This window comes from Heloderma suspectum, chromosome 4 (assembly GCF_057233095.1).
Source record: "Heloderma suspectum isolate Gila_16-S chromosome 4, 16-S_ref, whole genome shotgun sequence".
In the NCBI taxonomy this organism is placed as follows: Eukaryota; Metazoa; Chordata; class Lepidosauria; order Squamata; family Helodermatidae; genus Heloderma; species Heloderma suspectum.
This window is the reverse complement of record NC_139461.1, coordinates 61,443,651-61,508,905: the sequence shown is the minus strand read 5'-3', so window position 1 is coordinate 61,508,905 and position 65,255 is coordinate 61,443,651. Positions and strand designations below refer to the sequence as shown.

Genomic DNA, 65,255 nt, shown 5'->3' with positions numbered 1-65,255 from the left:
AGCCATTTGTCAGGGATGCTCTGACTTGGATTCCTGCATTGAGCAGGGGGTTGGACTCGATGGCCTTGTAGGCCCCTTCCAACCCTACTATTCTATGATTCTATGATTCTATGATTCCCTGGGAAAGTCTGATTTCTATATCTCCATATACAATTGGCCACTGAAACAGATGGATAGCTCATGGAAAAAAGGTACAGAGGTGCTATCAGAGTTACTATCCATAGTTAGGACATTGTTGTTGTTCAGTCGTGTCCAACTCTTCGTGACCCCATGGACCATAGCACACCAGGTCTTCCTGACCTGCGCTCTCTCCCAGAGTGCGCTCAAGTTCATATTCATTGCATTGGTGATGCTATCTAGCCATCTCATCCTCTGCCGCCCCCTTCTCCTTTTGCCTTCAATCTTTCCCAGGATCAGGGTCTTTTCCAGGGAGTTTTCTCTTCGTATTAGGTGGCCAAAATATTTGAGCTTCAGCTTCAGTATCTGTCCTTCCAATGAGCAGCCAGGGTTGAGTTCCTTTAGGATTGACTGATTAGGATTCCCCTTCATGGATCACTGCCTTGTTGTGGCGAAGGGGCTTGCGTAACTCAGTGAAGCCATAAGCTATGCCGTGCAGGGCCACTCAAGATGGACAGGTCATGGCGGAGAGTTCTGACAAAATGTGGTCCACTGGAGAAGGAAATGGCAACCCACTCCAGTATTCTTGCCAAGAAAACCCCACGGAACGTATCACAAGGCTAAAAGTTGGGAAATTATGGAAGGACAAAGGGGGGCTGACTTGCTCATGTTTGTACCCCTTGGGGTATGGGAAAACAAGAGGTATTATTGAATACTTCACCTGTTTGGAGCATTGCCAAAGTTTTTGGAATTTTTAATCTCCCTTTTAAAAAGTAACAATGTGTACTTTAAGTGGGGTAAGCACACACCAGAACAGAGACCTAAATTCACCTATTCATACAAGGAGAGGTTCAACAAAAGAAGGTCATTAGTTACTCCACAAACTGGCATAATAGGGTCCATTTCCCCACTGAGACTTTGCATAATTGGAGGAACGCTGAGGAAGCTATGCTTATCCAAATAACATTCCCATCCTATGGCATAGACAAGGGAGTGGTTCTTTGTGTTGGAGAGGCCCATCTCCCTCACTTACTACTCATAATACTATCATTTCCCCTAGGAATTATGTTCGGGGCACTCAAGCCAACTCTAACTGGGACAGAAATACATATGAGCTAAACAAGAGTTCAACCAATTTTTCAAACTTGAGAGATGGGCTTTGTCTTAGGAAAAACTTGGGGGAATACCGATTTATTCTCCCCAAAGACCAGCACCACTCCTGGGAATGTCCCTGACTAGATGGGTTGGATTCATATTTCCCCCTTTCTATTTTATCATGGAACATAGCTGGTAGATCAAGTTAGTAGATCAAGAGTTTAGAAAATTTCTTTTGCTTTATGAAATTCTTTGATCCCAAGAAACTTGGTTATTGGAAACCTCAACCCTTTTGCTGCAGGGGTTCAGTTCCTTTCTGCTTTCTGCAGCAAAACTCCATCATAAAGGAAGAGCCAGAGGAGGCTTGGCTACAGTGAAGCTTGATGTTGAGGCTGAGGTAATTTATCAGTCTAAAAGTAATTTTATCAGTATTGGTAAAAGGTAAATGGAAGTGTGAGTTGGACACCTTAATTTGCCTTAATGCATATTTTCCACCTGATAAATCCTCACTGAACTCAAAGATTCTGTGGAAGAATTGGCAGAGGTACTGAACCTCTGTGAAACACAGTTTCCTGAAGCAAGTATAATGGTTTGTGGTGATTTTGATGCTCGTGTTGGTTCAGGACCCAATGAAAATGGAAACGCTTTCAGTCCGGATTGTAGTGATGTCTTTCCATAGGATTGCTTTTCACATGATAAAATAATTAATGAAGAAGGTTGGAGACTAGTTGAACTTATGTCCCGCTTCTAGCTGATATGCTTTGATGGCAGTCTGCAGGAGAAGTCTAATGGATATTTTACATTTCTTAATAGGTCAGGTAGTGTTATTGATTACATCTTTTGCTCACCGAATTTGTTGCCCTATAAGGCAAGCTATAACATTATAGACTGACCAGAAAGTGACCATTTACCTATACTTTGGTCCATCTTTATACAAGCTCCCCAATCGTGCCCCCTCCCTATGGACACAACAGGGAATAATCATAGGTGGGAAACATTTAAATGGTCTCCTTCGGTTAGCCAATCTGTTCAGGATCATTTGAATAGGCCTTATCTTTTGGGAGTATGCCAAAATGTTGTCAAAGGACATGTTGATCCTATAGATGACAGCTTGATTATAGCCAATGCCTTAAGGCCGATCCTAACAAGAACAGTCCATCAACCTGGACTGGTCTCTCATAAAGTTGGGTGGTATGACACAGAATGCAGACAAGCTAAAAACAACCTGTCTCAATTAACCAGGAGGGCAAGGCAGCTAAAGCTGGAAGTAGATTTGGAAGCACTGGTTTCCTGTCAGTTAGCTTACAAAAACCTTAGAAAAAAATGATGTTTATGATGGTTCAGTGGAAGGAGTTGGGTCTTTCAGCCATGGAAAGGAATGAGAGAAAGTTTTGGGACTTGATTACTATAATAGATAAGGGAGCACATCCCATATTAGAGGCATGTATTTCAGCTAAAACTTGGCATTCTTATTTTGGTAATATTTTTGGAAATGTTATAAGTACCGGCAGCAATGGTTCAACTTCCTTCCAGGTCTTGGCAGTACACCCAGAACGGTCCCCAGCCACAGAACAAGAAGTGAGCAAACTTATCCATTCCTTAGCAGCATGCAAGCACCTGGGGAGGATATGATCCCACCAAAGATTTTTAAGAGTAATCCTGAATGGTGGGCATCTCTGTTAGCAAAATTATTCTCTCATATTAATACCATGGGAATCTTCCCTGAAGGATGAAAGTTGAGTTACTGTCAGACTGCAACCCTTATGTTACACACAAAACAACTTTGTTTGCTAAGGCTGCAAAATATAATCGTGCAAGCACTCTGAATGCTTTTGCAGTGTATACTACCTATTCAACCTGTATGCAGAACACATCATGCGACGTGCTGAGCTTGATGAATCCAAGGCTGGAGTTAAAATCACTGGAAGAAACATTTAACAGTCTCAGATATGCAGATGATACCACTCTGATGGCTGAAAGCGAGGAGGAGCTGAGGAACCTTATGACGAAGGTGAAAGAAGAAAGTGCAAAAGCTAGGTTACAGTTAAACCTCAAAAAAACCAAATTTTGGCAACCAGCTTGATTGATAACTGGCAAACAGAGGGAGAAAACGTTGAGGCAGTGGCAGACTTTGTATTTCTAGGCGCAAAGATTACTGCAGACGCTGACTGCAGCCAGGAAATCAGAAGATGTTTACTTCTTGGGAGGACAGCAATGACAAATCTTGATAAAATAGTTAAGAGCAGAGACATCACACTGACAACAAAGGTCCGCATTGTTAAAGCAATGGTATTCCCCGTCGTAACCTATGGCTGCGAGAGCTGGACCATAAGGAAGGCTGAGCGAAGGAAGAGAGATGCTTTTGAACTGTGGTGCTGGAGGAAAATTCTGAGAGTGCCTTGGACTGCAAGAAGATCAAACCAGTCCATCCTCCAGGAAATCAAGCCAGACTGCTCACTTGAGGGGATGATATTAAAGGCAAAACTGAAGTCCTTTGGCCACATCATGAGAAGACAGGATACCCTGGAGTAGATGCTGATGCTAAGGAAAGTGGAAGGCAAAAGGAAGAGGGGCCGACCAAGGGCAAGATGGATGGATGATATTCTGGAGGTGACAGACTCGCCCTTGGGGGAGCTGGGGGTGGTGACGGCCGACAGGAAGCTCTGGGGTGGGCTGGTCCATGAAGTCACGAAGAGTCGGAAGCGATTGAACGAATAAACAACAATGCAGGTGATACATTAACTTGATTCTGTTTACCTTCTGTTATTACATGATGCTTTAGGTTATGTTGTTTGTAATGGCTATTGGTCAAATACAATAAAATGTTCAGACCACTTGTTCATAAGTGATCTGGAGTTGAGGATGAGCAGTGAAATGGTGAAGTTTCACTGTGGGAAATAGGATGCTGGACTAGAGTAATTTAGTATTTATTAATTACATTTCTATACTACCTTTCCTCCAAAGAGCTCAAGGCAGCATTCATGGTCATCTCCTCTCACTTTATCTTCACAACAACCCTGTGATGTAGGTTAGGCTGAGAGTTGGTGAGCAATCAGAAATCTTCATATGTTCTTATGTTTAATCAATTTAAACCTTTGATTGCTTAAAAAGGTGTAGAGAACAGATTATGTCTAAAATAAGCACTTCCAACAGTCTTAGAAAAGCATTTTCCCAGTCTCACACATAGAATCATAGAATAATAGGGTTGGAAGGGGCCTATAAGACCATCGAATCCAACCCCCTACTCAGTGCAGGAATCCAAGTCAGAGCATCCCTGACAGATGGCTGTCCAGCTTCATCTTCAATGCCTCCAGTGTGGGAGAGCCCACCACCTCCCTAGTCATTGGTTGCATTGTCGTATTGCTCTAACAGTCAGGAAGTTTTTCCTGATGTTCAGCCGGAATCTGGCTTCCTGTAACTTGAGCCCATTATTCCGTGTCCTACACTCTGGGATGATGGAGAAGAGATCCTGGCCTTCCTCTCTGTGACAACCTTTCAAGTACTTGAACAGCGCTATCATATCTCCCCTCAGTCTTCTCTTCTCAAGGCTAAACATGCCCAATTCTTTCAGTCTCTCTTCATAGGGCTTTGTTTCCAGTCCTCTGATCATCTTTGTTGCCCTCTTCTGAACCCTCTCCAGCTTGCTGCATCCATTTTAAAGTGCGGTGCCCAGAACTGTGCTCCAGATGAGGCCTAACCAGTGCTGAGTAGTGGGGAACTAGTACTTCCCAGGATTTGGAAGCTATGCTTCTATTAATGCAACCCAAAAAAGCATTTGCCTTTTTTGCAGCCACATCACGTTGTTGGCTCATATTCAGCTTGTGATCGACAACAATTCCAAGATCCTTCTCACTTGTAGTGTTGTTGAGCCACGTATCCCCCATCTTGTAACTGTGCATTTGGTTTCTTTTTGCTAGGCGCAGAACTTGGCATTTATCCCTATTAAATGTCATTCTGTTATTTTCTGCTCAGTGCTCCAGTCTATCAAGATCAGTTTGAATTTTGTTTCTGTCTTCTAAACTATTAGCTTTCCTGCCCAATTTTGTGTCATCTGCAAATTTGATCAGCATTCCCTGCATCTCCTCCTCCAAGTCATTAATAAAAATGTTGAAGAGCACTGGGCCCGGGACTGAGCCCTGCGGTACCCCGCGAGAATACATTTTCCAACAAAATTACACTTTACATTAGTTGTACTTTTTGAAAAGCGTGCTTAACTTTTATTTGGAAGTAACTGTAGCTGCACTGGTGTAGCATTTCCAATTTGGATCAGGGCCCTGATCTTGTTTCCCACTGACAATCTTCTCCAGCTGATATTTGCCCCTGAAGGTGCTGTTTACTGCAGGCTGTACCTTCAGGGATACCACGGGTGTGTGAAACCAGATCAGGGCCAATCCAGTTTGGGAGCGTATTGCATTGAGGCTTTTTCTAAAAATAGAAAAGAAAAAGAGTGGCAGCGCTGAACATGCTTTTTTTTTTAAGAAGTACAATTATCTTAATGTGTAGGCCCTAAAATGATGCCTGCCATGAGGTCTGCATCATCAAAAAACGAAGTGTCTTTTCTAAGTTAATAGTCCCCTATTAACTTAGTCCTTTAGGTCCTTAGTCCTTTACAATTTATTTAAGAATTAAAACAGACATCAAATAATACTATGAAAATATCCAAATAACATGCAAATCAGCATAAAGATGCAAATACATAAAAATTCATATGATTAATCAATCAAATTCACTTTCAAGTTTAAGCAGATGACAGCCCTAGTTTGGTTTCTTGTTTTTAAGTATGCACTAGGCAGAGCAATCCTATGGTCCCTAGACATAGGATGCTATAATTCTCCATCCCATTGACAGAGTGATGTGTGGAGGAGGAGATTCAATAGTGACTTCGGAAGAGGATGGGGAGGGTGAAAAGGTGGCATGCTGGGGTAAAATACAACATAAGTCCTAGTAAGAGTAAACTCATTGAAATGAATGGGACTTAAGCTAGTCATGGCTATTTCCACCAGCCCCATCTTCTTCTGAGGTCACTATTGAATCTCCTCCTGCACACTCATAGCTCTGTCAATAGAATGGAGGAGGAAATCCACAGCATCTTATGTCTAGGAACCATAGGATTGCTGTGCTCAGTGTATACTTAAAAACCAAAACTAGGGCTGTCATGTGCTTAAACTTTCACTGCTTGATCACGGTAGACCAGGACAAGTGAGAGAGAGTGCTGTACTCTATGACTGTGATCCCCTCACCCATTAAACTGTTGTTACAAAACACATGAATAGGCAACTTTTGTATTGCATTCAGAAGTTTAGTATTTCTCTAATTTAAGAGGCTATTCATTCAAGAACTACTGTGTTCACACAAAAATGAGGCTGAGGGAGAGAACAAATAAAAGTCCAAACTGGCTCAAATAACACTACCAAATCCTCATTATCACCTGCATTTGTGCATTTTACAGTTTATGGCCACATGCTCAATCTGACCATCTTTTCTTTACACCCCTGGGAGTTATGCTCCCATGCTGCCTCTGCAACTTCTCAAGCTTTCTGTTGCACTAGCATCCACATATTGAAGATGTTAACTGAGGCTTTTTGGCACTGTCAACCACCGAGGGACGGGGAGGAAACACGTATGGAAGAAATGGAAATGTGTGAGGAATTTTACTTCTTTAGATAGCAATATTTTGTATTCACACCCCAGTCTATCAGGCTGCAGCAGAGGGAGAGATTGGAAGCAGAGCCACTCCATTAGCTCAGCTGAGAGGCCAGCTCCCTCACCTGTTTCCATCTCAGCTCATTGTTATATGAACCCTAGTAACTTTAAGCACTGGTGCCAGAATTGCTTTTTTTCCTCCTCCCTCTCCAGCCCTTTTCCTTTTCATTTTGTGTCTTTTAGATTGTAAGCCTGAGCACAGAGACTGTCTTGTTTTTGTTGAGATGTAAACTGCTCTAGGAGCCTTTTCAGCTGAAGGGTGGGGTAAAAATGCTTTAAATAAATAAAACCGATTCCATTTATTCAGATGGTTTGCAGTCTGTGGAGCAAACCTGGATGTACAAACTCTGTTAACAGAGGATTTTGAGATATATTTTCTCAAAAGAGAGAAGATATATTTGTTTCCTATTGAAACAAAAGTGTCCCCCCTGCAGCCTGTTGTACAGTACCTTTTCCAATGTTCATCGTTGACAGTTGATGCTGCTGCTGGACAGGACAACTATTCCAGGACCTGGGAGTGAAGATCTACCTGCCTCCTAGGCAGAACTCCAGAGACACCATCACCACCACCACATCTGGGACTGAGCTCTGCTCCCCACACCCAGCCAAACCCACTTTGTAGCACCTCTTTTAACAAACATCATTTAACAGACCCCCACCACTAACACCATCGCTGTCCTTTGGATAGCTTTTGGACTTGCTGGTTATGGTGTGGTATGAATGTTAGATTTTTTGCTTGGTAATAGGTTTTAGCACTATTCGGGCATTCCTGAAAGGACTGAAGTAAACACACAGTTTTACTGGGGTGTGGTGCTGCTGCATAGAAGCCCTCCCTTCAAATGTTTGCATTATATACATGGATGCCTGAAGGGGCGAGTGACATGTGCTTGATGTCGAGCGTGGAACTATACTTAGCAAGCCACTAGTCACAGGACTGAGTAGGACTGAAATAAAGTAACATCGCCAAGTATCAAAAGACTAAGATGACTGTTTTTAGGTGGTGAAGTCATGTCGAATGATGGCATCGTGCAAACTTGTGATTTTCAGGATGTGACAACTCACAGTTATTCCCCTCAGGGGCAATTTCACAATACCACAACTTGAAAGTTGAAGGGAAATCAAAACATTCATACCTTTAACCCTAAGGGCAGCTGGAAAATCATTTATTGGTTCAGAGTACAAGACGGCAGTTGAACTAAGGGTGGAAAATCACACTGAATAACCATTCATTTCTGAATTTCTGTTTGGCATTCACATGCATCTAATTAGCTAGGTACTGAATTAATACATTCAGGATGCAATCCTATGCATGTTTAGAGAGAAAAAGATGTCCTACAACTCCCAGCATTCCCCAGCCAGCTGCGTACACACATACACCCTGAAAGGCAAGCTAAAATGCTTTAACATAAAAATAAAATAATAAGCAAAAGGAATTATCCAATAGGTGCTCATAACACCACATTCCACTCTCACATTACAATAGACAAACTAGTTTGGATGCAGGTGGGTGATCACATTTCACCAATGACAAAATATGTTGAATTCTGAGAAAATGTTCTTTTCTTTCAAGTGCCCCATTTTATATGCTTTTCCACTTGTAGGTCTTAGCAGTATAGCTTATGGGAATACCCTGTATCCTCTTTCCCCAAAGAATGGAACTTTCTAGTGGAAAGGCTTTGAAATGATCCAGGATGGAGAATGAATTTATAATCCCATGAAAACTGGCAGCTCTTGGTGATTATCTTTAAGAGAAAATGAAAATTACTTAGAATCATTTGCACTAAAGCTAGTTTCTTTCCACCAGTAAATCTTAAACTGGTTTAAGTGCACCAGATTGCACTACACTATTAATTGCACTACAGAGTGCAATCCTATGCATGTTTAGACAGAAAAAAGTCCTACAACAGCTATGCTGGCTGAGGAATGCTGGGAGTTGTTGGACTTTTTCTGTCTAAACATGCATAGGATTGCACCCTAAGTAGCTGAAGATCCATCACTGGACTACTATTTACTACAAGGCAGAATGACTATGTATTTGATGTGCAAAACAGAGAGATGGAGGGTGAGATTGTCACAGTTTTAAAATGTATATCTTAATAAACAATGATCCAAATAGCTATCTGCAAGGCAATGTGGTTTCAGGGGCTGGTATACAAGAAAAAAGCAAGTCCAAACCCTCTCAGGCACATGGAATTAATTATGCTCTTCTTTAAAGCCTGGCCTGCGTATTTAGATTTATAATTAGCCATTTCCCTAGACTCTGATATCCATTTTGACAATCCAAGGCTACAGTCCTATGCACACTTATTAGGAGTAAGCTCTGTGAGATTTACATCTAAGTTAATATGTGTCGCATATTGGTTAAGTCCAAATTGCCAGACTAAAATCACTGGAGGAAAAATAATATTAAATTCTGATGCTTCTATTTAACTGGTTTATGGTCAGGACTCACCACTACTGAAACTGGCATCTTGATTTCATATGGTCTCCAGTGGTGAGTTACCACCATTAAGTTCCAATGTATACTTGGCAATCAGGTGAAAGATCAGGTTGCTTTTGCAGGGAAAAGGTAAGTAACTCCATAATTTTTCAAAAGTGAAATGCTCCTTCAATGCTTTGAAATAATATTAAAACTAATGGCTGCACTATTGTTTTCAGAGCCACCATTTATTTGCGGGCCTCAATTGCTTTTTCTGTATCACAAACTCCAATACATTTAGACTGTCAAGTTTCATATTAAGCAAGCCAAATCTGAGAAACAAGCTGATAATTAACTAGGATTGCAACATTCTATCCCACAATCTCTAGAATTTTCAGTTCCATCTGTGTTTACTTGTACTTTTGATCAGTCACCAGCATTGTGGAAAAAACCCACCTATAAATATTTCAGTAGTTTTAACTAATGAATTGCCTGGTGTAAGTAGAAGTCTAGGAAGCAGTAGTTATTGATATTCAAGTTTTAACCAGAGCTGTGCACAAATGGCCACTCAAAATTTCTACGCTATTTGTGGGCAGAGAAATTGGGGGGACAATTTCACCAAATTTCTCCAGAGAGAGAAATTCTCAACATTTTCTCACATTTTCTCATAGGTAGGGCTTACCATTGGAAAGGGTTGTAGCACAGCTTTGTAAGGGTTTTGGAAGTTCTTGTGCTGCCACTCCAAGTGGCAATGCTCACCATGGCAGCCATGTTATGAATGAGCAAGCCTCCCCCCATGCTACCATTTTGTGAGAATGCCCATGACACTCTTTCAAAATTCCACCATACCCACCAACCAAAAAAGGTTGGGGGCTCATGCTTTAAGATATGGCTGAGAGATAATTACAGGCTCAAGGTCAGCCAGTGAGCTGCATGGCAGAATTCTGGGCCCATGTAGACAACTGCTAATATACATAAACATGGGTAAGGAATTCTGGGGGCAGCATGCTTGACTCTTGAACAAATACAAAGTACTGACAGGATAGAAGAGCATTTCATTAGGAAACAGTCTCTCAGTGGTGTGGATGTCATTTGGGGCACAAACCTTACTTTGGGGTGAAAAAGCCCTAGTTCCCTATTCGTGTGGTCTCTGGGCATCCTATGTAGAAGGCAATTAGACAAATTCATGGAAGAAAGGCTATCAGTGGCTACCAGTCATGAGGTCTATATATTAGTTCCAGTATCAGAGACAGTATGCCAGGTGCTGGGCAACAGAACTGTGAGGGTGCTGTTGCACTCCTGTCCTGCTTGTGGGCTTCCCATAGTCGTCTGGTTGGCCACTGTAGGAACAGAATGCTGGTCTAGATATACCTTTGTTCTGAGCCAGGAGGGCTCATCTTCTGTTCTTATAGCCCCTAATATGTACATTGCACAAAACAATGTTTATGACTAAAGAGAATGCTAGTGCATCTTGGAAGAGACAGTGTCCCAGTCATGGATACATGATACAGGTAGCACTGATCCTATGTTAGATTGCAGGACCATATGAACTTCAATTTTTTTAACTCAGGCAGCTCATGCATCTCTTTGTCAAGTAAGGAATCCCCCACCAGTGGAGCAATTTTTAAATAAAATAAAGGAACTTGGAAACTACTTAAGACTCACAGTTAACTGTGCTTTCAGAGCAGTCACCATTCCAAGCAATATTCTTGCACTTACTATTGTATTGCTCGTACTACATGTACCTTTTTATTACTTGCTCCTGTATCCCCAGTCTACTTTTCAGGGTTCCAACCCCACCCACCAGGATGATGCAGTGGAACAATTCAACTAATTATAGCCCCTAATATTTTGGTAGAACTTCTTACTTTCTTAGATAAGAATTGAATGCATAAAATTGTAGATGTTAAAAACGTATGGTATGTATCCTTGTTAGCAGCGGTGTAGCACCCCAGCCCAAAGAATATCTCAGGTACCAACGATGGGTAATTAGATTCCACACTTGTTTTATGATAAAATTTCGATGTTCTACGAAATACTGTATCACAAGATTTCCCACAGAGTGTTATTTTTCAACATAAGCCAACAAATTGTTGGAAATATTTATGTACTGTATTTATGTATCTTCTGTCTTGTCTTGAGACCATTTACTACATTCCTCAAATTCAGACTGTTGAGAAGGAACTCTAATCTTGGGTTACAGAAAAACCTTTCCTGATCTGCTCATACTGCCATTGTCCCGAAGAACATTTTTCCAAGGTTCTTATCTCTTTCCAGATATTTCCATGGACATTCCCACCAGTCAGATACATACAGTCAGGGCCAGAAATATTGGAACAAGGATAACTGTTTTGGCAGTTGGCCTCTGTACACCACCACATTGAAGTTGAAGGGAAACACACTCGGATGGGAGCGAAGTCAGGACTTTCAGCTGTAATTCAAGGGGTTTGACAAAAGTGGGGCACTAACCATTCAGGAAGGACAGCCAGTGGCATATACACACACACCCATCGTTGGTGGCGCATAAGTAATGGAATGAATGGCTGACAAGTAGCTGCATGGCCAGTGTGGCCTGTTTCCTGGGTACCCCATGACCAATCAAGCAGATAAAAAGCCTGGAGGTGGTTCTGATTGTTACGTTTGCATTTGGTAGCTGTTCACTGGAACTCCCAACATGAGGTCCAAAGAGGTGTCCATGCGAGTGAAGGAGGCCATCATTAGGCTGAGGAAAGAAAATAAACCTATCAGAGAGACAGCAGAAACATTGGGAGTGGCCAACACAACAGTTTGGAACATCCTGAAAAAGGAGGAATTAACTGGCAAGCTCAGCAACAGCAAAAGGCCTGGCAGACCACGGAAGACAACTAAAGTGGATGACTGCAGAATGCTGCTCATGGTGAAGAGGAACCCTTTCACAACATCTAGCCAGATCAAGAACGCTCTTGCGGAGGTAGGCATGTCATCGTCAACATCTCCAGTCAAGAGACAGCTTTATGAATGTAAATACAGAGACTTCACAACAAGGTGCAAACCAGTGGTAATGCTCAAGAACAGAAAGGCCAGATTAGCCTTTGCCAGCAAACACCTAAAAAAGCCTGCTCAGTTCTGGAATAAGGTTCTTTGGACTGATGAAACCAAGATTAATTTGTACCAGAATGATGGGAAGAGAAAAGTATGGGGAAAGAAAGGAACAGCTCATGATCCAAAGCATACCACATCATCTGTCAAACCTGCTGGAGGCAATGTTATGGCATGGGCATGTATGGCTGCCAATGGAACCAGGTCACTGGTGTTTATTGATGACCTGACTGCTGATAAAAGCAGCAGGATGAATTCTGGTGTATAGGGCTATACTTTCTGCTCAGATTCAGCCAAATGCTGCCAAACTCATAGGACGCGGCTTCATATTGCAGATGGATAATGACCCCAAACATACAGCAAAAGCTACCCAAGAGTTTCTGAAGGCAAAGAAGTGGGATGTTCTTCAATGGCCAAGTCAGTCACCTGATCTCAGCCCAATAGAGCATGCTTTTCACTTACTGAAGACAAGACTGAAGGCAGAAAGACCTACAAACAAGCAGCAGCTGAAGGCAGCTGCAGTAAAGGCCTGGCAAAGCATCTCGAGGGAGGAAACTCAGCATTTGGTCATGTCCATGGGTTCCAGACTTCAGGCAGTCATTGACTGCAAAGGATTTTCATCCAGATATTAAAGGCGATCCTTAAGTTTGAAATGATGTTGGTTCCATTATTTATGAGCCACCAACGATGGGTGCGTGTGTATATGCCACTGGCTGTCCTTCTCGAATGGTTAGTGCCCCACTTTTGTCAAACCCCTTGAATTACAGCTGAAAGTCCTGACTTCTCTCCCATCCGGGTGTGTTTCCTTTCAACTTCAATGTGGTGGTGTACAGAGGCCAACTGCCAAAACAGTTGTCCTTGCTCCAATATTTCTGGCCCTGGCTGTAATTGCCAATCCTTGCTTTATTTGGGCTGGTAGAGAAAGCCTAGGCTTAAGGCAAATATCTTACAAATGCTGTTGGTTACGAGTGGCTTAGCTACTCTCCATTCGGAGTGGGGTTATGCAACCACTGAACTAAAATCTGCTATCAGGTTAGCTGGGATCTGCAACCAAATGTTGCAGTATATCCTCATCTCCCAACAAGGATTCTAGCCAGCCAGCCATGCCCTCTCTCCAGGATATTATAACATATAAGGCATTTACCAGGCCATTCCATTCCTCTAATCCCCCCCCCCCCGGTCCCATCCCACGTTTTCTTTTCCAACCAATACTCAACATTCCATAGCTCCTGGAGGCTTGATCAGCCTTAGTCCTTATTGGGCTGGTGAGGATTTTTGTCCCTTTTGTTTTTTGTTTGTACATCTGAAAACCTCAAGAGTTCTCCCAAAGATGGAGATGGTGCCAAAATGAGACACTAAGGGGATACTAAGTTTGCTATCAGAGGAAGTGATAAACCCACAGACCAGTGACAATGATTACAGATTTAACAAAACACTCTAGTGTTGGGACCACTGTTTGTACAATAGGGACTAGTACTTCCAACATTAATCTTGGAAAATGCTCATTTCTGGAATGGGACAAGTCAGTGGAGCTCCCTTCTGAAAGCTCCACTAACCTGCCTGTCGCAGAATCCTCTAGCTTTCTGTTGCATGAGTGGTGGGTCCTGCTAGCACACAGCAGCATTGGATACTAGTGTATGGCTGTATGCCCATAATTGCCTTGATTTGTATTTTGTATGAAGGCAGATCTAAAGCAATAGAAAATATAGTGATCCAAGATAACTTTTGACAAAATTGGCACCTGTACTTTTTATCCATAGCATCTGTAGAATTCCATCTCAGATTCTCTGCAAAAAAAGACCAAGATTATTGCATATGGAGACTGTCCAACAGAAATAAGCGTATGTGTGTTTCTAATGAATACGGTATACTCCATCATGAGCGTGTATGGTTAATGTAAGTTGACCAATTATTCTATCAATATTCCCAATTCCACCATTTCTAAATTGCTAACATATTCAAACCCAACTGACCCACCTTCTGACCCAATTTGATAAATTCCTAGTCTTTTCTACTGTAGTTACAAGGGGAGTATTTCCTTACTCTCATAAAATGTATCTTAGATATTGAAGATTTATTTCTTCATATACCCTGGGAAATGCACCTGAAAGCAGAAGCAGACAAGCAGTGACAAAAAATAAAGTAAAAATGACTGCCATCATCAAAACTTTATTTTTACAACCATTACAAGACAGCAACTTCCTACAATATAGGAAACAAAAAATGCCACATTTTCCTGGTCTTCTTCCTGAACATATTCTGTGTACAGATTTTGATGTACAGATTCTTTGGAGCAGCAGTCTGGTCCTATAAGCTGTTGGATGGGAAGCTGCTTGGAGATTATATACAGCTAAGTGTAACTAGGGATGTACGAAAATTCCGCCATGGATCTCGGGGGAGGCCGAATGCCAGCGGAACGCCCCCCCCCCCCCCGGGACAAGACTTACCTTGGGCGGATCTTCCTGGCGGCGGCAGCCATTCTTCCGACCGGCTGCCGCCACCATTTCCAGTTTAAAAAAAAAAACGTGATAGGCTACGTAAATGTTTACGTAGCCTATCATGGCTGACTGCAGGGACGCAAATGGCGGCGGCTACGGCCGCCACCATTTGCATCCCTGCTAGCCAGCGGCCAGATGTCCGGCTGCTGGTGGAGCCGGCCGGCGGCTCCGCAGAATTGCTGCGGAGCACAGCCAGCCGGCCAGGATTCCGGTGAGGGGGAGGAACGGAACGCCTCCCCCCCCGGCGAGGATTCCAGGGGAGGGACGGAACGCCTCCCCCCCAACCATAAACAGAATCCGCAAAAGGTAAGTGCCTTTCGTACATCCCTAAGTGTAACACACCTGAAGCCTACACTGGTACTGTCCAGGAAAAGCTTAGCTACTTGATTCATCTGACTGCATAAATCCTAGTAATGCATGAGCCACCTTCCCAGTGACCAAAGAACAGGACTTCAGCCCTTTCCACGGTCCATTCCAAATGCCAGGTTGTATCGAGTGATGGACTCATGTAACAGGAATTCTCCCAACCGCAAGCTTCTCCTGAGCAGTTAACATTCCCCCTTCCCACTCCAGCCCTCTGCCCCACATTCCGGACCTTGCCTGAGTGCTCAACTTTTGGAAGGCTGGAGAGATTATCTTGTGCGAGGGCTGTAATGGATACAGTCCAGCATGTCCTCTTCAGAATTTCAGGTACAGTTGTGTCTATATTGTGTTCTTTATGTACAGTATCTGTACCTGCAAACCTCCTGATCCCTCCCAATACAAATGGAGGGTGACAAAACACACACAAAGCTTTATTTTCATCTGCAGTAAAATTTATTTACCTAATTAAGATGTCAAAACAAATCTGCTATACACAAATGGATACATTTAAATAAGTAATAGCATGAACTCTACACATTTACACACGGCTAAAGATAGGCAATAGAACTTTGACCATTAGTCTTTAAACCATGCATCTCCTTAGTAGGCCAGTATCACTTGCACCAAAAAGAAATTAAAAATGATTTTTAGATTTTACTTTGAAGATGCAGCTAATGGCCAGGTTGAGACCTAACGTTGAACTGTGGATTAGGTATTATGTGTATGAACTTTGGGCTTGTACGCTTCTCCTTCCCTTCCTAGGTGAGGAGACTGGAGGCGTTTGCTTCCATTTTCGATTACCCGCAGTTTAACATTATGTCCAAACCCAGAAAAAAAGGTTAATCTCATGTAGGGTTTGTTGAAGTGAGACAACTTCATAAACAATGGTTTGAAGTTTGCATACTTTAGTAAATCATCATTAAAACTAACCACAATTTGTTTGGGTTTGGATATAATGCTACACTGCAGTAAATTAAATAAATGAAAGATTCTGCTCTTCACAGCTGCATTGAAGGAGAGGGGGAGCACATGAGGCTTATTTATGCAATGCTGAACCATACTTTAAGATTGTGTTTAAATGCAGCTAGTGAATGCTATTTAAAAGTTAGTGCTACAAACTGTATGCTTGTTAGCTAATAGAACTCTCAAAAGCTAGCACAATTTTTGATAAGTACTCTACATCCAATGAAAAATTATGCTACAATACCATGAACAAAATTGTATGGCCTTTCTCCAGATTATGAAAGTATGCTAGTTTATGTACCCTGACATACACCCTGCCCCTATGCATATTTAATCAAAAGCAACCCTCATGCAGTTCAAAAGAACTTGCTCCCAAGTAATAATGTATAGGATTTCAGCCTTATTTCCTTAGAATTCTTATGTTGGATGATGGTTTGAGTTGATAATTTCTAGATAACTGGAAAAACCCATCCTAGTTAGACAGGAGAGGTTCCCAAAATTTTCAGATTAGTGAAGCTCTGAACTTCCTAAGAACCCAAGTATCCACAATACTTGTGAAAAATATTACATGAAACATTTCTAACCCCCATTATACAACAACTATGGTAGCTTTTAAATTATTTCAGTGGCATGGAAATTGCTTATCGATAAGCACCAGCTGCTGCATCTAAGTTATCCAGCTACACTGGTAGGGTCAATCATGTGGTTTGATCATTTAATTGCAGACTCCAGCCATGTGGATTTCTCATAGATCAGCATCTCTGACGAGGCCAAGAGAATATTTGAAGAGTACCTACATCCGTGAAAAATTACACTTTTAGGTAGCTCTATGTATCAGGGCCAGGAGTGGCAACGCCTAGATCTGTGCAGTTTTCGGCACATTAAGCTTTCTGAAGAATCTACAGTTGTTTTTATCATAAAATTTTCTGTCATAAAATTTAGAGATATCTAAAACTTTCTCTATAACTCTAATGGGCAAATGTTCTATTTAAAGTCTTCATTTTAATACTATTCACTAAAGTCACAGATTGTATGTACTTTATATTTTTTATGTTTTACTATTATATTTTGTTTTGACAGTTTTTAACAAATTCTTTGCACCACATTAGCCTTCAGTGTTATAGGATGTGCATGGATAACTCGCTGCATACTAATGTAGATTAGGGTCCAACTTTCCCCTATTTTTCCAGTATATTGCTGACGGGACACTGCAGAACCCAAGTTGTCTGTGCAACTAGCACATCTCACTTCCACCTGCTCATGCAGCTACTGCAACTTCCAGCTGTGGACTACAGACAAAAAACCCTTGAAGCTGAGAAAATGGACCTGTGGACATGCCCCAAGCTGCATTGTGCTAAATATGTAGACATCCCATGAGCCAATCAACTTCGTAGGCTAAGGCTTTACACATAAAGGCAGTGGCCCACGTTTCATACTATTTGACAATGATCAAAAGGATCAATGTCAAATGGCAAGCAGATTAATTATGCCTTTGAGGGCCTTTTTACTATTTTCAAAATACACTTATTTGGAAAAAAGTGCAACTGATGAGATACATATTTAAGAAACCTACTCAAGCTGTAGTGCATGGATATATACTAAAAAAAATTGTACGACTTATTGGGATTCAGCCTTTCAGAGTAACCCTCCCAAATTATTAAAAGCAACTCATCAACTGAAGACTGAGTTACATATGCTTAAGATCAAGCCTATCATTTAAGTGTTAGCAATATAAACTTGTTAAAGATATCAGGTAGCCAGTACATCATTAAAGAAAGGGTTTAACATTAAGCCATTTAGCATTATAGCGACAAGGCCAAAATAAGCTTGTTACACCATAGCTGAAGTTAATCTCCTCTCCTCCCCCAAAGGGGAGGGGGGGAATTTTCAACTTATTCTTTTATAAGTAGGTGTGCACACAGAAAATTTGTTTATAACTATGGCTCTAATGAGTCAAATATTTCTTACAGATATAGTCTTGGTCTTCCACATTAAGAAACTGCCTTCAAACAAAACATTTGCACATTTGATATTAAAAGTGTTTTGCAGCATGGCTAAGAAGTCCAGTCCCCTTGGAAATCCAGCTGTTCACACACCAAGGGAAGCTTGCTACAGGACAAGATTTCGGTTTGATTCTTACTGAGTGAAGTCCCTCTCCCAATACAAAAAAAAGTTGTAGGTTTTCTAGTTTGCCATTTTTACTTGCATCATCAAGGGCATGGACAACTCCAAAGTCTTGAACAAAACACATTCAATCTATCCCTCGAAGCAGAAAAGACATTTTGCAAAGCTCCAGTTCCAAGTCTTCAAAAGCAGCATGGCAACAGTACCTGCTTTCACTGCAGCACACTGTCCTTCAAACTTCTGTAGGCCCTGATGAACCGTAAAGCGAACTTGCTAGTACAGTAACAAAAGAAAAAAGCAAGCTCACATGTAGGATGGGCCAATAAAAAGGCCAACTAGAAAAGTCCACAAATGAAGTGTCACATTTGGGCACATACGTGATCTGTAATCCTTTATTGTTTGCAGAAGTATAAGAAGTTTATGAAGCATCCAGGGAAGTTTAATTTAGATTCTTTGGAGAAGAATCTAAAGTTTCATATATAAATTGGATGATACTGTTTATAACCCAGTTTCTTCCTACAAGTGGGACAAGAATTAGCATTTCTTAGGGCATCACGGAGGCACTGACTACAGAAGACATGACCACACTTCGTTGATACAATGAGCCGTCCACTCTGCACAATTTCTGAGTAGCCATCCATGCAAATTGGGCAACTCACAGTACCTGAACGCCGAGAACTTGAAACTCCATCTTCCAGTAATTCCAATTCTCTTGGCAATGTGCTAGTTAACACAACATCGTTATCTCTTGGTTCATCATCATCACTACTTAGTACGCAGCTGTCAGGGAGTTGTTGGCTTCTTAATTCTCGCCTTCGCCGTTGACGAACATTTTCTTCAACAATCACAACAGAATCATTGTGAGTCAGATCAACCACTACTGGTTCTGAAGACTCACAAGTAAGGTCTACTACTTCTTCACAAGCGTTTTCTTCAAGGTCAATTGGCTCTAATTGTGACACTGCTTCGGCAGCTGAAGTGGAAATTCTACTTCGCTTGCGAGTTTGTCTACAATTAATTGTTCCTCCACAACGTTTTTTTTGAATCTCAGTCTTCCCCATCCTTTCACTGGAGATCAAGGGGGCAGCTGTGGCAGTTGTTGCCAGAAATTCATTTCCAGGGCTAGGAGAAGACGCAGTGGCAGCTGTTTGCAAGGAGAATGCCACAGAGGAAGTAGACGGGGATGAGGAAGAAGGGGTAGTACTTGAGGAAGTAGACCCCACAGACTTGACCTCCAGGGCACCAGCTACACTTGAAGCGCCAAGGCTACTACCCTTTTTGTTCTTCCTGCGCTTGGCACAACGCTTAGTATCAGTTGGGCTCATGGTATAAGGACGCGGGAAAGGCCAAACTCCAAAATAAACTACAGGAATAAGAGAAATGTGTGAGAATTCCTTACACATGAACTCAAGAAACACTGCACGTACACATACTCCCAATCAATGAGGCACAAAACCAAGAACTCTACCCACCCACACACAGTGATAACTGTGTATTTTTTAAGCAACCCACTTACTGTCCCTCCAGCCTTTCTCTGGGTGTGTCTTTCTATGACTGTTTGACTCTCCATCAGTTAGCCACATTCTAGGCTGTGTTGTAGTTGGAATAATGGCTTCTGATAAGACCTTGGTGCATCAACCTGATTCCATACTCTGAGGACAGACTTTCTGGGAGTTGAACTACATGAGTATATATGCCTCCTCAATGCCCCCCAAAACAAGATTACATGGTGTTAGAAGCAGGGGTTGTTTTAGGTTTGGGGGTGGTTTGTTTACCTCGCCAACAACCCAGCCCAGTAGGTTTTGCATGACACAGGGTGCCTCTGCCGTGGCTTCATTTTAAAAATGTCAGCCGGTGTGCAACAAGCGCTGTGGGAAATTTAATCCACAATGGCTTGTCATGACATGCGGACAGGCCCTTTCTGTAGGTACTACTGTCTTCAGTAAGAGATGGAGCTGCTATCCACCTACAGAACTATGCTTAACAGGTTATCTAGATATAAAAACTGGAGATGATGGGAACCAAAGCTTCAAATTTAGCTAGTCACCAAAGCTAGTTTTCAGCCTGAAGAATTTGAAATTGCTGTTGTGCTTCATTGCACTGGAGATCTGTAACTATACACAGAAAACTTATGCAGATCCCACAAATAAAACCTCTGCAGAAGCCCTAAAAGTATTCAAAAATTGCTTTTAAGGGAGACAAGTCTATCCTAATAGAGCCATTAAGAGACAGCACTTCTTCATCCCCACCACTGAGGATGTACAAAGAAACCTGGCCAGAAAAAACTGTGTCATCCTGGATGAGAAGGTTACTGGAAGGAGAAACTGTACATCTTTGTACATTAAATTCCCCAGAAGGGCGACACAACTTCCAACAGACAGTATGTAAGTGAGGTGCTCCAGTGCCAACACTGTGGGTATATAAATTATAACAGATGACATAGATCATTGAAGCAGTTACAAAAGAGGAACAAGATGCCATTCTAAAGCAAGTCTTGGATAGAGCTCATCAGAAAGGTGTGAAGTTTGGATTATGGAACAGCCTCCCCACTGAGGCTTGCCTAGCACCAACGCTGTCATCTTTTCAGCACCAGGTTAAGACTGTCCTCTACTCCCAGGCGTTTAATGGCACATGATGGGGCATTTACGTTAGCCGTCTTTATCAGGTCTAGTATCTTACTGAAACCATTTTAGCTGTTTAAATTGTTTTAAGTTTTTATGTTACAAATTTTATGCAATGTTTTATTATCATATTTGTGGTTTGTAATTTTTGTGAACTGCTCAGACAGCTTTGGCTATTGGGCAGTCTAGAAATGAAATAAATAGTAAGTTCAGCAAGGAACAGTTATACCCTCTGATGGACAGTATCAAACAATGGGCCAAGTCATCTCTAAGGATCGAGTAAAAACACAGTGGAAGTCATCTGCAAAATGCTACCACCTGGACAATAAAGACTGATGATTTTTAGCATTGTTTAGTTCATTAGGTACAGTACATACCTAATGAGTCAAGCCTGAGAGCATACTGAAAACACTATTGAAGAATAACGTAACCTGGCAACATGGATCAGAACAAGGCCCAGCAGGCAACCTTTGACAGGCTCAGGCAGACCATTACCACAATGCAGCGCTCCAATAATATTCAGACCCAGCAGAGCAACTTGAAGTACACACAAGCTGACACAGCTAAGGATGGTCTAGGTACACATCTTCTCCAGAAAAGACAATCCACAGCCTATGCATCTCATACCTTAACAAAGACTGAAAAAAGTGGCAGTTGTATTCATCATGACCAAGTTCAATCAGTATGTTTGGCATATCTGATAGTTCAGGGGCTTGGATCAGACTTAAACTACCTTCACAAAGCCCTTAGGCAAGACTGAAACAAACACTTCTCTGGTCACAGAAGTATAACATAGAAACTGTCTACACATAAGGCAAGGGTATATTTATAGCATGCATCCTATCTAGACTAGAGTAACAGTTTCTTATGTCATCAAATGTTCTGAGTGGCGAAAGGCTAAATTATAGTCTGACAGATATAAAGCCACTTAAGAAAGTTCAAAGAACTCCAAAAATGCATATGGCTAGATCTGGAATTAAAAGGTCTTTAAGCCTAACAGCTCAGGGGATGGTTCCAAAATACTGAATTCAAGGCATATTGGCTCTTGACACAAAGTTAGAATAGAAAATGATTTGCTGAAGGTTGTTCCTTGTGGTGTTACAATTTGGGGGACAAGAAACAACATGCTACAAGGGTTGTATTCACCAGGGCATCCAAAGGTCTACAGCACATGCTTAATTAGTAATGTATTGCTATCCAAACATTCCTTTGAAGTGCCTCTCCAGTATGAACCTACCCGCATACGACAATGCCTGAGGTGCTGTCAGTTAGGAGGCTGACAACAAGGGAGAGGGTCTTCTCAGTGGTGGCCCTCGGATTATGGAAACCTCTCCCCAGTGAGGTCTGCGTGGTGCCAACACTGTCATCTTTTCAGCAACAGCTTAAGACCTTCCTCTACTCCCAGGCATTTGACAGGTTTTTAAAGGGTTCTCAAAATTTTATTGATGACATTTTAAAATTGTTTTATATTTTTGTTTGTGAACGGTTTTATATTACGTTATTATATTGTATTTTTAGGATTTTAATCTTCATAAGCTGCCTAGAGAGCTTTGGCTACTGGGCAGTATAGAAATGTAATAAGTGAAATGAATCCACCTAAAATCCCACCATGGACATTTTTGACTTCCAAGGACATTTTTATCGTTTGTGGACTATAGAAGAGACTTGAGGAAAATGCGCTTCCATTTCTTCTCAGCTAGGTAATCCTAACCAGAGGTTGGCACAGATGTGCCCATAAGGAGAAACAGCAGACTGTGAAACAAGGAGCGTGTCCAAGAGGCTGAAACACCATCATCTCTCAGGAAGGATCTTGAAGGAATCACATAAACCAGATGAGGCCGATCGGTACAGCTACCATTCAAGTTGAGAGATTATGTTCTAGATCAGCAGTAAAAGCTGTATCCCCATGGTGAGCCACATACTGGCAACACTTGACTCCACATTCTCCAATAAACTTGCGATTAACTAAAGGGGAGAGTCCAGAGTAAACAAGGAAAAATCAATACAAGCAAGTATTTCTTTAAGAAGCCCAATTCCTGCCTCTCCTGAACCTCATTCTGGGGTCTGCCTGTTTTGGTCTCTTAGGGTGCAATCCTATGACTGTTTAGACAGAAAAAAGTCCTACAACTACCACTATTCCCCAGCCAGCAGGCTGGGGGTTTTAGGGGTGTTTTTTGTTCCGTCTAAACACTCATAGGATTGCACCTTTAGTTAACCATGTTCCAGGCTGCATTGGAAGTCCAAACAAAGGTTGCTGTTCTGTTATGGGTTGCCCAATACCAGGCTCGGAGGGAAGGCTTACCTACTACTTATATGTCCCAGGGTCCACAATTTTGGGGAGAGCCTGTGTAGGGCCCGCTGAACCCACGGAGAGAATTACGCACACACACTTCCTGTTCCTGCCTGTAAGACGATGAAACTCCCAAGCCTTACAGCGCGGCCCCCTAGGGCAAATTCCTCACCTACCCACACACAGCCACATCCTTCATCGCTCTTCCTTTGTCAGTCGTGCCTTACTTTAAAGATACGTCCTCCTTTCTGCCTCATCTTCTATCGCTGGCGTTTAAGCAGCTCTACTGAAATGGACGGGCCTACCGTGGAGCGATAGCGCCGGCCTATCATGACCGCCCAGCAGTATAATGGCTGGCAGCCTCTCAGGGAAGAGCCCTGGCCGTGACACTCACCCTCTCTATAGGCTGCCAAGGCACCACCGCAACAGCGTAGGACCTCTGTGCCGCCCAAACCCGCCAGCCAAGTCCTGGAAAAGGGGGCCTTCCTCAGAGCCGCCGCCGCCGCCGCCGCCGCAGTATAACGCAGCTGATATCGGAACGCAAGCGCTTCCCCGAGCAGCCTCCCTCCGAAAAGCACACCTACCTTTTCTCTGAGACTCTCCCAACACAGCTCTCCACCCGAGCACTGAGGGCGCTAACGTCACTTCCTCCTCCACTCCCAACCCGCCGTAACTGCCACTGCGCCTGCGCCGTACCGCGCGTGCTATTTGCGGCGCCTGTTACATACGGGCTATTTAAGGCGGCTGAGGCGCGCCTGCGGCCGTTATCTTTTCCTCTTCCTCCTCCTTCTCTCACGTGACATGAGGCGGAGACAGAAAGGGAAAGGTCGGCTGCGACGTCGTCAGCGGAGGAGGGGGGAAGAGCGGAAGGTCAGGGCGCCGTGGAGCGGAAGTGGGAGCCGGAGCGCGTCCGCCATTGTGGGAAAGCGGAGCCCGGAGCAAGGGAGGGAAGCTGTGCCGTGCCCAGCGGGTTGCTTTCGCAGGCAGTGAGCGGGGCAGGAGCGTCCGGGCTGCGGAGACAATCAAGCGGCGGCGGGCGCGGCGAAAAAGGAGGCGGCGGCGGCGGCGACTTGAGGGAGAGAAGGAGGAGGCCCGAGTGGAGCGGGGTGAGGGGATTGCGGCTCCCCGTGAAGAATGTCAGCCACCAGCGTCGACCAGGTACCGTCTTCGCTCGCCCTTGCTTTTCCCGCGTGGGAGGGTGGCTCGGCCTCCCTTCCTGCTCGACCCGCCCTCCTTCCGCTGAGCATAGCGGGGACCCGCGGCCGCTACATCCGAGGCCGCGGGACTCCTCCCCCGTTCCCGGGACCGCCCCCTCCGCAGGCCTTGAGGCCGTTCAGCCTCGGCCTGGGGCCTCCCGCTGAGGCCGTGAGGCGATCCCGCTGTTTTCTTTCACGACCAGGTCCTTTCCTTCCCGGGGCGCCGGCACTCGCGCTCGTGCTTCCCCTCCGGCATCATGTTCTACCACCCCCAACCCTCCTGTGCCGCCTCTAGGCTCTTCCCCCCCCCACCGCCCCCGTACACTTGCGGCTCTGAAGGCTTCCTCCGTTAGTCGTTGCCGTTTAGTCGTCACCCTCCTGTCTTCTCGGAAGGCGTCTTATTGCCACCGTTCAAGCTTCTCCCCTGTAGCCGCATCTTGTTTGTTTTTCTTCCGATTATGTCCTTTCACGACATGTTTTTTTCTTAATGGTAGATCTTCATACGCGTTTTCTTACCTCCATTTCTTCCTTCCTTATGGAGATATTTCTTGTCCCCTTATTTCTCTCTCCTTCTCCTGGTCTTCCCGTTTTTCATTCCTAAGCGGCCTTATTCTTCGACATCTTTCTCCTTACCTCCCTGTGGGTGCCTTTCTACTAGTGATCCTCATAGCCTCACCCTTCCAGGCTTCACCCTCCCTCTGTGTACATATTACTTTTCCACAGAGAGCTGATATTGTGGGTGTCTGGTGAACATCAGATTGAGAAAAATTCAGAAATTTAGATCGTGCAGCTCAGAGGCCATGTTTCTGCTCAAGTTCTTTGTTCAAATTTGGCAACTTCACTTTTGAAAATACTTATAGTAGTGTTGGCCAAAGGTAGGCGAGTACAGGTTTTTCTTCATTCTGTCAGGATTCAGTAATGTGAGGAATCATTACAGGGACAGAGTTACCAAGTCTGTTGTGAAAATAGGGGAAAATAGCAATGGCATGCAGTGGGTGGATCATTTGGGGGTAATAAAACAAATCAAAGTGTAATGTCAACATTCTTAATATGGCCATCTGTCTTCACTGTTATCACTTTAAGTGGCAAGGCTGGGCACGTGTAATAGAGTGCCTTAGTGGAGCATTATACTTCATACAATATTGTCATTTTACACGTACCTTTTTATTAATGATGGGAAGTTATGTTTTTACCTATACTTTAGTGGTAAGGAAATAAAGTACTGTGAAGCTGTCAGCCAAAAAGAGAGAGAGATCATATAATTCTAACTGTCTTTCTGTCTAATTATATTCCTTAGTCTGCCAAGCATAAAACATTGTATGACTTCTTGTTTTCTGTTTTTTCTTATATTTCTGCATAGTCAGATATGGGTAGGTGTCTTTTAATGTGTAGAGTAACATTAGGATTCTAAGCAGTCATTTATAAAATACAATGGCTTGTTCTACATTATCTTACTTGTATATCTTAAAATCAGTGGCATATTTATCTATGCCAACTTTTACCAACCTGGTGCCCTCCAGATATTTTGGACTACAATTTACATCAGCCACAGCCAACATGGCCAATGGTCAGGGATTATGGGAGTAGTAATTAAATACTTCAGGAAGGTGCTAGGTTAGGGAAGGCTGACTATGCAGTAGGCTTTAATGTTTGATTCTTCTAACTTTTTTTTTTGCTTTATTACTAACAGAGACCTAAAGGACAGGGAAATAAAGGTAAGTTGATTCTTCTACGTTTAGGTTTCCAGTCATGAACAGCATAATTCCATGAGTAGTCTGAAGAGATAGTGTTAGAACTGTAGCATTTGGAGATGGTGTAGTCTACTAACAACTTATATTGGTGTAGTAAGTAATTTCATTAGAATATACCAGTGTAAAGAGATGGTGAATCACCTTGCACTCTTATAAAGTAGAATTTCCTAAGCCTTTTAACATGTTTCATCTCTGTTAATACCTTGCTCCTGTTGACTCAAGTGAATGTTATGAATAATCAAGTGGTCATATGACACAGCTCCTTTTCTTTGGTTAGCTACCTCTTACTGGAAATATTGGTTTAGCATCTGGAGTACCTTTAAAATGTAAGCTGAGTATTGCAAAGGGTTGCTTTTTAAGTACGGTTTAAATAGCTTTCAAAGCTTAAGAGTTTGACTTGTTTTCTAAAATAGGTTAACTTAAGAGGTTCACAGAAGGAAAGTTTCGCATCCCCTTCTTCACCCCTACAATCACCTGCATCCTTCCAAAAAGCAACTCTGGAGGATTGGGGTGGGGGGTTCCTCTTGAGAAACGTGAGATGGGTTGCAGGAGCTGCTGAGGGAGGGGAGCATTGCCCAAAATTGAGCAGATGTCTGGATTTGACAGTTCTCCCTCCCACAGTAGCCCCTGTGTCTCATCCCACACAGCTCAGGCTTGATCCTCCAGAGGAATTTTTATTGGGCTCACATGACTGCAGGGGGTAGGAAAGGATGGGTAACTTTCCTTCTATGAATTTAAGTTAACTTATTCTAGAATCCAAGTCTTTGTCATTTTTACATTTGCTCAAACGCATTTCTGTCTGGTAATACAGTATGGATTTATCTTCTGACAGCTTCCTAAATACACAATTGCTTCACTGTATTTCTTTGTTGTCTGCCAAATACAGTATTTGTGGTCTTTGTATGGATTATCTTCCAGAGCGGGCCCTCTAGGTGGAAAAAGGATGCTGTATGAAACTGGAAAACTCCAGCATCCAACATCCAGAGCTGTATATGTAGCACAACTTGTTGGATTAAGGCTGTGTGTGTGCACGTATGTATACCTTGTCAACTCTGGCAGCACACTGATAATCTGTGACAACAATTTATTGGAGCACCCCCATCCTCCAACAGGTGATCAGAGCTGCCAGAGCTGATAGCATTCATCACAGTGAGATTCTTTGCAAGCATAGTAACTCAGGCTACAATCCTGTATCCACTTACTTGGGAGAAAGCCCCACTGAGTTCAGTGGAAGTTCTGAATAGACATGTACAGGATTGCAGTGTTAGCATCCAAGCCTATGTACTGACAAATGAGAAGGAACACAGGCAAGGGGTGCTAGTCCTGAAAACCAACAGCAGCACTCAGCCACCCCCAAAACTGCTTTTGTCAACCACATTAAAACCATTGATTCTATCCAAGAACCTCAGGCAAATATATAGACAGAATTTATTTAGGAGATTTATACTCCACGCTTTGTCTCAGAAGAGATACTTAAGGCGGCTTACTTCTGTACAAAAAATTCACAAGGAAAAAACCAATAAAACCATTAAAAATGCGGCAAGAACAGATTGCGGATAAGAAAACCAATACACTTTATGAATGCATAATACCATAAAATGGGTAAGCAAGTTAGTGCCCTCCAGATGTTTTGGACTATGATCAACCCCAGCGGCATAGCCATTGGTAAGGGATGATGGGAGTTGTAGTCCAAAATATCTGGAGGGCACCATGTTGCCTACCTCTGCACACACAAAATCAAGCCAGAAGGTTAAATGCCTGCCAAAATAAAAAGTTCATGAGGTGGAGAAAAACCATAAAGGGGATTTGGGGAGGGTGTTCTTTAGTTTCTGCACGTAACGCGTTAGTAAAAACTATGCTTATATTGACAGTATTGTAGGAATGGTTCTTCTTTTGGCATAGCTGTCAGTGTGTTAAACTGATGATTGGGGTGGGTGGGGTTTGGAACAAAATCTGAACACTTTTGAGTGCATTTCAGGCACTGAGAACTGGAAAAGAAAGAAGAAAAATAACTAGTAATATGACCATCTTTCATTTAAAATATCTCTATGGTATCTAAGTACGGTCTGGTCTTTAGTCATGTGCATTTTATTGCACATTTTTGGAGTTCATTATTAAATATAAATGTGTGCATAGCCATATTACTAAATTACAGTAAGCTGTACATGGAAGAGTAAAGATCCTAGCTTTGTTAGAAGTGGGTGATAGAGGGGTTTTTTACTTTACTTTTTTACTTTACTGTAAGCAGTTAATGATGCAATTGTATTTGTACCCAATATGTCACCCAAATTTTTATACAAGTGCTCAGTTATTAGATTCCTAAAATATTTGCTCCTGCACATGTGCACATTAGACATTGCAGCACATTTTAGAACATTTTAGTATGTTTAATTTTCTAAAGAGCAACTGTTAATAGGAGAAACACAAAAGTGCTTTTCTTGTCTGTATAAAATGTATTTATTCCCATTACTGTTTTAACATCAATAAGAGAGTCTTGACTGGGGACAAAATATATCTACCTAGCAATGCAACATTCCCTCCCCCCTCCACGTTGTACTTGAAATCTTCCATTTCAGAAATGCATGTTTATTTAAAAGCAAATCCTTCTGAGTTCATTGGAGCTCATTCCCATGTAAGTGTGCATAGAATTGCAATTTTATACTTCTCTGAAAATGATATTGAACTAATGGCAGTTGTGCCTTGATTTTAATGCTGTATCCTCTTAATCCCCAAAAATATATAAATGTGTAAAGTTAAAGTAGTATTCACTGTTGGTAACAGTGGATATTCCATGCCCTTCCTGCAGATCAGCTAGTTAAATTTTAAAATTAAGCTCTGTAGTAGAAGAATTTGGGAATAGATCTCTTCATTAAGAGAAGAAAGTAGTTTTGCATTGGCTGAGTAGATTCTTTATTGCTTACACATTCAGAAGTTTACTCTTCTGGCAGGTAGCTGTTGCTGAGTTGAAAATTCTTTTTAAAGCACCCTTTACTATTTGAGGAGAATCACTGGTATGTGACTCAGTTCCTTTTCCAAGCCAGAGTTGGTCTCCTTTCAAACATGCTATCAATTGAACCATAGGAGACTCCTGTCTGCTCTACCGAGACATTAGAGAAATGTTTTTGAGTTTTCCCTAGTTGAAACAAAAATAAAGTCTCTCTTTCCCCCTCTTCCCCCTTGCCTCTGCAGCCAGATGTTCTGTTGGAATGAGTTGTACTGTTAAATAATCTTGTATTTGCTTTTTTGTTGCATAGATTTCGTTCTAAAATTAGTATTTTCAAAAGATTTAGATAGTTGCAACATAAGTTGAGGGGGAAGGCCCATGACTTGATGTGAGGAACTCTGGGAGATCCTATGGACTTGAAATTTTGGCTTGTAATTTTAAATGCCCACCTCCTTCCTATGCTCCTGTACAAAACTCACACTAGGGGCTACATTCTGTTTCTCCTCTACACGAAGTGCTATCCTGTAAACTCTGAGAATCTAGTAGCCTTAAGGCAGGTGTCGGGAACCTTTTTCAGCCTGAGGGCCAAGTTGGCTCCAGGCAAGCATGTTGGGGACTGCTTGCTAGAAGCGGGTGGGGACACCGCACTGTTAGCATTTGACTCCCAATGTGATTGTTCAAACCCTATTCCATCTCCCTCCCTCTCTCAATCACACACACCCTCCTGAAAAGTCCTCCTGCCTCACCCACTGGCACTAATTGAGGCTTTTTAAAAGCTTGATTACAGCAGGGGGAGGGATGGTTTTTGAGGGGATGCATTATGGGCTAGCCATCATCTCCCCAGTAGAGACCCTCCCCCAAATTAGCCCCACACTGGATTTAGGCCTGACGAAAGTCTCTGTTGGCACCAATGGAGACTTGTTTCAAGCCTAAATACAGTGGAGGTGGGGTCACAGGTTTGGTGAGGGAGAATTAGTCCTCTCTTCCCTAACAGTGATCCCCCTCCCACAGTGCCTACCCTGTACTTTGATTAGGCTTGAAAGGGGTCCTCATTGGTGCCAGTGGAGAATTTTTTCAAGCCTGATGCAGTGCAGTGGGGTGAAAGCAGGGAAAACCTGTAATCTCCAACTTCTGCAGAGGTCTGAGTTAAGAGATTTTGGTTTGAGGGGCACAGGGGGTGTGGCCAAGGAAGATGGATGGAGACAGGGGGCAAGGCAACAGGCCAGATGGGGGTTGGCGGGCAGTATGAGGTCCGTGGGCTGGAGGTTCTCCATGCCTGGCTTAAGGGAATGGTTTGGGCAGGAAAGAAAGTTTCAGCCTGTGGTTTGCAAAGACTTCGTACAGAAGAGGATAAGGAAAGGAAATATAATGAGAAAAAGATGTGGAGTTGAAGTTAGGTGGTTAGAAATTGAGACACAAGGATAGTAGCTACAGGATGGGATTATGAGCTGCATATGAGATTGCGATGAGGGTTATTGTACAGTTCTGTTAACAGTTTTAAATGTGTAATTCTTGAACATGGAACAGTGTTCCAGAATTGGTAGGTTCACTTCCACAATTGTTCAGAGGTTCTAGTAAAAATAGACTTTCCCACTCTTTACCCTAGAAAACAAGTGAGATATAAGAACTTGTACTTTGTGAAAATAGGTTGGATATGGAAATTCCAGGTAATAAATAAACAAGGTTTTTTTCTGCTTGTACCAAGAAACATGATTGGGTTAGGGTTATAACATCTGTGGTTTTGAATGTTGAAATCTGACCCTCTAGAAGTTTGTGTTTTGCTGTTGTCTAATTTGAACCTTCTCCAGATGGTTCTTGCACTACTTCAAATTTATCCCTGCAAGTATGTGAAGTAGAGATGTCTGAAAACAAAAATAGGAGTTCCTACACAAAGAACACTTAAGAATGCAGCTGTGTTAGAAGTATGCCGGAACTCAGCAGTACTCTGTATGTGACGTTGCAGAACTGGGATAAAGTTCCGTATCTGTAATAAATAGTTGAATAGGTGATCTAAATGTTTGGATATCAGCTGCATCTTGAGAAATTTTAAGTCACCTATGTTCTTTTTCTATGTGATACTCAAAAATGAGCAGTAGCATAAGAAATCAAAATGTAAACTTTATTAGGTACATTGACTCCTTGAAAATCCATGTGAAATGCATGAGAGAGATGGTCGTTTTTCCCTAAGCAAAATTAAACAAAACAAAATTGTGAAAACACAGTGAATACAAATTACCTTTCACAAGTTACTTTGCATATATGATGGAGTTGAAGGTAAGACATTTTAATGCTGGGAAATTGTAGTGACCATCTTAAGTGTCCCCCCCTTCCCCATATTTTCTCCCCCCGCTTGCATGTATGTTTGTGTAAGGTTTTGCCAGAATACACTGTAAGCTGCTGTATTCTTGACTAATAAACAACCACATGTGGTTGCTTTGACCCCAGCTTATTCCTGGGCTTTCTGCTTGCACAGTGAAACTGGAAATTTAAGATATGTTGTATCCATCCTGGCTACTAGTAGGACAAAGTAGATCAGAATGCCACTTTGGGTCTTGTTTAACATTAAGGGTGGAATCCAGTAGGGCGCTTACGCCCCTGCCGATTCTTTTGCACCCTGCTGATTCTTTTGCACAATCAATGGGTCTTGCCAATTCTCTTGTGTGAGCATAACTCACCACTTGTGCAACAGATGTAGCATTTCCCAGAGGAAGCCCTGAAATGAGATGAAATTCTTGTTTCTTGATGGGGACAGGTTGGTGGAACTCACTTATGTGAGCTCCGTTGACTTGCCCCTTTCCAGAAACCTGCCCCTTTCCAAAAATGAGAGTTTTCACTTAGGAAGCGCTAAACCTTCTTTCCACAAGTGCTGGGTCCCCCTTGCAGACGGGAATTGGTGGAGGCGTGAGTGCCCCATTGGATTCTGCGCTAAGAAGGAACACAGCCACATTTATTCTGACTCCTGTTTAAGTTGCAGGTTGTCAAGGTTGACTGCAGTGCATCTGTAGAGATTCAGGGTTGTCTGTTCAGATTTTAGAAAACTGTTATTGTTGCTCTTTGCAGGTAAAAGTAGAAACAGCAAGTAAATTATTGGCATTTAGAATTGCTTTGTAGTATGTGCTGAGGGCCCCATTACTGACAGCATAAATAAAAACAGAATCAAATGTTACACTGTTGCAAAAGTTGGTCATACCAAATGAAATCCAAGGTTGTATGTGCATGTCTGCCTTAAAAGCTGTGTCCCTGTACTATGTTTCTGTTTGTAGAGAACAGAGTAGGCACAAATAGGTAGGAAATAAGAAATGGATTTATAAAAACTATCCATCTGTAGAGCTAGTCTGTGTTAACTTTGCAGTTTTCATTGGTTGAACTTGAGTAGAACTGACTCCAGAAAAATAATTATTTGGATCAAATTTTCCTGTATGTAAACTGTGGGTAGAGAACTGTGTTTTGGGGTATTACAACTACTACTGTTGCAATTATTTATAACCCATCTTTCAGGATAAAAGTTATTCCAAGATGGCTTACAAGTAAGATAACAATGCATTAATAAAAATCCCTATAAACAATATTGACAATAACAGATCATAAGGATGTACCCCACAGGGCAGTTGATGGTAGAAAGGAAAGCAGTGGGGGAGAACAGTAGATAATGTAGATATCGTTTAATAAAGATATTTGCAGATTTCATTTGTGAAGCAAGCAGATGCTGCAGAGGTAGTATCTTGGTCTCTAACTTTGTTGGAAATGACACTTCAACAGCCAATCATATTTTCATTATTTAGACTTACTTCAGTTTTTAACTACTGCGAATTGGTTTGGCTGTTTTCTATAGGCTTTCTGTCTGTTGTAGTGCTGAACTGACTTTGTGCCTGTAGGACTGCAGGGAAAATGAAAAGCTATCCCAGTCCCTTGTACTGGGAAATTATCCAGCACCGAGTATATCTGCAAAAGATCTGTGCAGCACTACTTGAAAGAATGATTATTTCAAGTCATTTGATTAGAGAAATGTGTTTTTTTATTCTATTTGTGAGTCGCCCTCTAGCCAAAGCTCTCAGGGTGACGTACATCATAAAAACAAATACAATAAAGCCAGTGATAAAACACACAACAGAAGGAATGCAAGAGAACTTAAAAGCAGCAACAACAATAACTTAAAATTATATAAAAGGTATAGCTAGAAGCAGCGGTAACCATACTAAAAATAAAACAGGTAGTGGTTATTTGAAAAAAATAAAGTCCTGAGAGACTAGGAAAGGTCTTTACTTGGTGCCAAAAGGTTAACAAAGTAGGTGCCAGAAGAACCTCTCTAGGGATGGCATTCCACGATTTGGGGGCCACCACAGAAAAGGCCATTTTATTCTAATGTTTATGCTTGCATATGAAACCACAAAGCTTCAATTGTTCTAATAAACATAAATAGACAAACGACCCTGTTTGCATGTAACAACAACCCATTGAGTGTGAGAGAGTGGGCGGAATCTCTCCTGCTTTTACTCAATAACCCATGGTTGGCTCTTTTGTAGCGTGATGTCTGAACCTAGACTGCTGCGTTTAGGGGCTAAACAACCCAGTGGTTAACCTATGCAGACAGTGTGCCCACTCTGTCTCGCTTATGCATAACAACCCATCAGTTTTTAAACAGATGGGTTATTGTTACATGCAAAGAGGGCCAGTGTGTACTCTTCTGAATTATTTTGTTTTTATTGGGAGTCTTCTTAAAGGTAGTAATAATCAAATCCTACCACTTTCTCTCTCATTACACTTTAACTTAAGGCCTTGAAAGAGTCTACCTAGCAGGTGCACTCCCAAAATTTTATTTTATGCAATATTTTCTAATTCCCATTCTTTCTGGATGTTCTTGTAAATACATGGACTGCCCGCAATCTGGCTGCTATTTGTTTTCTCTATCCTATGATGTTTGTAGTGTTGCTGGCTGTCAGATGTAATGTTCTGATTTTAAATCATTTTGATTTCTATGAGGTGTTTTAAGAACTAAAAAGTTACACATAGCGCTTCTAAAAAGTTTCTAATCTTAGTTGCATTTCAGTTTCAGTGCAAAACGGTTCGATTCATCAAAAGGATGCAGTAAATGATGATGATTTTGAGCCATATCTAAGTAGCCAGACAAATCAGGTGAGTATTTACAAGAGTATTGCATATATTTTTATGCAGGCTAGAGTACATATTTTAATTAATAAGCTATTAACCTGACATTGCTTTAAGTGTTATCAAACCAATACAACCTTTCAAAGTATTTAGTGTCAGTTACTTATAAATCTGCTATATTGCCTATGTGTGTGTGTGTATATGGCTGTGTGTGTGTATATGGCTGTGTGTGTGTGTGTGTGTGTGTATGTATATGTATGTTATATTAACTTTAAAGGGATTCCTCTGCTTAGGTTCTAAATGAGTGAAGCTGCTATATCTTGCAATAAATATTTTTGTTGTATTTGCACAGAATTGGACGCAAAATTGTGGCTTAGCTGATAATAGGTCTTAGAGTCACACATTTTTCAAGCAAGAGATGTTTTAGAGCTGTACATCCCATATTTTGTGGTAATCCTAAATTAAAGAATGTGATTGGATTAGATTTTTTGAAGGAGGAAATGAAAGTGATGGAATAATCCTTTGAAGCCTTTGTTAGTCTTTGCAAACAGTTTTATGCAGAGATCTTCTGTTCTCAGTTGGTACACCACATGCTGTTGTCACCTTTTCCTCCCCTCCTGTGCACAGTTATTGCTAGGCAAAGTGATCCAGGGACCACCAAGGAGATGCTAGGGGTGATAAATTTCAATCAGTATTTCCATACTTGCCAGGATCTGGATTCTGTACCAGAAACAATATTACTATAGGTGTTAGGCTCCTGATGGATAACTATTAACAGGGTCTTCATTTTTTGGCAGGCTTTAGTAGCCAAGCCAAAATTGTGGTCAACAAGTTGCTGCCCTGTCTCTCCTAGCTTTGGTTGGTGATTGATGGGGCAGTGTCAGCCAACGAAGCTCCCCCATCTCTCTTTCCAGCAGGAAAGGGTGTTGGGAGTGTCCCAGCTTTGGCTGCTGCTGCATGGAGGTGCTAGGTGCAGCAACACAGCGGGGAGCCTGCTGATCTGGGCCTGCATGATACTGGTCCTGCGGCCATTTTGGCCACACAGTTTACTCCCAGATTTGGAGCTAGACTGCTGGAACCATTTTGCAACTGCTGTGACAATCCCTGTCCACCTCTGCAGCTTCAAATTTGGGATGAAGGCCGGTTGCTTATCATGGCTGCCTGAGAGCATTGGCTCACTGGCAATCAAGAAAAGCAAAATTGTCAACACTTACCAGTTGACAACAGAAAGAAGAGTTTGAATATTTAGGGAAGTATTATTGGCAGAAGCAAATCTGAGTAATACATTCAATTGCCTAGTGGAATTTGTTGAACCCTAAGCTGCCAGTAGACACAGTAGATTCCAAACAGAACTAAGTCTTGTGACACCATTGGTTAACAGATTTATTGTGTCATAAGCTTTTACAGACTACAGCCTCCTTCACTGGGTGCCTGAAGTCCTAAGAGTTGCTTGCTAATTGCATTTTGGGGAAGCCATAATTTGGAAAAAAAAAAAAAAAGTGCTGAACTGAAGTGACTTTTTCAAGAACTTGGGATTGGTTCCTAACACCTATTTGAAGGTTGCTCAGGTAAAGCATTTCTGCTTGTGTATGGAGAGGGCTGGTACTTTTTTTAGTTTAAAAGATGTATATGGCATTTTTCAGATCTTCCAGGCTTACAAACACAAGATAAAATACAGACATCTTATTCCACTTCTGTGCCAAATCTCATAGTGTTCCTGAGGGTTCCCATCAGTAGCTTTGAGCAGGGAGGCTTAGGGGGATGAAGAAAGGGTGGAAATCTCATGTTTCTTGGGATCCAGCCTGTGGTTAGCTGGTAGGTTTACTGGTCCCTTTTTGAATTCTTAAATGAGCTTACTTTCCGACAAGGTTTCCTCCATCTCAGTGAGTCCTTGTTTGCAGGAGGTGCACATTAATAGGTGTGTGGGCAGTATTATTTTAAAACATGGAAAACTTTGAAGATTCTGTTGTGCAAGAAAGTGACATTTGTAACATGCTATCTGTGTGCACTGTGATAGGAGAGTCAGAGTTTGTATGCGTATCCTTCTGTACAGTTGCTAGCAGTTTAGTGTGCTCATATTTGCCCTGGAGAATAAATACGAATTAGGTAAGGTGATATCTTTTATTGGGCCAGTGGAATTGCCTTGCATTTCATCACCAGTCAAGCAGGTATCTTCCTAGATCCAACACTTGTTACCCTGTGAGCTACAGAAAGTGTCAATTAAGTGAGATGGTAAACCTACTGTGTTTGTATGCCATGGTGGCATAATTTTCTGCAAGCTTTGGAGTTTACACTAATACTCTGCCATACAAGTCTTGGCATGCCTAAAACAGATAGTGTTTTTTCCCCCTATTTTGTATTTCATATTACTGGGTAAATATTGGTGGAGATAAGGCTCAAATAAAACAGGTGAACATTGAACAGTGTTGTCCAGGCCACTGGACAATAAAACCATTCTTTGAGACAGAATAAACAGAGCAAAGTATGTAAATTAGGAGGCTACCTCCATGATGGGCCAAATAAATTTGAAGAGACAAGAAAAATACTATTCTGTCTGCACATGCTAGTCACTTGTGACACATGGATAGCCTGAAAGGAGCAAAAGGAACCCACTCTTTTCTAGCTTATAGACGCCTAATCACCTGCTTACGTAAAGGTGATTTCATATTTACAAGCAGCCATATGTGAGGGTATTCCCCAATCTCATAATATCCTACCCACCTTGCATAGTGAACTGATTTATAACTTGGTAAGAAACACCAGTGAATTGTTAGACATTTAGTCACAGTGGTCCTTATCTGTAGATCAGAGGCAAACTGCTCAGGAGAATGTGAATCCCTGTACACACTGAGCAAATAATGCTGTCAGCACTGATCATATGTTTGGAGTAGGAGGGAGGAAAGCCGGGAGAGAGGACAGAAAGCTATTTACAGAGGAATAAGAGGTAAAATGGCTGGGAGCTCATTGCAGAGGAATGGCTGGAAGCTCATTTCAGGGGGAAAATGTAAAGTAACTCCTGATATTAATTGCTCAGAAAACCTTTAATTGTACCAGCATTATTAAAATTGTGTGTATCTAATTAAAATCCAGTCTTTACCTAATCAGCTGTTACTTTAACTGTTATGTATGTGGGCAACTAAGTTTGCTCTTTTGGATCTTTTCACTTGACTAGTTTTCTGTTTATAAAACTAATCCTGAGAAATGAAAAATGTTGTCCTTAAATATAAACGTATAGGCAAATTAACATAGATGTAGCGCTAAAATCTGATTCTTATGCTGATTTTTGTTTTCCTGCAGAGTAATAGCTATCCACCAATGTCAGACCCATACATGCCTAGTTATTATGCTCCATCCATTGGATTTCCATACTCTCTGGGTGAAGCGGCATGGTCCACAGCAGGAGATCCTCCAATGCCATACTTGACAACATATGGACAGATGAGCAATGGTGAACACCACTACATCCCTGATGGTGTATTTAGTCAACCTGGGGCTTTAGGAAACACTCCTCCATTCCTTGGTCAGCATGGATTTAATTTTTTTCCTGGGAATGCAGATTTCTCTACATGGGGGACAAGTGGATCTCAGGGGCAATCAACTCAAAGCTCTGCTTATAGCAGCAGCTATGGCTACCCACCTAGCTCTCTTGGTAGAGCAATAGCCGACGGACAGGCTGGATTTGGTAATGATACTTTAAGCAAGGTGCCTGGTATTAGCAGCATTGAGCAAGGCATGACTGGACTGAAAATTGGTGGTGATATGACAGTTGCTGTAACAAAAACAGTTGGTTCAGCTCTGAGCAGCACAGGTATGACAAGCATTGCAGCCAATAGTGTGCCTGCAGTTAGCAGTTCAGCACCTAAACCAACCTCATGGGCTGCCATTGCTCGAAAGCCTGCTAAGCCTCAGCCAAAACTTAAGCCTAAAGGTAATGTGGGAATTGGGGGCCCTGCTGTCCCACCTCCCCCTATAAAACACAACATGAATATTGGAACTTGGGATGACAAAGGGTCTGTGGTAAAAGCTCCCCCAACCCAACCAGTATTGCCTCCTCAGACTATAATTCAACAGCCTCAGCCATTAATTCAGCCACCTCCAATGGTGCAAAGCCAACTGCCTCAGCAGCAGCTGCAGCCACAGCAGCCGCAAGGACCTCAGCAACAGGCTCAGCCTCATCAGCTGCAGCAGCAGCAGCTGCAAAATCGCTGGGTGGCTCCTCGCAATAGGGGTGTAGGCTTCAATCAGAGCAATGGAGCTGGCAATGAAAATTATGGTATAGGTGTTATACCAGTTAGCTCTTCACCTTCTGGTGTAGAAATACACCCAGTATTGGAGAAACTAAAGGCCATAAACAACTATAATCCCAAAGACTTTGATTGGAACCTGAAGAATGGTCGTGTGTTTATAATCAAAAGCTATTCAGAGGATGATATACATCGTTCGATTAAGTATTCTATCTGGTGTAGTACTGAACATGGTAATAAGCGCTTGGATGCTGCATACCGTTCACTGAATGGAAAAGGCCCACTCTATTTACTTTTCAGTGTGAATGGCAGTGGACACTTCTGTGGAGTGGCTGAGATGAAGTCTGTAGTGGACTACAACGCATATGCTGGAGTCTGGTCTCAGGATAAGTGGAAGGGGAAGTTTGATGTTAAATGGATCTTTGTTAAAGACGTTCCGAACAACCAGCTGCGGCACATTCGCTTGGAAAACAATGACAACAAACCAGTTACCAATTCGAGGGACACTCAAGAAGTACCCCTAGAAAAAGCCAAGCAAGTGCTTAAAATAATTGCTACTTTCAAGCATACCACCTCAATCTTTGATGACTTTGCACATTATGAAAAGCGTCAAGAGGAGGAGGAAGCCATGCGTAGGGTAAGAACTCAAATATGATAATGTTTTTGTGTTTTTTGGAGCTTTTTTAAAAATGGAACTCAACCAAATCTTTTTTCTAATAGTAATATTTAGAATGGGTGGGTAACCCATAGGACGTAGGGGCTCCCCTGGCTGTTTTTGTGGCCCCCACCAAATTTGCTGCAGCGGCCATAAAAAGTGGTGATTTAAAAAGCGGTGATTTTTCTTTAAACCAAGATCCATTCCCCATGCACATTTTGTTGGGAAGCAGAATCATGCTCCCAGGAGCACAATTTTTTTCCCCACAAGGAGCATCCCCCTGTGTGCCTTGTATTAAAGGGAAAATGCTGCTTTTCTGCCACTATCAATGGCAGAATTGGTGAGATGTTGGCGAGGGGTGCAACCTCAGTGGGTTCTGGGGATGGGGTAGACTAAATTGTGCCCCGGAGCTGTGGAACTTGCTCACCTCTGATTTAAAGCATCAAGTAATTCAAAACAGATTTTGACGTTAAAAGCTATGGTTTTTAATATGCTAGGGAACACAGTTTTAACTTTATGTATTGCACTGTGAATTTTCTATTGTTAGTATACTTTTACTTCTATATTAAAATCTTCATTTACTTTAATATCAGGCCAAATATTTGCTTTTTTTGGCAAAAGACTGGTGGTCTCAGTAGCAAATTGCACTTGTCCTTAAATCAGTTTACGTTGCTTGTTTTCTTTCGTGATGTTGAAGTAGAATTTGGGTGTGCTGGTGTTTAAAATGTTTCAGACAGTGTAAATGGATATTAGGGTTGTGCACATAAAAAATACCCCCTAGGAATTTGCCTCGTCGGCTTAGATATGGAGACCATTATGGCTTGTAGGCTTGAGTTGGCATCGTGGTTTGTCTCAATTCCGAGACAGGGTCTCACCTTGGTTTTCAAAGCCTAAGATGTCTTCTCCATTAAGTACAATGGAAAACCAACAAACATAACTTTTTTTTTTTTTTTTTTGGAGAATTGGATAAAATTTGCAGGCATAGTAGCAACTTCTTTTTTAATACTTTTTATTTATTTTGTCTTTATAAATGAAATAAACAATATCAATAACTACAGTTTCCCAACAATGCAATATTCTTATGAGGACACAACAGTAACAAAAAGAATAAGAAAGGAAAAGTAAAGAAAAGAAAAAAAATAGAAAAGAAAAAAAAGCAATTTTCCTCTTTCCTCTTCCCTCTCCTCTTTCAAAGGGTTAAATTTAAACTCCAATACCCACGGGCTTCGGATGCCATTCTATTTTAAAAACTATACCTATGTCACTAGCAATATTACAATTTAATAATCAACCTTACATTTCAATATCATATCAATCTTATATCAAGAAAGCAGGCCTACAATTCATTCCCAGTAACCATATATTGTCCTTAAGTTAAAATATAATAGTAATAATTGTTGTTGTTGTTCAGTCGTGTCCGACTCTTCGTGACCCCATGGACCATAGCACGCCAGGCCTTCCTGTCCTGCGCTCTCTCCCGGAGCGTGCTCAAGTTCATATTCATTGCATCCGTGATGCTATCTAGCCATCTCATCCTCTGCCGTCCCCTTCTCCTTTTGCCTTCAGTCTTTCCCAGCATCAGGGTCTTTTCCAGGGAGTTTTCTCTTCGCATTAGGTGGCCAAAATATTGGAGCTTCAGCTTCATTATCTGTCCTTCCAATGAGCACTCAGGGTTGATTTCCTTTAGGATGGACTGATTTGACCTTCTTGCAGTCCAGGGGACTCGTAAGAGTCTTCTCCAGCACCACAGTTCGAAAGCATCAATTCTTCGGCGCTCAGCCTTCCTTATAGTCCAGCTCTCACAGCCATACATTACTACTGGGAAAACCATAGCTTTGATTAGACGGACCTTTGTCGGCAAGGTGATGTCTCTGCTTCTTACTATGCTGTCTAGGTTTGCCATAGCTTTCCTCCCAAGGAGCAAGCGTCTTTTAATTTCATGGCTACAGTCACCGTCTGCGGTGATCTTGGAGCCCAATAAAGTAAAATCTGTCACTGCTTCCATTTCTTCCCCTTCTATATGCCAGGAAGTGATGGGGCCAGATGCCATGATCTTAGTTTTTGTAATGTTGAGTTTCAAACCAGCTTTTGCACTCTCCTCTTTCACCCTCAACAAGAGGCTCTTGAGATCCTCTTCGCTTTCTGCCATTAGGGTGGTATCGTCTGCATATCGGAGGTTGTTGATAATTCTCCCGGCAATCTTAATTCCGACCTGTGATTCATCCAACCCGGCATTTCTCATGATGTACTCTGCATATAAGTTAAATAAGCAGGGTGACAATATGCAGCCTTGTCGTACTCCTTTCCCAATTTTGAACCAATCGGTTGTTCCATGTGTGGTTCTTACTGTTGCTTCTTGACCCTCGTACAGGTTTCTCAGGAGACAGGTAAGGTGGTCTGGTACTCCCATCACTTTAAGAATTTGCCACAGTTTGTTGTGATCCACACAATCAAAGGCTTTAGCGTAGTCAATGAAGCAGAAATAGACGTTTTTCTGGAATTCTCTTGCTTTCTCCATGATGCAGCGAATGTTGGCGATTTGATCTCTAGTTCCTCTGCCTCTTCTAAACCCCGCTTGTACTTCCAGTAGTTCTCGGTTTGCATACTGCTGAAGCCTAGCTTGTAGGATTTTGAGCATCACCTTGCTGGCATGTGAAATGAGTGCAATTGTGCGGTAGTTTGAACACTAATAGTAATAATAAAGCTTAACAATTCAACCAACCAAAAATCTTACTGAGTAATCTTATAGTAATGATAATAATAGTAATAGTGATTAAAAAAGGATGACATTATAATATTATATAATAAAGTTTGAAAGCAACCTTACAACAGTGATATATTTTATACTGGATATATAAATGAGTGTGTTCAATATACCCTCAAACAACATATTTAAATACAGCATATATCTATTTTGGAAAAAGAGAAAAAAATGAAAAAGTAAACGAATATATGTATAATCAGATGTCTTCTGGCCTAGCCTGGATCATGTAGACTAAACATAAACAGTTAAAAAAGCTTATTTAAAAATTCTAGTTCATGGGGCTGGAACAGAAATCTCACACATTTTTATGTTCAGCTATGCCTCCGCCATTTCATGGTTTAGGAAGTTCTTAGTCTGACCTTCAGAAACAATGCAAAATGCAGCAGATATTTTAAATAATATTGTATGTTCATTTGTGTTGCCATATTCTTCGCCTTGAGGAATTGCTTTCTTTTATTCGCCAGCTCCTTGATGTAATCTGGAAACAACATAACTTTGTCTTGTTTCCAAAAAAGACTTCTACCCTCTCTTGCCAAACGCAGGATATAATCCTTTGTGGAGACTCTTGCAAATTGAACTATAATCATATGGTCAGTCCCTTTAGGATTTGGCACAGGAAATGCCTGGTCAATATCAAGTAAATAATCCGGTGGCACAGGGAGTATCTCATGCAAAAGCTTGTCCACAAAGGTAGGCAAATTTACATCAGTAGGCAGATTTTTAATCCCAATAATACGTACATTGGATCTGCGTGTGAAGGCCTCCAGTTGAGAAATTCTGGCAGAGATATTTTTGAAAAGCGTGTATGTTGTAATTTCATTAGTTATGAGCCTATCTTGTAGTTCGTTAACTTTTGTCTCCATTTTTTACCAAGAAGCGTTAATTAAATCCACAGCTCCTTGCAGGGCGGTGAAGGAATTTTGGATTAAATCCAACCTCTTGGCTTGCTCCACAAATTGCAAAGATAAAGTTTTTATCAAAGTAAATAATTCCCCTATATCTTCTGTTCTCGGAGCTTTTGACAAAGGTGGTATGGAAGGAGTGGACGGCAATGCAACCCCCTTTCTTCTCAGTGTAGCCATGTTTCTCTTCAAACAAATCTTGCAGGTCCTCAAATATTCTCAAATATTGTTGATATTCTTAAACCATCCCTCAGGCGCTGTTGATATTTCTTAATCCATATATTACAATGGAACATGCCAGCCCTGTTTTCTCTTATTAAATAGGAGTTTCAGCACAGCTTTTTGCGGTGGTTAAACTCTGGGAAGATAATCCTGGAATCCAGCCCCCCCCCCCCCCGACTTGTGGGGAGTACTTTTCTCCAAGATGTTATCCAGAATGCTGCCTTGCCTCCCCCTTTTTAATTCCAGGGGGGAGATGAAAAGGTTTTTCAACCTTTTAGAAAGCTGACTGAGATAGCGTCCCGCAGAGACTCGATGGGATGCTGCGAGGGCAGCATTGGTTCCAACCAGAAGTTGTCCATAGTAGCAACTTCTGAGGGGATTAAACCTGCCAAATTCCACACAAACAGATACGTGTATGGAGTTTAAAGTGTTTTTAAAAACATGCAGGGAGCCTTTTTCTATTGGGCCATTGACCCACCAAAAATAAATAAATTGGGGGCCAGCCTGCCTTCCTCCCTTGCCTCTGGGTTGCCTGCCTTTTCTCCCACAGCCCCCACCAAAGCCTCACTGTTTAGCAGCTGCCACTTTCAGCCATCTCATAGTTCTACATCTCATCTCTGGTTAGAGGTAGATATGGATGTGAGGCATCGAAAACACCTGGTTGCTTGGAAAGCCTGGTTAGTGCATAAGAGTTTATATCTGCATTCTTTGTGTGTTTTGTGACTGGTACTGAACTAACTCACACACATGCACAATATTAATAGCAGTACTGTAAAGCTCTTGGAGCCGTAGCCCCCTACTCTTTCAGACAGGGGATCTGGATCCTTCTTGCTCTTCTTTCAGAGTAGAGAAGCCCAGCTCATCACTGTGGCTTTATTTTAAGAGTGGTTATTTGGGGGAGGGGTACAGGCAGAGAATGCACCAAAGGTGGCAAGGTAAATTTCCCCCCTGCCCAATGGAAATTGTGGCTCCCTGAAACAAGCTGCTGGCATCTACCACACTGAGGAGAATGGTAATGCCCCACCCTGTATCAGGCAGCCAGTGAGAAAGTGCTGGAGGAACTGAGTAGGACAGAGCCACAGATAGTGCCCTTCTCTGACTTCTGACACAGCCAGGGTGCCATGCATGCATATCTGTTCTGCACAGGACAGTGGTAGGAGCCTGTGGGGCCAGGAGCCTGTGGGGCCAGGAGCAGCCAGCACTGGTGGGCTGCAGACAGTAGGGCATCCCTCTTCAGGCGCTGCTGCTGCTGCTGCTACAGCTGACAGAAGACAGACACAGTCAACTGAAGAACAGAGAAAAATAACTGAAACAGTGCCTGATGTGTTCTTTCTGCATCCCTCCCCAAAGTACTGTAACTGGAAGGAAAAGTAGAGACCTGGTAAAGTAATTCCCTGATTGAAAGCTCGAGCTTGTCAGTCACAAAACTGTGCCCTCCTTCTTTGCCTCCCCCCTTCTATCTGTCTTGATTTTTTTTTTCCATTCTTGGAGAAGGTTAAACATGACACATTGGGCTAAAACAGTAAAAACCACCTTTCTGAGGTGCATCTGAAGGCTCTGTGCCAATCCACTTCAGCTTGAATGACCTTAGATTTCAAGATGGTCCAAATATCTCCCAAGTGGGGTTATTTGCCTTGGATTCATGTTTCATCTGAGGTCATTGTGGAACCCTAATTGGCACTTGGGTGCCCCAAAATGTAAAACCTGCCAATCTTTGCTGCAACCTGCCTCCTTTGATTTCCTCTCGCTTCATTTTCACTTAAATTATTTCTCTCCCATCTCATGCTTTTCCAGTCTCAGAAAGATCTATACTGCCCCCTTAATTCAGTGCCTGGATCAAGCTCTCATGCTGAGAATGGATATATTTGGGTCTCCAGTTTTTTCAACATTACCTTTTTGATCTTTTGAAGCGCCCTCTTTCAAGCATGTACCCATTTTCTAAGCATAAAATAGCTTTCAAGTCATTTACTTCAGTTGTGTTTTGTTCAGCCCTGCCTGCGTGCTACAGAGAATTTTCATATTTTGTACATTTAAAAACATTATTTAAAATGCCTAAAATGTTATAAGTGCTGTACAGATATCAAAAGATAAGATGGTCCCTGCCCCCAGTCTGTCAAACTAATAGACATAATACCAAGGGGAAAAGGAATGAGTAGGGAAGCAGGGGAAAAGCAAGCATTGGAGCAGCTGTGCTTTTGCTACCCAATGGATGGGGCCAGGTTGGTCTCCCTCATGCCATAATGTTCTTCCTGGGAAGTAGGGGGTGCAGTCTCCCAGTGGCCTTTGGACTCCTGGTTAGTGGCAGAGACCAGAGTTTGCCCTCCTTCAGCTGTGCAGTCTTGGATTAACTGCCAGTTGGAGCAGAATGGCTAGAGAGCTTCAAATAAATGCCGTGTGCTATTGGTCCATCTAGCCCATTATTGCCTGCAGTGGGTGGGAAATCTTAGTCTCCAGATGTGCTTGCCTACAATTCCCATCAGCCTTAGCCAGCATAGCCTATGGTGAGGGATGATGGGAGTTGTAGGCCAAAACATCTGGAAGGCCACAAATTGCCAACCCTGCAGTAATGGTTGGGTGAAGGCCAATAAACTGAAGTTGAATTGCAATGAGACAGGTGCTGTGAATTGATGGTTCCAGTTCTGGGAATTAGCGGACATATAAAGCCTAAATGGCTTAGGACCTGGCTACTTAAAGGAGCACCTCTCCCTGTATCCTCTTGCCCATGAATTGAGGTCTGCTGGAGAGGCCCTTTTGATTGTATCTTCATCTGGAATGCCAGAACTTGTAATAGGGCCTTCTTGGTGGTTGCACCCTGGCTGTGGAATACCCTCCTTCAGAGCATAGGCATTGGTTAGCTTTTAGTACCAGGTGAAAACAATTATTTTCTGCCAGTCTTTTTGGTTAACAGTTAGGCCTATGTATCAGAGCAGGAGAGTTGAAGGGTAGTGTGCATTGAATTTGACACTGACTTGCGTGTTTTATAACAATATATTGTGACGACTCTGGGATTGTTTTATGGTAAAGGGTGAAATATTTAAAACTGTAAATAAATGGATGAATGTTATACAGTGGCCATGTGGTTACTAAGGGAGAGAGTTCTGGGATGGGAGAAGCCAAATTCAGTTGGTTTCAGCTGAGACAATGTAGTAGGCAGATGGAATGTCTGCTGACATTTTGTATTTAAGAACTTTTGCACATTGTTTTGACAGGCTGGGAAGAATATGCAAAATTAATGGCTGCTGTCAAATGACGAGACTTGAGTATGCGTTGACAGCTTGCTGAGAATGCACAATGCTTGAGCCATGTCCAGTTAACAGTGAACAGTGAACTTTAGTTGAATATACTAGCACTTGTAAACCCTTGTGCTCTTCAAATGGAAAGAGGAGTTAAAGTAGGGAAGTAATAGGTGGGCTCTCCTCTAGGATGCGTAATATCCTAACTCCTGAACTACTGTTTGGGGTGAATTTTGCAGTTGTAGGACCCAGCAACCCCATTCCCAGGCTTGGTCTGTCCACCACAGAGAGCTTCTTATACCATAAGAACCTGCTTTACAGGATAGGAGCAGTTTAGAGAAGAGATGAACAGTGCCATGTACCCAGCCAGAAATTCACAGGCATAGCAACTGGACATTCTGAAGACTTATAAATACACTTGCTAGTAACTAAGGAATTCAGACGATGGAAGTGGGTGGGCAGAAGCTGTTTAGTTAATAACCAGAAATATATGTCTGAGAGAATTCTGAGATTAGCTGGACTTGCATTGTATGCACATGTAAAAGCCAGCCATTGCTAGATCACATTGAACACTTAATTAACTTTGGTGGCATGTGATGTTCACTCCAGTCCTCAGCTGGAATTGTGACTGCACCCTGAAGAGAATAAAAGCCTGAAGAATAAAAACCTCTTTGACCCAGTTATTTCTCTAGGCTGCAACTGAATAAACAGCTTTGCTTGAACCAAAGTAGTTTTACTGTATTTGAAGATAAGAAAAATCTCACTATGTGGCATCTTAACCACGGTCCATAAATAAACCAATATAACATCAGACTTTGGAACAACTTCCAATGTAAATTTTTGTGATACACACTTTGTTTGCAGTTAGTATCACAGTTAAATGTGGCTTACATATTTCTGAATTTTCTTGGCTTTGTCAATTTTTAAGATTCATCCAGTGGCACATCCTCGTTGATGGTTATAAAAACAGCTTTGTACCTGTTTTGAACCACAAGCTATTTAAGCTGAAATTGAATTTGAGTCTATTTAACCCACTTACTCCAATTTGACTAAAGATGCAATCCTATGCATATTTACATAGAAAAAAGTCCTATAACTCCCAGCATTCCTCAGCCAGCCATGCTGGGGGTTGTAGACTTTTTTCTGTCTCAACATGCATAGGGATTACACCCTAAATGTGCTTATATCAAAGTATTCTAACTGGACAGGTTATTTGGCTGAGTGTATACTCTGTAATGTATGCTATTTTGTAGTTATGATCTCAAAGGCTTTTAGAATAGAGTGAACAGTGATATGCTTCTGTAACTTCTAAAGTTATGAGAATAGTCTTGCCTTTAAACATGAAGTTTAACTAAATTTTTCACATTGTTTTGTTTTGCTTACAGACTTCCCATGGTGGCTACTGTGGGGTGGGCATCCTGTTTTGAGTTTCATTTCAAGTAGTTGTGCTTGCTTTGGTTGGAAATTACCAATATTATTACGTAGCCATTGTTACTCTTCTTAGATATCCATAGTTAGTATAAACACATATATGGTAAATTCCTTTGGTGAATTTACAGGATTGCGTTTGGAATTATTCTTTTGGCTATGGACACTTGAAAATAGTGGCCTGGTTCTCACATAATGCTTACCCATGGTTTATTTAACCCAGGGTTTGTTGCTCTACCCAGGGTTTGTCTGACAGATGATCGAATAAACCATGGTTTGTGTTCTCAGTCCCTGGGTTTGTTTCCCTCCTCTTTACCCGCTACCTCCTTATATCCCAAATGTCTTTGGGACACTGTAGTGTAGAGCTGTTGACATTTGATTGCTTTTGCCTACTCCCTCTATAGGCTGGCAAAACACAACCCATGAATAATCCATGGTTCTGGGTTCACAAGTAACCCATGGTTTAAACAGCCCAGAGTTGACAACCCAACCACAAACCATGGGTTCTTGTTTTGGGCTGTTTATAGTTAACAAACCATGGTTTGTTAGCATGGCTGCATTCACACATCACAACAACCCAGAATTCAGCAACCCAAACCATGGGTTAGCTTTATATGCGAACCATGCCAGTTTATTAGAACACATCACCCCAGTAGCTTAGAAATTATTCTCTATTGTCCTAATAGAAATAACTGAAATATTTCACAAATAAGCCTACCAATGATACAAAAAAAAGTTTTCTACTCATTTAAAAAAGGAAATGGCAAGGTTTTCATCAAAGCATAGAAATGCTAATTAGTAATGTTTATATCATACCTTTGCATACTTCATGTTTTTTATGGCCATAGGATTTTACACCCTTGTGCCAAACTGCTCTGGAAACCCCTTTTCCACATCCCAGAATGCCTTCAGGGGAATTAAACATTAATTGTGTTAATTATTATGTACGCAGCACATTGTTTTACCCTTTTGTACTCTAGACAGGGAGTCAAACTATTTACATTTTCTAGCTTGGCTTGGTTTTGGGTCAAGTCAATGACTGGTACAGTTCCACTTCACAAGCAGAGAAAAATATTTGTTATAATGCTGATTTGCGTCTGTAGTAATTTGATTAATATTGAGTGATAATCCTAATTTGAGATGACTACACATAAAACAAAGCCTACAATATGTATGGAAAGTTTGCAAATTAAGGGAGGGGAATAGGGAAGTACACAGGAAAAGTTACAGGTATTGACTTGATATTGAAAGATGCATGAATTCTAAGAACCTGAAATTGATAAATGAGAGAGCGAATTGAGATACTGTTAAACCAGAGTTTAAAAAGATGTGTACTATCTACACAGGTTCAAGAGCCCAAATGTTTGCCCTCCCCCCTGCCTTGATAATCTGTTTTTGTTAGCATATGTAGAATAATCCTTTTGCAGGCATTAAATGTGCTCACTATGTGGTCCATAGCTGGAAGTTACTATTCAGCAGCTGTTTGATTCTCAAGCCCTTTTAATTTAAATACAGTTGCTTGTCTGCGATCAGTAATCTACCTCAAGGTTATATGTTTGGTGATTTCTGAAGAAATGTTGCTCATAAATTCACTTATGAAAACTGCATTGCATATTGGGAGAAATCCTGAAAGGACTGAAAGTATTTCTGTTGGATGAGTGGGAATTGACAAAAGTTTGACAAGGTTTGGATGACACACTGTGGCTGTGAGAACCAAATTGCATATCCAACCCCTGCTTGGAGTTGTCATGTCATGCAAACCCAGCAAGTGTGGGTTATATGAGAGTTAAACCCTAAAACAGACCATGGGTTATGTGAGGGTTGTTGTCAGGAGCGCCCTAGCTGCCTCTTTCAGTACACTACAATAGCCAACTCAAGACACAGATGAAAGGATTCTTTTCAAGGCTTTAATCCTTTTACAACTTAATGACTCTTTCAGATGCTAATCACCAGCGACTAAGCAAGGAACAGCAGAGTAGCCTATGCTCCGAGTAGGCAGTTGATCCTCATTTGAAGGAGAATCACTTGAAGACCCTGAACTTATGGGCCAGGGAGAGATCTTTCCCTTGGGTCCACGGGACGTGGCCATTGCTTGCACGCCAAACGGGTGCTACGCCTCCTTTCCACGCCCTCCATCGCTCGTCGCTCCTTGTGTCTGTGTTGAGCGTCTAGCAAGCCCCCCTCCTGCACTTTCTCACTGCCAGGGTCACTATGTCGGGAATGCCGGCAGGAGGAATCTCTGCCAGCTGCTGTGCCTGTGAGGGATGAGCTGGCTCCTCTCCCACGGATTGCTGTTCCTCCTCTGAATCAGAACTGCTTTGGGCTTCTATCAGCTCAGTTTCCACCCTGACATCATCCCCGCTCCCATGAGGCCCCCCCATGCTCCTCCCCTGGGGTCCTGGATTTGTGGGGGTACAGCTGGTGGAAGCAGCAACGGAGAATGCACATTTTCCGCTGGTTCCCAGGTTCGCTCATCTGGCCCGTACCCCTTCCAGTCCCCTAGATATTGCAGGCGGCTGCAAGAAAGGCGGGAGTCCAGCTAAGGTGGATGGGAAAGCCTTAGAGTGGTAACCAAAATTGGCAAAAAATGAGAGTTTGGCGGGTGGAAGCATGGCAGGCATTGTTACAAGCAAATTCTGCGAGAGGCAGGAAGGAAAACCAGTCATCTTGCTGGTAATAGACATAACAGCACAAATATTGCTCCAGAGTCGCATTGGTGCGCTCGGTCTGACTGTCCGTCTGTGGATGGTGGGTGGAGGAAAGACAGAGCGTCACATGGAGAAGCCCAAGTAGCTCCCTCCAGAAATGGGCAGTGAATTGGGCCCCCCTATCCGAAATGAGACCCTCGGGCCATCCGTGGAGCCGGAAAACATGCGCCAAAAACAGCTCCGCCGTCTCCCTGGCTGTGGGCAACCCAGAGCAGGGGATGAAATGGGCCATCTTAGAAAACAAATCCACCACCACCAGAATGGTGGTCTTACCGTGTGAGGGAGGCAAGTCAGTGATGAAGTCAAGGGAGAGCAGTTTCCAAGGTCCTGAGGGGGTAGGCAAGGAGTGAAGCAAGCTTGTGGGCTTGCCTGAGGGGGCCTTCGCCCGCTGGCAGGTTGGGCAGGAGGCGACATAGGTCTTGACGTCCTGACACACACGAGGCCACCAGAAATCCCACGTCACTCCGTGTAGGGTCTTGGTGAAGTCAAAATGCCCAGCAGTGGGGGAGTTGTGGCACTGATGGAGGACCTTCTCGCGGAGGGGTCTAGAAGGCACATAGACCCGACCGGAATGGTAAAGCAGGCTACCTCGCAAAGAGAAGGGGGTAGAGTGGGGGGGGGCAGAGGCTAGCCCCAATTCCTCCACTTTTGTGCGAACAAAAGCATCCTGAGCCTGTGCAGGGTGAAGGAGTTACTCCCAAGAGTGAGGCACCGCAGCTGCGGCCAGGGGCGGGGGGGGGGATGAATTGGGGGGGATGAATTGGTGGGGGATTTCCCTCACCCCCTGGCTGGAGGTTCGGCTTATAAGAAAGAGCATCTGCTTGTAGGTTGTCGGAGGCCTTCACGTGGCAAATTTTAAGGTGGAACCAGGGAGGGAAAGCGACCACCAAATCTGCCTCTGGTTTAAGGCACGGGCTGTCTGAAGATGTTCCAGGTTGCGATGGTCGGTTCTAACTTCGACTGGGTGCTGTGCCCCGCCAGAAGATGACGCCAGGTCTCCAAAGTGGACTTGATGGCCAACAGTTCCTTCTCCCAGATGGTATAATTCCTCTCAGACATGTTCAGCTTCCTGGAGTGGTAGGCGCAGGGTTGCAACCTGCCGCCTGCCTGATCTGGCTGAAAAAGCACCGCCCCTACCGCAAAGTCAGAGGCATCAGTTTGCACCACAAAAGGCTTCCTCAGGTTCTCGGCTCAGAACTAAAAAGCTTCTTAAGTTCCTCGAAAGCCTGTTGGGCAGATGCCGTCCAATGAAAAGGAGGTTTCCTGCCTTTAAGGAGGTTCGTGAGAGGAGATGTCAGCTGAGCAAAGCTGGGCAGGAACTTTCTGTAGAAATTAGCAAGCCCCAGAAAACGTTGCAAGTCCTTCTTGGTGGATGGAGCCTGCCAGGAGAGGACAGCCTGGACCTTGGCAGGATCCATCTTGATACCGTCCACTGAGATAATGTAGCCGAGATAGTCCAAAGAGGTTAGGTCAAATGCACATTTCTCCAGCTTGGTATACATTGGGTTCTCGCGGAGGCACAGGAGGATGGTGGAGACACGGTGCTGATGGGCGTGGGGGTCCTCAGAAAATATAAGTAAATCATCGAGATACACAATGAGGAAAGAGTCCAAATAGTCCTGGATGATGGCATTCATAAAACGCGAAAGCGTTGGGGGGGGGGCGCAGGCGAGCCCAAATGGTATCGCTAGGTATTCATACACTCCATACCGTGTGCTGAAACAGGTCTTCCACTCATCCCCCTCCCTGATGCGAATCAGATTGTAGGCGCCACGCAGGTCCAAATTTATGAAAATCTTGGCTCGCCCCAGGTGCTCCAGCATCTCAGGGATCAGGGGGAGGGGGTACTTGTCAGGGATTGAGACCAAATTGAGGGCTCTGTAGTCGTGCACCGGGCGGAGTTCTCCAGATTTCTTGGTCACGAAGATGGTAGGTGCGCAGGTGGGGGAGGAGGAGGGGTGAATGAAACCACATCTGAGGTTTGTGTCCAGAAACTCCCGCAGAGCTCAAAGTTCCGGCTCCAACATCAACTACAGTCGGCCAGCGGGGATGGTCGCCCCTCGAATGAGGTTAATGGCACAGTCAAATGGGCAGTGGGGGAGGAGCTGGTCGGCCTCATTCTTGTCAAAAACATCCCGAAAAGCCGTGTACTTCTCTGGGAGGATCATGGTAGCTGAAGAACTGCCAGAAGCAGACGAGAGGGAGGAAAGGGTTAAGGCCTGGACTGGGACTGGCACCGCAGTCAGGAGGCAATGCTCCCGGCAGTAGGGAGATGCAAATTCCACTTGCTGAAGCTCCCAAGAAATCTGAGGATTATGCTTAGAGAGCCAGAAAACACCCAGCACGATTGGGTATTGGGGAACCTTGGCCAAGTGAAACAATCTGCTCAACGTAGGACTGGGCGCGCAGAGTGAGCGGAGCTGTAATCCGGGTCACTGCGCCCGAAGAAAGAGAACGCCCATCGATGGTCTCCACTGCCAAGGGGGCAGGAAGAGGCAGGGTAGGAATCTTATGGAAGAGGGCGAAGGTTTCATCCATGAAACTGGTCGTAGCCCCCCGAGTCCACTAAAGCCAGGGCTTCCACCCCACCCCACTGGGAAGAGCGGAGGTGAACATGCAATCGGAGATTGGAGGGTGGGGGGTTGTGGAACGCACCCACCGCGTGTGGAACTGACCCCCACACTGGAGACCCCCAACAGGCTTGGGGGGCAGCCTAGTCAGGCCTGGGAGCGAGGAGGAAGGAGAGGAGGGGGGGCAGAGGAGCTGCTGGTCTAGCGCGGCAGGTTTTGGTGAAATGTCCCAGCTTTCCACACCGAAAGCATCGGCTCTCAGCGCGCTGCCGCTCTAGTTACTCCGGCGGCAGTGGGGCTCGGGTAGCTCCCAGCTGCATCAGGGGCTGCTCCACCCCCACCACAAGGGCGGGAGGTGGGGTAGGGGGTAGGAAAAGTGGGGGAATGGGAGGAGGGAAATCCTGGGCCTGCCGGTGCCCCTCCAGCTGACTATCTGGAGGCAGGTCTGGATGAGGTCCTCCAAAGTAGGTGGGCTAGGCGTGTGCGCCAACTCATCCAAGATCTCGTTGTTCAAACCATCCAAAAACTGAGCCACCAGCGCAGCATCATTCCACTGTAAATCCTGCATCAGCAAGCGAAAAGTTGTCGCATAGCTGGAAACTGAGTCCTTGCCCTGCCTGAGGCGGCGAATCTCCCGAGAAGCCGTCAGCGTGCGCAGGGGGTCACTGAAAAATCTGGCCATTGCTGTTATGAAACCTTGATAGCCCCCAAGCAGGGGGTAATTAGTGAGAAGAAGTCCTGAAGCCCATTTAGCTACCACACCTGAAAGTAGGTTAATGATGGAAACCCACACGAACCTGTTCCGTCAGGAAATCCTCAGGTCGAAGACGCATGTACAGCTCTGATTGGGCCCGGAAAATCTGAAAAAGTCCTTTCTCACCAGAAAACGTCTCTGGCAAAGCCACCGGGCACTTGCGGCGGGGGGGAATTGGAGGTGGTGGGTGTTGAACCGCAGCTTGTAGATTCTGTACAGCAGTCATCAGTTGAGCCACTTGATCACGGAGAATCTGGTTCTCTTGCACCAGAACTTGCACCGCCAGGTCCCTGGCACCCTCCATTTGGCAGTAGGAAAAGACAGAAAAAAGAGGAACGGGCACCAAGCTGACAGGAGCGCCCTAGCGCTCTCTTTCAATACATTCTAATAGCCAACTCAAGGCACAGATGAAAGGATTCTTTTCAAGGCTTTAATCCTTTTACAACTTAATGACTCTTTCTGATGCGAATCACCAGCGACTAAGCAATGAACAGCAGAGTAGCCTATGCTCCGGGTAGGCAGTTGGTGCCTGTTTGAAGGAGAATCACTTGAAGACCCTGAACTTATGGGCTAGGGCTAGGGAGAGATCCTCCCTCTTTCCCTTGGGTCCACGGGACGCAGCCGTTGCTTGCATGCCAAATGGGCGCTACGCCTACCCCTCCATCGCTCGTTGCTCCCTGCGTCGAGCGTCTAGCAAGCCCCCCTCCCGCGCACTCTCACTCCCAGGGTCACTATGTCGGGAATGCCGGCAGGAGGAATCTCTGCCAGCTGCTGTGCCTGTGAGGGATGAGCTGGCTCCTCTCCCACGGATTGCTGTTCCTCCTCAGAATCAGAACTGCTCTGGGGTTCTATCGGCTCAGTTTCCTCCCTGACAGTTGTTTAACCCTTGCATAACCCATGCTTGCCAGGTTTATATGACATGACAACCTCTACGTGAGGGTTACATATTCAAAATGGAGGCTGCATGTACTTGCACAAGCCACAGCCTCACTGTGGGTTAACCCATGGTGGGCTGTTGTGTCATGCAAACGGCTCCTTTATGTTGAATTCATATTATCCTGTCTGATAAGTTTTGTAGAGAGAGGGTAGGATAGGATAGAGATGATACACTGGGGAAAATGGTAGAGTGAATGTGCTTGCTTCTACTAAGCTGCCAAGAAAAAAAATGATTTGTTTTACCTTTCCGTAAACAGTGTTACTTCTCAGAATAAGAATCTCTTTGTTTGGGTTTGGACAGTCATGGGGGAAAAGAAGCCATTGTGGCTTCTTCCCCCCTGTGCATGTTGCACACACCCATTGTTTACATAATTACCCATGCTGCAGTGCAGGTTGGTGTGTTGCGTGAACCCGGCGCGGGTGGCTTTGTACCCACCTTACAACCCATGACTTGCAATAGGGGTTATAGAGTGGGTATGAAGCGACCCCTGCCATGCGTCAAGTTCACATGACATGCCAACCCATGCTGCAGCGCGGATAATTATGTAAACAGGTGTGTGTGCAGCACATGCAGGGGAAGCCATGATGGCTTCTTTCCCTCTGCGATCATCTGAACACCCCCTCAGTCTTTATCCTCATTCATAACGGATTGTCATGGATTTGAGTATTCCGAGTTGATGTAGAATGAGAGTGCTTTGAAGCATGCTTTTCTTTAGAGAGAAACATTATGCTCATTTCATTTAAGGAGTTACTTAAGTCTTAATATCATGTACTACAAGGAAGTATACATTTTAACAATGCTCTGCCTATTCGTGGTCCAGAGAAACATTGGCTTGGATCCAAAGAACTGTGAGCAGCAGAAGAAAAGGTATTGGTGCTGTTCCACTAGTTTAAGACTTCTTGCTTTGTCGTGCTTGCCACAATGTAATGGAGACTATGTTTACATTATGCGAAACATAGGGTTGGATCCAGAATTGACTCCAAAAATGGAAGGGTTCCTTGTGTTGGTAGAGGGAACCATTGGATTCCAGTGGAGCCTCTCCGTTGGAGGAAGGGGGTAGGGCAGCAATTTTTTTCTGATTTCTCTTTACCCCAATACCACCTCACACACTGTTCTGAAGGGTCCCGCAGGGAGGAGGTGGGATCCATGAACATTGCCTCTTCCCCTTCCTCCCACAAGATAATGCAGTTCACAGAGTTCTGCTCTGTGAAATTCTGGATCAATCCATGGTGCATAAGGAAGATTCAGGATCTAGCCTATAAACTTTAGATGGTCTTGAGAGAGACGTTGTTCAAAGAAAGTTACTGGATTTGGGGGCTACTTTTCATATGCAGTGCTCTTCTACCAGGTCAGAAATTTCTGAGGATTTCTCTAGTGCAAGGATCCACTAGCTTTTGGATCCAATCAATTAAATATAAGCCTCTTTAGATGCTCTGTATTAATTGCTGCACAGGGAAGAGTGTTGATGAAGTTGTATTTTATACCAGTTAGCTTTTACCCTGTAATGTGGACAAAGACCTATGTTTGGTCCATTAACAGAGCTCAAGGTCTTGGAGTTGGAGCCTAAAGATGGTATAATTTTCTACAGAAATCCTACATTCAAAACAGTTTGTGCATACAAATGCTCTGATCAGGTTTCATGAATAGTGCATCTGACCTAATGCACAGTATAAGGATAAAGTTTTCCTCCAGTATCTTTGTTACAAAGGAAGGCCTGGCATGCTATGGTCCATGGGGTCACGAAGAGTCGGACACGACTTAACGACTGAACAACAAATCTTTGTTACTGAAGGTTACGTACATTATAACACATATCAGAAGGTGCCACTTAAGTTTTCTTCTCAGGGCATCTTTAATGTTCTGGAAGGCAATGTCAGTTTTAGATGCTATTTACCATTTGTAAATTGTTCTGTAGCATAGCTACAGAAAAGCATGTTGCTAAGCTACAAGGACTCCAAGTGTCACTGTTACTGCCAGACTCTGTGGGACTTATCCAAAGCATATCTCAGAAAGCTTTTCTATATACCAAACTCATTCATTGTTTAATACTTCACTATAAAGTGATAGCAAGGAGTTCTGCCATGTGCTATGCCTTTTCTATGGCATGAGCCACAGAATGTTGGAAGGCAGAATCAGTGGAAAACACTCCATATTTCATGCTACTGTTTTACTAATAGCATTTATTCATCATGGGGTTGGTTTGAATACCATCATGGTATGGGCTTATACAGTAAATTTGCATAATGTAAAACAAACACTGTTTATAGTTAATTTATGGAAGCATGTTTTTTAGTTTTATAAAGCATTGCGCCATCATTTTTCTTTTTCCACTAAGTTTGTGTGAGGAAGTTGACTTCTTAAGATCAGATATCTAGAAATACTTAACAGAAGTTTAAACTTCACAGGTTGGATTGGGAAGCTAACTTTTCACTCATGTAATTGCCTCCATTTTTTCTGTAAAGCATGCAGCATGGTTTTATGAAATATTTATAGTTGAACAGCTGCTATATTCTATTGAGCAGAACAGAAGTATTTTATGACAGCTCTGTACTAATTTTCCTTTCTTCTGTTCTGCAGGAGAGGAATAGAAACAAACAATAACTGTACGGAGATGGTCCCGCTAGAATTACAACACTAATGATGTAGACTCTGGAAATGCCTAATATGTCTAAGAAGACGTTATTAAAGCTTTGTTCCTGCTTAAGGTGACATCTTTGAACACTTTAACACAAAATTGACTCTTCTTGTAATGGTTCTCATCAGTGCATCTGCCCTTATACTCTCTCACCAAACACACTTGAGAACTGTAACTTCGTCAAGCACTTTCTGTCCTGAAGCTTTTACCAGTATCTGCTGTCTTTTGTAATTATGCATCCTAGCTAAGGCACAGGAGATGGAACGAATGCAAGGATTCATTAACTCTTTGAATTTGTTAAATACTAACAATTAACCATCATAAGTGGTTCAATGATGTGAGATTCACATTGCTTCAACTTATTTTTCTTTGATGTAGTTTTTTAATTGTCAGTTTTTAGCTATTCAGCAGAATTTAAAGCAAAATCATGCCATATTTAGTCCTGGAGTAAAACTCAAGTCTAAATGTTCATGTGAAAATTATTGTAGTAAACTTTTAATATGGCAAAGCAACTTTGAGCTACAGTTTAGCCAAATGAATTATAACATGAAATTATATTAGAATGACATTTCCCTTGTTTCAAACTGTTTGGTGTAGAGAATATTAATATATGCAGCTTGGTGGGCCGCACCAGTTAATGCACATTTCCTTATTTTTTTTCTGTAAGATGTATACCGAAAAAAGTGCATTTGTCTGAGGAACTGTTTCTTTGCTACCACTCAATCTCAGTTTTGAGTACATGTACCTCAGTCTAAATCAGACTTTTTATGACCTTTATAACTACACTTAAAATCTTTAATTCCTATTTCTGGGTGTTTGCAAGCCTGAAAAGATTGCTATCATGGAAGTGAAAATTTACTCCTCTAGGTGATTCACTAGCTAAATAAACATAATTCTTGTTTTAGCAAGCATATACTCAGTTTCTCAGATTTTGTTTGTTCCCAGCTCTGAATATGATAGTCTGGTATTCTTTCAATTCAAAATACTTGGGAAATAAACGTTTATCCATGGTTTTGGTTTGTATGCTCTCATGGCTGTGTTTACATGTTATCTGTTAGTACTATATAATAAAAGCCTAGGTACCATATTCACCCGAATATTTTCTATGCTACTTTTTAAACTTCTCTTTTAAAATGTTCACTTGCACATCAACATGAATACTGTCTTGAAAGTACATAAGCTCTATTTGCATACAATACTGAGCAGCTCCACTCTGGTGTATTAGGAGGTTTCTCCTTTTAGAAGATCAGTACAGAAAGAAGATACAGAGGAGTTAAAAAAAGAAAAAGAGGAATGTGTGAATGGTTAATGTATCTGTGAAACACAAATGTTTGCATCATGTCTGGAATCTTTCACTTACACTATTTCTGAAACTTATTGGGTTGGTCAAAACGGTTAGGTCCCGTTACATTTTTTTGCTACTCTGCATATACGTAAGTTGGAAGAAATGGCAATTTTGACATAGTGTATAAGCAGTCACTGCCATTACTTTTGAAAACATCCTTATATGCATTACATGGCTTTACAGCTTTACTTACTTACAGAGCAATCCTATTTGTGGGGGGAGCAGGGAGGGGGAAAACCCATGGTGGAAGAACTGCCACTTCCAAACCCATGTCTGGCTTTGACCAGCCAGGCCAGGAAGGAAAGCACACATTGGAGTAGGGGATAGTGTTGGAGATTTCCACTGCTGCAAGAAGGAGGCCTTAAGGGTGGGCCTCCTTCTCCACCTGTAGAGAAGGAGGTCTGCAGTAATCTGTGGTCCCTGGGACACTGTCCTACAGACCATAGGTTTGCACTGTAAGACTTCCTCTATACACTTGGATATAAGCTTCATTGAGTTCTGTGATGCTTCCTTTTTTCCAGTGAAATATATTTAGATAGTAAATATCTACAGTTCCAAAGCAAAGAATTTGCTTGACTGCCATAAAACAATAGAAAAAAATACAAAGGGTATGAGTATGAAAGGCTAACTTCAAAATAAGTTATTCACTCCTTTGTATTTCAAGAGACGATGTGTTGGAATTTTTGTGTCGTCATTATCTAACACAGGGTTGAATTCAAATATAACAGTATCCCATGTTGGATGGCCATGTGTAATGCAACCATGTGGACTACATGTTCGTGTGGTAAGTAGTTTTTATCACATCGGCGCAAATTGAGAAACAGGATTGTTTTGTTATTGTCAAAACCTGCTTGAATACCTATCGATCAAACCTATATAGGCACATATAGTGCTGGTCATGGTTAACAAAACTTCAGTGTAACACTACGGAGATAATTCTATTTAATAATGAGAAACTTGATAGTTAAGAGGCATCCTTTCCTACAGTCCTTTACATAATTTGCCACAATTGTTTAGTTCATAAAAAATAAGGCAGGGCGTTCACACATAGACATTCCATTAATCCTCATGAATAGCATTAATTTCCATACATATATGTTGGGTACACACAGTATTTGTTTCTGGCAAATGTGTTTTGGAATGAATGTGTGTAGATCACCGCAGACAGGACAGCAACTTGCGGGGATGCTGTCCCACTTTAATGACATTGCAAAATGTGTGAACAGGACCCCAGTGGTGACTACTTTAAAATTGTATTTGTGTGTACTGAATGCTTCTGCTTCTTTGGAGTTAATGTAAAGAAAATCAACTTTTTGCTTATAGAGAATCTATGTTTTTGCACTAGTAAAAGCTCAGTTCCACAACCTGCAAATCAAACAGATGTCTTCATTTGCTAGCTTTGCATGATTTTATTTTGCTATTCAGTCATCAGGGAGGGCAAGTACTTTGAAGTTCTGCTTCCTGAGCACTGAAACCCTATTCAAGCACTTTCCTTTTTTTAACATTTAAACCATATTTAAGTGCACCCATGTTTTGAAGCTTATCTTTGTAGCCATAAGGGCTAGAAATGTCTTTTAAAAATCGGTGAGCTTCTCATGGTTCTGACTTCTGTACTCAATACCAAATTTGGCACTTTTTCCAATGTTGCACATACATACAACACTGGGTGAAATGTGATCACATAGCAGCAATTTGGATCAGCTGACTTTTGTGACTTCCTGGTTTGACATTCATCCTTGAATGTGAAACTGGGGATGCTTTAGACTTGTGTTAGGTTCTTTATGTTGTGTATAGAGTGACTCATTTTGTTGTACAGTAATAAACGGTGTAATCCTATGCTTGTTTAGACAGAAAAAAGTCCTACAACTCCTAGCATTCCCCACCCAGCATGCCTAAACATGGATAGGATTGTGCCATTAGTAACTCTGTGAAACTTCCATTTGTGCTGCAGTGCTGGCTCTGTAATACATGAATACAAACCAATGTTTCTACCTTTAAAAGCAACCTTAAAATTAATTTAAATAAAAACAACACCCATCCCAGAATTCACGTGCCTTAACCCACATCTGAGGCAATGGGAAGATTTCCAAGTTACAATATTGTCTCCTTTTAATGTAAATAACACAATCAGATGTTTCTTCATTTTCTTGGTGTGTATGTTATACTGAAATGCACAGTATAGCCTTCTCCAACCTGATGCCCTCCATGCTGGCTGGGGTTAATGGGAATTATTGTCTAATTCACCGGGTTGGGGAAGGCTGGTATAGTAGATACAGATCTAGTATTCAAACTCTTTGATCTTACACTTGGCCCCATATTACCAGTACACATGACAAATCAGTTTAACTATAGCCTATATCTTTAAATGTGGAAAAAATAAGTAGTTTGTGGGCCAGCTGGGGTGGGGTTTTTTTTGGTGAAAGGGAAGTATTTAAATTTTAGATTTATCCTTAATTAAGCAGCATCAAATGATCTTGGATAATACAGGGTTGGGTCCAGACATACTTATGCTTAAATCAGAGGAACAAGTTAGTCATAAATAACTCAAGTCCCATTGCTTTTAGAACGTCTACTCTAAGGATGATTAAGTCTGGATCCAATCCTGGATTTTAAAGGTTTAGACAGGTTTGATAAGATTCTGTACCAAAACCCTATGGGTTCTGGGCAGAATATTTTGTGAACAAGCTACTTGCATTTTATCTTGGACTTAATGCTATTTTAAGATTTTATGCTATTTATAGCTATATGTTATTTTCTTCATATTGTCTGGGAACTAAAGTGCTGCACATGGCATTCTGTCCATGCACCAGGGATTTTTTGCTCCATGGGCAGCATTCCCTGAACATCGAATATTATGTATGAAGAACCCTTAAACTGCTCTGAATGATGCAGATCAATATATGTAAATGCTTATTTTATTAAAATGTTCTCAATTGACATGTTTATTCTCATCTAAATATTACTATGAAAAATTGGAGTCAAGGTGCTCAGGATTCTGTGTCAGTATCAAAATTACATGGAATTCCAGAAGACTCCCAAGTTTTATATTCTGTAATTATAATGTATGTACTCTTGTGTGATTTAAATTAATAAATTAATTGCATCTAGTACAGGCTACAAGCAGCGAGAATCTTCAAGGAATCAAGGAAAAACAGTACTGGAATAAGAAAAAAAACCACAAATGTATGTTCTGTAAATCTTGGAACAGACCCAAAGTTTGTGTAAGCAGAAGGCCTGTCATGCAGCAGATCCTTTCTGTCCACTTCTCTTCCCAAAGCCTCTCTGAAAGATGGTGTGAGGGCACTCCTGAGCAATGTAGACTGTGCTACTGGGGCTACAGTGGTAGAGAGGGATCGCTCAAAACTGAGTGGCTAGAACCTTATTTTATTTATTTTATTTTATTTTATTTTATTTATTTATTTCATTTCTATACCGCCCAATAGCCGAAGCTCTCTGGGCGATTCACAAAAACTAAAACCAAACAACACACAATAAAACAATTTAAAATATATAGAACATTAAAACCACAATATAACAATACAACCACAATAAAACCTAGCAGCAGTACAGGAGTTTAAAATACAGATTTAAAACAGCAAAGATAAAAATTTAGAAAGCTAAAATGCCTGGGAAAATAAAAAGGTCTTCACCTGGCGCCGAAAGGAGTACAATGTAGGCGCCAGGCGAACCTCACTAGGGAGCTCATTCCAGAGCCGGGGTGCCACAACAGAAAAAGCCCTCCTCCTAGTAGCCACCCGCCTCACTTCCTTTGGCAGGGGCTCACGGAGAAGGGCCGCTGATGATGATCTTAAGGTCCGGGCAGGCACATATGGGAGGAGGCGATCCTTCAGGTAACCTGGCCCCAAGCCGTTAAGGGCTTTGAATGTTAACACCAGCACTTTGAATCGGGCCCGGAAATGGACTGGCAGCCAGTGCAGCTGGAAAAGTACTGGCGTAATATGAGCTCGCAGGCCAGTCCCTGTTAACAATCTTGCTGCCCTATTTTGGACCAGCTGAAGTTTCCGGACTGTTTTCAAAGGCAGCCCCACGTATAACGCATTGCAGTAATCCAGACGAGAAGTTATCAGAGCATGGATAACTGTAGCTAGGCTATCTCTGTCCAGATAAGGGCGTAGTTGGTATACCAGCCTAAGCTGATAAAAAGTGCTCCGTGCCACTGAGTTCACCTGTGCCTCAAGTGACAGTTCTGGATCCAAGAGCACCCCCAAACTATGAACCTGATCCTTTAGGGGGAGTGCAACCCCCTCCAGAACAGGTTGAATATCGCCTAGCCGGGCAGACGAACCACCCACTAACAGTACCTCCGTCTTGTCTGGATTGAGTTTCAGTTTATTAGCCCTCATCCAGTCCATTACCGTGCCCAGGCACTGGTTCAGAACAGCCACTGCCTCACCTGGTTTTGATGAGGAAGAGGTAGAGCTGGGTGTCATCCGCATATTGATGGCACCTCAGCCCACACCTCCGGATAACCTCCCCCAGCGGTTTCATGTAGATGTTAAACAGCATGGGGGATAAAATAGAGCCCTGTGGAACCCCATGGCACAATTGCCATGGCACAGAGCAGTAATCCCCCAGCACCACCTTCTGGAATCGGCCATCCAAGTAGGAGCGGAACCACTGTAGTGCAGTGCCTCCAACTCCCAACCTTGCCGAAGAAGATTTCCCCCTCCCACAGCCTTCCTCTGTCATAGTTCAGAAGGGTCCTCTAATCCTCTGGAGAGGCTTTTGGGGAGTTGAGGGGGAATGGGGAAGACCCAGTGTTCCTTTTGCACAATGTTTGGATATGAGCCCATGTGCTGGTAATTGAGGTTGAAACAAATTTAGTTGTTTTTCTTTCCTGTAGGGTTTATGTTTGAGAGTAGTTGAGTACATCCTCAGCATCTTCTGAACTTCTTTGGAGCATAGCTATTAAGTGCAGTAGCTAACCCCATCACAACTTGCAGACACAAATATACTTTCTGATCGCTGTCAGAGTATACATTTTTGGAAGAGGAGCAGTAATCTTTACATTCTATTTTCTGATATTACAGTATGCTCATTTGGATGGCCACTCATGGCCAGAGTTATTTTGTAGGGATCGGTTGATGGCGGGTTGTACTGGCTCTCAACATGCTTGAAGTGCTGGAGCAAAAATGGCTATTGTGATGAATTTCAAGATTTGAGCCAACATCTCCAGTACTGCTTTGTCAAGCACATCACAGTTTGCCCCGGAAACACACTACATCACATCACTGTTTAAAGATGCCCAAGAGAACTGCTGTATTTGCTGTATTTAGCTTTTTTGTGAGTGCATCCTGATTTTCTGGATTTGTATATGGGTAAGGAATGCAAAGGCTACTTAGGGTATCTTTGACTGCTGTAATTTGGGTCTTAGCATTGTTTTTATGAATTGGTACATGTGGAAGCATTGGTACGTTGCCTGAGTAGCTGCACATGAAATGGATCTAACACAAGGACTATTCTATATGAGTCTTTTTTCCACTTTGGTATCTTACCAGAGAGTAAAATTGTGTGCACTGAGTGGACATGATTTTTTTTTTTTTGGCCTCTCATTCCTTTAAACAATGCTAAGAGTGGTACTTCTTTCTCAATTGCCACTTATGAGTATTTTTAAGAGAGAAGTGGCAAAAACATGCGGGTGTATGCTTCACATCAGACAATGATGGCTTATTTTGATTGTGGCTTACTTAAATCATGGTGTGGGCCACCCACAATGTTGAATAAATATCACCTGGGCATGACTTGTGCCCAAACCTGGGCAGCTTGTCTTGTTGGAGGGGAAAACAAGTCTCCAATAATCCATAGGCTGTTGTAGGATTATTGGAGGGTTGTTTCCCCTCCAACAAGCCATGTCACCTGGGTTCAGATGACATGACAAGCCATGCCTGGGCGGTGATTATGAAAAATGTGCCCTGGTATGTGCCATGATTCAAATATGCTACAGTGGCTTATTTTGATCCTGCGAACTGGCCTATAGAGTGGATATATACAAGTATTAAAATCACGTGGGGTGGTTATGTGAAAGCAGAGCTTGCACAAATACTCTGATAGCATGCAAAATGTACTTTGGCTTTGAATATGCTACCATCTTCCCTCTCAACAATTTTTGCTTTTGACCTGTGGTTTTGGTTATATTTATTTAATGATTGCCTGTTCTTGGAGTGATAGCAACCTGTATTTTATAGTAGCATAGCATTTCACAAGTCATATTTTTCTCTTTTTCAGCAGATGCGTAAAGTGTATGTATACACACTGAAGAATTTATAAGCTGTCCTTCTATCTTAGTATTTCAGAGACTTCCACTAAAAAATGCAATATATGAATGAATGCATCTATTTTGAGCTAGGTTTGCCATCTTCTGCCTGTGGCTATCATAAAAATCTTACTGCTGTCTGCTGCATTTTTTCCTAGTATCTTTTTGTGCCATTGCAATGTTTTTTTGGAGTGTCTAGCCCAATTAATGGCCTGAACAAAGCAAATACCTTAACAATGCAAAACTTTTTTTTTAAAGGCTTTTTTTTTCCTAATGTGCCTTCATACATAAAAAAGTACTACTAGCTTATTCATAA

General features: G+C 42.5%; 2 protein-coding genes across 8 annotated transcripts; one reads left to right on the top strand and one right to left on the bottom strand.

The window, feature by feature from the left end:
- Positions 1–15,667: 15,667 nt before the first annotated feature.
- Positions 15,668–23,899, bottom strand: RNF4 (ring finger protein 4). Of its 7 annotated transcripts, none has more exons than XM_084849431.1 (3): positions 23,666–23,899; positions 22,578–22,946; positions 15,668–19,723 (listed from the first exon to the last, which is right to left on the bottom strand). In XM_084849431.1, the coding sequence occupies exons 2-3, from the start codon at positions 22,615–22,617 to the stop codon at positions 18,834–18,836; spliced, it is 930 nt and encodes a 309-aa protein (XP_084705557.1). In that variant the 5' UTR covers positions 22,618–22,946; positions 23,666–23,899; the 3' UTR covers positions 15,668–18,833. The 7 variants fall into 7 exon arrangements, with proteins under 7 accessions (XP_084705557.1, XP_084705560.1, XP_084705556.1 ...); XM_084849434.1 differs by having other exon boundaries at positions 22,590–22,946; XM_084849430.1 differs by having other exon boundaries at positions 23,856–23,899.
- Positions 23,900–24,149: 250 nt separating this feature from the next.
- On the top strand, positions 24,150–58,407 carry YTHDF3 (YTH N6-methyladenosine RNA binding protein F3). Its single transcript, XM_084849429.1, has 5 exons — positions 24,150–24,429; positions 26,158–26,182; positions 34,210–34,295; positions 37,566–39,149; positions 57,263–58,407. The coding sequence occupies exons 1-5, from the start codon at positions 24,406–24,408 to the stop codon at positions 57,284–57,286; spliced, it is 1,743 nt and encodes a 580-aa protein (XP_084705555.1). The 5' UTR covers positions 24,150–24,405; the 3' UTR covers positions 57,287–58,407.
- Positions 58,408–65,255: the final 6,848 nt, after the last annotated feature.

Bases quoted from the DNA above. Each gene is read 5' to 3' on its own strand.
- YTHDF3 (XM_084849429.1), top strand. From the start codon at position 24,406: ATGTCAGCCACCAGCGTCGACCAG. The intron at 24,430-26,157 runs GTACCGTCTTCG...TATTACTAACAG, and splicing joins CAGCCACCAGCGTCGACCAG to AGACCTAAAGGACAGGGAAA. The intron at 39,150-57,262 runs GTAAGAACTCAA...TCTGTTCTGCAG, and splicing joins AGGAGGAAGCCATGCGTAGG to GAGAGGAATAGAAACAAACA.
- RNF4 (XM_084849431.1), bottom strand. From the start codon at position 22,617: ATGTCCTTGGAAGTCAAAAATGTCCATGGTGGGATTTTAG. The intron at 19,724-22,577 runs GTGGATTCATTT...TTATTCCTGTAG, and splicing joins TGTCCATGGTGGGATTTTAG to TTTATTTTGGAGTTTGGCCT.